At 40.3% G+C, this 57,048-nt stretch overlaps 4 protein-coding genes and 1 pseudogene across 4 annotated transcripts; all 5 read left to right on the forward strand.

Annotated features, from left to right (window-relative positions):
- The first annotated feature begins 7,499 nt into the window (after positions 1–7,499).
- LOC129062680 (olfactory receptor 5AN1-like) lies at positions 7,500–8,519 on the forward strand. Its single transcript, XM_054563707.1, has one exon. It carries the CDS (start codon positions 7,500–7,502, stop codon positions 8,517–8,519), a length of 1,020 nt encoding a protein of 339 aa, XP_054419682.1.
- A 15,735-nt stretch (positions 8,520–24,254) lies between these two features.
- LOC129062607 (olfactory receptor 1440-like) lies at positions 24,255–25,205 on the forward strand. The gene has a single exon (XM_054563610.1). It carries the CDS (start codon positions 24,261–24,263, stop codon positions 25,203–25,205), a length of 945 nt encoding a protein of 314 aa, XP_054419585.1. The 5' UTR covers positions 24,255–24,260.
- Positions 25,206–36,669: 11,464 nt separating this feature from the next.
- On the forward strand, positions 36,670–37,690 carry LOC129062610 (olfactory receptor 5A1-like). Its single transcript, XM_054563614.1, has one exon. It carries the CDS (start codon positions 36,670–36,672, stop codon positions 37,630–37,632), a length of 963 nt encoding a protein of 320 aa, XP_054419589.1. The 3' UTR covers positions 37,633–37,690.
- A 12,234-nt stretch (positions 37,691–49,924) lies between these two features.
- On the forward strand, positions 49,925–50,817 carry LOC129062681 (protein SOX-15-like; annotated as a pseudogene).
- Positions 50,818–52,696: 1,879 nt separating this feature from the next.
- On the forward strand, positions 52,697–55,775 carry MPEG1 (macrophage expressed 1). Its single transcript, XM_054563667.1, has one exon. The coding sequence runs from the start codon at positions 52,752–52,754 to the stop codon at positions 54,900–54,902; it is 2,151 nt and encodes a 716-aa protein (XP_054419642.1). The 5' UTR covers positions 52,697–52,751; the 3' UTR covers positions 54,903–55,775.
- The last annotated feature ends 1,273 nt before the right edge of the window (positions 55,776–57,048 follow it).

Below are 57,048 nucleotides of genomic sequence, written 5' to 3' on the forward strand. Positions count from 1 at the left end.
ATGTGCCCTGACTGGGAACTGAACAAGTGACTCTTTGGTTTTCAGGCCTGAGCTCAATCCACTGAACCATACCAGCTAGGGATCTATCATTTTAAAATACTAACTTTATCATATCTTAAATTCTTACCATTACTTAAATGTATTTCTTAAGATTCTATTTGTTCTTTTGACAAGTCTATTTTTATAAGAATAATGAATTATCAATGTTTATAATACTTTTTAATACCTAAAAATTACAGTTCTCTCTAATTATTAATCTTTAAAGTTTTCTTGGCTGTTAGTATTAATTTACTCTTTCATCTCAAGGAAGGGCCATTTGGGTAGGAAGCATAACCAATAGGTTATTTATTACGAATATGTTAGTGAGCTCTAACATGCTGACTGTATCAACAAAAATATGAAATATACCTTTGTAGTATTTGTGAATGAAAGATTTACTTTTATTTTTTTTCTCTACATCAAAGCCTGTTATAGCTTGATGCTAGTTGTTAATTGACCCAAGTAAGTGTGTTTGAACTCAAAGAAACTAAATAGAAAATAATGTATGTGGTTTGTATCTTCATGGCTCCAGGTACTTTGACCTACCTACCTCTGTATGAGGTCTGAAACTACACCTGCCTATAGGCAGTGATGCCTCTCTGGAGGGCTGATGATGTCTCAGGAATTTCCCCTAATTAACCCATAAAGTTCCAGCCTGCCTAGCATCATTATTCATGGTACAACTGGCATTCACGGTTATCTGTAAGCAATTAATGACGGCAATAGTCAAAACCAACACCTGTTGAACAATCAATGTGTACCAGACTGTGTGCTGAGCATTTGCATCAATTTCTTCATATAACCTCCCATTCACCTGGAGGTTCTTGCTGTCCTCACTTTGTTACAAGGAAATCACACAGTGTGTTTAAGCCACTGGCACAATTTCAAAGAGACAGTATCAGAACTAAAACTTTTTTTGTTTTATTGAGATATAACATTGTATAAATTTAAGGTGTACAGCATAATGCACCTGAAACTAATATAATATTGTATGTCAACTGTAATTTAAAAAGGAATAAGGTCTACAACATAATGATTTGATATATGTATATACTGAAAAACTATCACCGCAAGATTTGTTAACATCCATCACCTCACAGTGACAATTTTTTTCCTTGTGATGAGAACTTTAAAGATTTATTTTCTGAACAACTTTTAAATGTACCAAATAGTATTGTTAACTAGTCATACTGTTGCATATTTCATTTTCAGAACTTACTTATCTTATAGCTGAAAGTTTGTACCACTAGACCATTTTCACTCAATTCTCCCCCTCATTCTCTGCCTCTGGCAACCACAAATCTGATCTCTGTTTCTATTAGTGTTTTTTCTTTAGATTCCACATACAAGTGAGATCGTACGGAATTTGTCTTTCTCCATCTGATTTATCTCACTTAACATAGTGTCCTTAAGGTCTGTCCAGGTGGCCACAAATAGCAGGATTTCCTTCTTTTTTATAATTGGATAATGTTTCTTATATATCATGACTTCTTTACCCATTCATCCTTTGAAGGACCCTTAGGTCCATGTCTTGACTATTGTAAATAATGTGACAATAATCATGGGGTTTCAGATATGTTGGGGGGAGACAGTAATTATTTCCTTTGAATATATACATGGAAGTGGAATTGTTGGACATATGGTAGGTCTATTTTTAATTTTTGAGATACCTTCCTACTGTTTTCCATATTGACTGTACCAATTTACATTCTGAAAACAGTGCACTAGAGTTCCCTTTTCTCCACATCCTTACCAGCATTTATCTTATCTTCTTTATGATAGTGGTTCTAACAGGTATGAGTTGATACCTTATTGTGGTTTTTATTTGCCCTTTCTTGATTATTGATGATGAGCACCGTTTTGTGTACCTGTTGCCCAGTTGTATGTCTTCTTTGGGAAAATGTCTATTCAGGTCCTTTGCCCAAGTTTTTAATGGATTGAGTGGTATGAGTCCCTTTTTTATTTGCAGTTGAGTTGTATATGTTGCTATACATTTTGAATATTAACCCCTTACCATATACATGGTTTGCAAATATTCTTCCATTCCACAAGTTGACTTTTCTTTTTGTTTATCTTTTCTTTTGCTACTTTCAAAACTCTCATTTTCTGTGACTTTTGGCAGTTCAATTAGTGTGGCTGGATTTAAGTCCTTTATGATTCAACTTATTTGGGGTCCTTTGGACCTTGTGAATCTGGATGTCTGTTTTATTCCTCAGATTTGGTAAGTTTCAGCCATTATTGTTTTAAATATACTTTGTACCTTTCCTCTTCCCCTCCTGAGGTTACTGTAATGTATATATATTTTTGATGGTATGCCATAGGTTTTCTTCACTCTTTTTTTTCATTTCATTTTATTTTTTTCAGATATACTTACATGTAATATTTTATTTTTTGAGTTATTAACTTTATTTCTAAATCATGTTTATTCTCTTGGGGTTGTCTCAATTTTCCCCCCTTTGCTTTTCTCTGCCCCTCCCACATTGCCCCCCTCCCCCCTCCCACAGTCAATGCCCACTCTGTGGGCCATGCCCATGGGTCATTCATACATGTTCTTTGACTAACCCCTTCTCCTTCTTTCCACCATTGTCCTCCTTCCCCATCCCCTCTGGTCACTTTCAGTCTGCTCCATGTTTCCATGCCTGTGGTTTATTTCGTTGAACAGATTCCACTTATAGGTGAGATCATATGGTATTTGTCTTTCAGCGACTGGCTTATTTCACTTAGTATGATATTCTCCACTTCCATCGATGTTATCGCAAAAGGTAGGCTTTCCTTCTTTCTTTCTTTTTTTTAAATGCAGATTTTATTTACTTACTTATATTTTAAGTGTCAAAATCCATTATAAAATATTAAAACAATTTAAATCCATTATAAAGTCTCAACAATTAAAACAACATAACACCAGCACAGAAATAATCAAGTAGATCAATGAAATAAAATGAGCATTCTAGAAACAAATGTATATATCTAACAATGTGATTAAATTGATATTTCAAATCAATGGGGAAAATAAGGCTTATTCAACAAATAAGGTGCATGGACCACTATTACTTGAAATAAAACAAATATAGAACCCTATTTCACACATTATACAAAAAATATTCAGGTGAGTTCAAAATCAATATGTAAAATCTAAGGAGTTTTAGGAGAAAAACAAAATAAATATTCAAACCCAAGAGCTGTAAAGTAAAATATTGACAATATGACTATATTAAACATTTAAGACTATACGGTAATATACATATTAAAAAAGTTAAATGACAAATAATAGAATAGGAGAGTATTTGCAACACATCTAAAAAAGGGTTAATTTTTTTTTAAGGGAAAAAATTCTACAAACATTTAATAAAAAAATAGATAAAGAATACCAAAAGGTCATTTAAAGTTTTTTAAAAATGATAGAAATAGGCAAGAAATATACAAAACCAGGTTTAGTTTCAACAAATAATAAAGTAACACTTAAAATAACACATCATTGTCACAATCAGATTAATAAATATTAAAAATGGTGGTAATATCAAGTATTGGTGACTGTGAATGGAACTGGGCATTCATAGACCCTTTTTCTTCATCTTCTTAAAGCAGTCCTGTGAGCACATCTTGCAATGCTGGTTTGGTGGAGGTGTATTCTTTTAGCCTTCTTTTGTCTGGGAAACTCCTGATTTTGCCTTCCACTTTAATTGAGAGCCTTGCTGGGTAGAGCGGTCTTGATTGCAGGCCTTTGCTTTTCATGACTTGGAATATTTCCTATCATTCCCTTCTGTCTCATAGTGTTTCTGTTGAGAAGGCAGCTGCTAGCTGTATTGGGGCTCCCTTATATGTTGCTACTTCCTTCTCTCTCGCTGCCTTTAGGATTCTCTGTTTGTCTTTGATATTTGCCACTTTAATGATGATGTGTCTTGAAGTGGGCCTCATGGGGTTCCTCTTGAATGGGACCCTCTGCGCTTCCTGGACTTGTGTGACTTTTTTCTCCTCCAGTTAGGGAAGTTTTCCATCATTACTTTTTCAAACAGATTCTCTATCCCTTGCTCCTCTTCTTCTCCCTCTGGTATCTCTATTATATGGATATTATTTCATTTCAGGTTGTCCTGCATTTCCCTAAACACCTCTTCATTTTTTTAGAGTCTTTTTAAATTTTTTTTGCTCTTTTTGGGAGCACTTTTCTACATTATCCTCCAGCTCACTGATTTGTTCTTCTGCTTCATCGAGCCAACTTTTGATTCCTTCTACTGTGTTCTTCAATTTGGAAATGGTATTCTTCATTTCCTCTTGTCTCTTATTGATAGTTTCTATGCCCTTTTTCATGCTAATATAGTTTGCAGTAAGTTCCTCCTAGTTTCTCTGTAGTTTTTGGTAATTCTCTCTGAGCTCATTGAGCTTCCTTAGAACCATTGTTTGGAACTTAATATTTGATAGTTTACTTGCTTCTACTTCATTTAGTTCTCTTTTTGGGGAGTCCTCCTTTCTCTTCAAATGGCGGGTGTTTCTTTGTTTTCCCACATTTGTGAGACTCTTCTCAGTCTTAGACACTGCAGGCTAGGGCAGATTCCCTATTGGGGCAAGGCTATTATTTCCTCTCACGCTGTTGCTGCTCAGGGAGTGGTCTGCCTGAGCAAGATGGCTGCTGCTGTATGGGGGATGAGTCAGCCTGGGATTCTGCTGGCTACTCTCTCAGTTCTCTCCCCAAAGCTCCTTCCCCAGTCTCTCCGCAGGCGTCTCTAGCCCCTGCCTTTGCTGGAGACCAGGGTAAGTGGCAGCAAATAAAAATTTAGGCATTGGCTCTTTAAAAGGCTGTTTGAGTCTCCAGCTGCCTGTCTCTGGCAGAGAGCAACTCTGCCACTTTTCACAGCTGATTGTTATCTGTGTACTTTTGGGCTCTGGTGCAGTAGGCTGGAGATCCCCACTTGTGGTTTAGACCACACTCTTCCCAAGGGGATCCAACTGGCTGTTTCAATATCCTTCTGGTGCTGCCACCCATGGGTGCCCTGCCTGCCTTCTCAAGTCTCTACCACACTCCTTACCAGTTAGATCATGCTAAAGCTGATTCTTCTGTCTATTCAAGATTATAAGGCTCCTCTCTTGCTGTTGTTCAGTTGTTCCAGGTGATTTCTCCACAATTTAGTTGCAATTCCAGATTGTTCCTGGGAGGGGGTCAGTGTGTCTTCCATTCACTCCTCTACCATCTTGATTTCTCTTATTATTTTATTTTTTTATTGTTGTTCAGTTATAGTTGTCCTGCCTTTTTCCCCATTGCTCTCCCCTACCCAATATCTCCCCTACTGTCCATACCCATGAGTCTTCTATTTGTGTTTCTTTGCTTTTCCTTTTCCCTTATTTGCCCCATTACCCACTTCCTCCTCCCCTCTGGTCACTGTCAGTTTGTTCTTTATTTCCAAGTCTCCAGTTCTATTTTGCTCATTTGTTTGCCTCACTCTTTTTCATTCTTTTTTCTTTCTGTTTCTCTGACTGGATAATTGTAAATAACCTATTTTCTAGCTCATGTCTTGAGCTAGAAAAAAGCAATATTTTGCTTGGTCATGTCTGCTGTTGAAACTTTGTATTGACTTCTACAGTTCAGTCTTTGTATTCTTCAGCTCTCTTGAGGTATGTTTGTTTTTGGATGATTTCTCTTTCTTTGTTGAACTCATTTGTTCATGCATTGTTTTCTTAACTTTGTTTAGTTGTCTATGTGTTCTTGTAGTTCACTAAATTTCTTTAAGAGAATTGTTCTGGAGTCTTTGCCAGACAGTTTACAGATCTCCATTTTTGTAGGATCTGTCATTGAAACTTTATTAATTTCATTTAATGGTGTTATTTTTACCCACATTTTTATTATCCTTGACTCTTTACATTGGTGATTGTACATTTGAGTAAGTGGTCTCCACTTCCAGACTTTACAGACTTTATTTATTTTTTATTTTTTTATTTTTGGCAGAGACAGTCCTTCAGCAGTCAGCTTACCTTGGGGTTTGGATAGGCCAGTTGGTAGTCCTTCAGCAGGTGGGGCTTCCTATTAGAGTTTGCTTTTTGGCCAGACAACTACTCTAGTTCTGAGGTTGGAGAGGGCATGTGCCTGTTTGGAAAAGTTGGGTAGGATTGCAGGTTTAATTTTCTGGCCGAATGTGGCTGTAGGATGGGCTCTATTGTTACTTGGGTTTTCTATTTAGGCTTCCTAACTGGGCAGAGTTGGGTACTACACTCAGTAGGAGGTTGGGTTATGAATTAGTTCCACCATCTGGGCAGGGCTGGGGAATGATTTTCAATGCTTGTACAGGTTATTCACTGGGGACCTTAATCAAACATAACTGTGCAAGTCTCCCCGACCATCACCTTTGCTCTGTAGACAGGAGAACCGCTGGCTGGACTGTCTGCTCATGTGACACTGAAAGCATAGGTGTAGGATGGGCTACACAGCTTCCCAGGTCATCTGGTTAGGTTCTCTGCATAGGTGGGGATGAGGCTGTGTTCAGCCTCAGGCTATGAATTAGCTTCCTTGCCTGGTCATGACCACAGAACTGTCTCCAAAGCCAGCAAGCTCCTTGTTTGGGGAAAAAATCAGGAAGAACTGTGACCTAAGCATTCTGACTCTATGAAACCTCTGGCTTGGTTCTCCACTCAAGTGTTGCTGGGCTACACAGTTTCCTGGGTGCTCCAGCTGAGTTTCTTGCTTGGGCAGGGTTTGGTGCAACAATCAACATGAGGAAGGGCTATGCATTAGCTTCCCTGTCCATGCAAAGTGACAAAATAGCCTTCAAGACTGGCAAGGCTCATTGTAGGGGTCCCAAATCAGGCAAAGCTGTACATTGAGCTCCCTGGACAGAGAGGGCCACTGGCTCAGTTCTGTAGAAGGTCAAAGGCACTGACTGGGCTTTCAGCTCAAGTGCTGCTGAGCTATGCAGCTTTGCAGGTGCTTTTGCCAGCCTCCCTGGTTGGGCGATGCCTGGAGATACACTCTGCAATAGGTGGGTCTATTAACTAGATTCCTTGCCTGGGAAGAGTGTGTTTGGAGCCCATAGATGGGCTATATTAAGACTATGTTAAGAATATGCAGATCATGACCTGATGAATGAAAAGATACAATTCATCCACATGGGGTTGGCAGGTGTCTCCCTCAGCATCCAAGCTCTCACCTTGGAGAGATAAAAAGCCCTGGGCTGTTTTGATTAAAGACACAGTTTCAAGACACTTACATAAAGGAAGTAAAATTATAAGACCTTTTACCAACAGATTCCAGAAATGGGAAGTAGGGGTGCAATGAGCCAGAGGTAGGGTAGTCCTTCATCTCGGGTCATGAGTAAGCAGGAGATAGAGACTCTTTCCACCAGCACAGTGAAACATTTCCCTTTTTCCAGGGCTCAATGGAGGAAAAAATGGCACATGGGAGAACAGAAATGCTATCATTTCACCTGAGTCAGCAATGCATTCTCTTGTCTCTTTCTGATTTTAGGAGCACCAAGCCAATGACTGGAGGAAGAAATATTATAGGGATCACCCATTTCATCCTCCTGGGATTCCCAGATTTTCCAAAGATTATAACAGGGCTTTTTGTTGTATTCCTGTTTATCTATGTTATGACTCTGACTTGGAACCTGAGCCTCATCGTCTTAATAAGAATGGACTCTCACCTCCACACACCCATGTACTTCTTTCTCAGTACTCTGTCCTCCACAGATATCTGCTATGTGACTTCCACAGTCCCCAAGATGCTCTCCAACTTTTTCCAGGACCAGCAAACTATCATCTTTGTGGGTTGCGTTGTTCAGTACTTTGTCTTTTCCACCATGGGACTGAGTGAGTCTTGTTTCATGACAGCCATGGCTTATGACCGATACGCTGCCATTTGTAATCCACTTCTCTATTCATCAATCATGTCGCCCACTCTCTGTGTTCGCATGGTACTGGGGTCCTATTTGGCGAGACTCTCTGCTTCTATATCCCAGTTGTGGGCCATTCTTCAGCTCCAGTTCTGTGGGTCTAATGTCATCAACCACTTCTGTGACATGCCACAACTGCTAGTCCTGTCCTGCACTGACACTTTCTTTGTACAACTCATGACTGCTATATTGACACTGATCTTTGGGATAATAAATGCCATGGTTATCATGATATCTTATGTCTATATTGTCATCTCCATCATGAAGATCACTTCAGCTAAAGGCATGTCCAAGGCTTTCAACACCTGTGCTTCTCACCTGACAGCAGTTACCCTTTTCTATATGTCAGGTATGTTGCTCTACTTGAGTTCCAGCTCTGGTGGTTCCTCCAGCTTCGACAGATTTGCATCAGTCTTCTACACTGTGGTGATTCCCATGCTGAATCCCTTGATTTACAGCCTGAGAAACAAGGAAATCAAAGATTCCTTGAAGCGGTTGCCAAAGAAGAGAGGTATTGCTGCAGTCAAAGATTCTGAGGCTTTTGACAGATTTGTCTCATCAGAATCACCTTGTCCCTACAATAATATTCATGTGAATGGAGTATAATAAAATTCATATTATATTTGGATGAAAAAGCTTAATCTGGCACAGATAACATGCCAAAATGGGCCAACAGCTGACTTAACTCCATACAGACACAATATCTAAGTTTTAGGGGTCTGTTACTTTCACCTTCCATGAGCAGTGACCTCATCATTTATTAATCTACCTGCGAGTATTTGTGAAACATCAAGGGCTAGAATGTTGTTGCTTTTTTTTGCCTTTGAGGTTGAGCTCTGTTCCACTTCAGGCCTCTGACCCTAAAGGAGAGATACCTTGCAGAGGTCCCCAGGAGTGTAGAAACCTTGTCTTCCAAATATTCTCATGCAACAGAATCCAGACATGGTGGTGACCAATTTTGTCTTTTTGTTATGTGTTTTGACCATAACAAGAATGAACAAAGAGGAGGATGTGCTTTTGGATAGAAAAAAGTGGTATACAGTAAACCTGGTTGTGCCTCCAGGAAAACTTGGCTAATATAGTTAACAACTTTCCATGGCATCTTTCAGTGCTAATCATCTAACATCTTTTTGGTCACATCTTAGTCTCAACCAGTTGTAGTCTAAGAAGGAGGAATGGAATGAAGTATGCTGTTCCTTCAGTTCCATTTGCTTAGGAGTCTGATAATGTAATTTCTTGCATCTAGTGTCCAGAGGGGATTTCTGGTAGGAGATGATATTCAAAATCCATGTCACAGCCAATACAATTTCTGATATTGTAGGACTCAAACCTCTTTTTCTCTCTCTCCAATTAAACCTGGAAAATTTCCCCTTGGTTTTATAGCCAGAGGGATTACACTACCAAGTTATTTCCAACATTTTAATCGTTTGTTCAAGTTTGGTATGAGGCGACTTGTGTGAGAACTCACTGTAATAATAGAACTACTGAATATTCAACATTGGAGAGACTAAGAACAAATATAAAAAAACTGCTATACATTCTTTCCTATAGTCTATGTTCAATGTTTTATGTTCTCAAGATTTATAGTTGTATGGGGTGATATGATGAATGGAGTAGTATTGTTAGAATTACTTTAACACTGATATTTTTCAGGAAACCTCAATGGCCATGAGAGGAAATAGACAGTGCAATAGGCAGGGTTCTCATATCTGGCCAGTACTGGGACCACAAGTTTTATTTCCTCCATCAGATGTGTAACAACTTTCTCTAGACAATCTGATTTGACAGATTGCCTAGACTTGAACAAACTGCTATAAAGCAGATATTATTATATTTACATATGATATTTGGAGATTCATTGGATTTTTAATGAATGTATTAATGAGTTATTCTGTTCAATTAAGGACTGTAAGTAAAAAGGCAGTTGAAGCCTTTGCTAAATCTCCCATGAGTTTACACATGGAAAACATTGAGAGAAGGGGATTATTGAATTTCTGGGAGAGAACATGTGAGTTTACCACATGCCAAAGATACCGTAATATGAATAAAGGGTGTTTGCTCCACAACTCCATCCAGGCATAGATGTGTTCTTTGAAATATTGCTCTCTCAACTGCGTAAAAATGTATAGGATGCCTGTTTCTAAGGGGTCATGAGAGATTCCTTAAGAAACAGAATTCTGTTAGATGTTAGTAGGGGATATTTTTGTAATATTTCACAGATGTACCTCTTGATGGATTCAGATGAACTCAGGGACGTGATGGATAGAAACTGCTGATGGTAATTGAAAGTTAACATTCTGGGAGCTGCTATGGATGGATGAGGTTCCTGAGAACTGCTGTCTTCCAGGAACTGCTTCCATGACTGCTGTTAAGAACCATTAGCTAGAGCTACTGATGGTAAATGCCATTAAAGTATTACTTTAAATTAAAAAAAAAACTAGGGGAAATAAAACACAGTTATTCAGACTTGTCCCCAAAGAACATTTAGACCAATGGTACATTGTGAATGGGATAGTTTCTTCATTTCTTTTTCAGGTGTTTCGTTTTTAATGTATGGAAACGCAACTCATTTCTTTTTTAAAAAAATATTTTAAAAAAGATTTTATTTATTTATTTTTAGAGAGAGGGAAAGGGAGGGAGAAAGAGAGGGAAAGAAACATAGATGTGCAAGAGAAACATTGATTGGTTGCCTCTTGCACACCCCCAACTGGAGACCTGGCCCACAACACAAGCATGTACCATGAAGGGGAATTGAACTGGTGACCTTTTGGTTTGCAGGACGATGCCCAACCCACTGAGCCACACCAGTCAGGGTGCAACTGCTTTCTTTATGTTGATTTCACTTATTTCTTTTTAAAGATTTTATTTATTTTTAAACAGATGAGAAAGGAAGGAGAAAAAGAATAGTGAAACATCAATGTGCAGTTGCCTCTCGAATGCCTCCTACTGGGGACCTGGCCTGCAACCCAGGCATGTGCCCTGACTGGGAATCAAACCGGCAACCCTTTGGTTCACAGGCTGGTGCTCAATGCACTGAGCCACACCAGCCAGGGCTTTATGTTGATTTTATATTCTGCAACTTTACTGAATTTATTTTTTAATTCTAACAGCTTTGGTGAAGTTTATTTCATATGTAAAAAATCATATAATGTGCAAACAGTGGCAATTCTACTTCTTTTCTTTTCCAATTTGGATACCTCCTATTTCTTTGTCTTGCCTGATAGTTCTTGCTAGGACTTCCAATATTATGTTAAATGCAAGCAGCGGAAGTGGGCATCCTTGTATTTTTTCTGATTTTAGAGGAAAAACTCAATCTTTTCCCATCAAGTATTGTGTCAGCAGTGTGTAGTCATATATGGCCTTTTTATGTTGAGATATGTTCCTTTTATATACAAGTTATTGAGAGTTTTTTTAATCATGAAGGAATGTGTTTGTTAAAAGCTTTTTCTGCTTTATGGAGATGATCATATGAATTTTATCTTTAATTTATCAATGAGTTGTCACATGTATTGATTTGTGTATGTTGAACCCTTTTTGCATCTCAGGCATAAATCCCAGTTGATCATGGTATATGATACTTTTAATGTATTGCTGAATTTGGTTTGCTTATATTTTTGTTGAGAGTTTTGCATCTATATTCATGAGGGATATTGGTTTATAGTTTTTTCTTGTAGTTTCCTTTTTTTCTTTGGTATCAGGGTATTGTTGGCCTCATAAAGTGTGTTTAGGAGTGTTTCTTCCTCTTTAATTGTTGGGACTATTTTGAGAACAATTTCGTTAATATTGTTTAACTGTTTGATAAAATTCACTAGAGAATTTATCTGGTCCTAAGCTTTTCTCTGTTGGAAGGTTTTTGATTACTGATTTAATCACCTTACTTGTTGTTGGTATGTTCAGATTTTCTACTTTTTTAGTGATTCAGTCTTTGTAGGTTGTGTGGTTTTAGGAATTTATCCATTGCTTTTAGGTATCCAATTTGTTGACATGTAATTGTCATAGTGATCTTTTATGCACTTTTGCATTTCTGTGGTATCAGTTTTAATGTTTTCTATTTCATGTTTAATTATATTTATTTGAGTCTTCTCTTTTCTTTCCTTAGTCTAGCTAAATGTTTGTCAATCTTGCTTACCTTTTCAAAAACTATCTTTTGGTCTTGTTTATCTTTTCTGTTTTTTTTGAGGGGGGTGGATTTCTTTCATTTATTTCTGCTTTGACTTTCGTTGTTTTGTTCCTCCTGCTAACTTTGAGCTTGAATTTGTTCTTTTTTGGTCCCTTGAGATGTAAAGTTAGGTGCTTTATATGAGATTTTTCTTTTTCTTAATATATGCAATTATCACCATAAACTTCCCTTTAAGAATTGCTTTTACGACATTCCATGTGTTTTGGGGTGTTTTGTTTCCATTTCATTTGTTTCAAGATTTAAAAAAATTTCCCCTTAGAGTTATTCTTTGACTCCTTGAGTGTTTTGTTTAGTTTCCACATGTTTAAAATTTTTTCCAACTTTTCTCTTGTTGATTTTTAGTTTTATATCATTGTGGTTAGAAAAGATACTTGGTATGATTTCAATCTTAAATTTGCAAGTCAGGAAGAGAACTTTCACCAGAGTCTGACTATGTTGGCACTCTGATCTCAGATTTCCAGCCTGAAGGACTGTGAGAAAATAAATATTTATTATTTAAACTACCCAGTATGTGGTATTTTGTTATAGCAGCTTGAGTTGACAAATAATAAAATAATACTTAAGATAAAAATGGAAAAAATTGATGATAATTTTCTGGAATTTCATGTTATCAAGATTGAGTCAATTACTAGGAAAAAAAATGACCTTGGCTGGTGTGGCTCAGTGGATTGAGCACCAGCCTGTGAACCAAAAGATCGCTGGTTCGAATCCTAGTCAGGACATATGCCTGGGTTGTGGGCCTGGTCCCCAGTAGGGGGCACTTGAGAGGCAACCACACATTGATGTTTCTCTTCCTTTCTTTCTCCCTCCCTTTCCCTCTCTAAAAATAAATAAATAAAATCTTTTTAAAAAGAAAACAAAAATGAACCAATAACCAGAATTATAGGAACTGGAAGTGCAAAATCACCGAACAAGTCATACCAAGAGGGAGTGATGATAAATACACCCCTTCTACTTCCACCTTTTGGTTCTGAGACCCATGTAAGCCTATGTAGGATAAAGGCACCATCAAATGGTTGTTGATGTAGTATATATATGATGGCTTTCTGGAGGATACCCATCATCACGTGATATCTTCTTAGAGTTGGCACCTTAGTTCAGCCGTTCATTTCATCACTCTATCAGCCAGGTAGCTTCTGGATCATGGGCTATGTAAGAGCATCAGTGGATCCCTTGGTCATGTGCACACTGTTGCACCTCTTCAGCAGGTGCGGCATTATTTGTTTGCCTTTGTGGTGGGAGATGAAAAGGGAGGAAATTAAGTAATTTCAAAGATGAAGTGATAGTATATTTTTATTTTTTAATTTATTTTTATTTTTTGGTAGTATATTTTTAAAAGAGATGGTTGATATATTGGTGTTCTATATATCGTGGATCTTTATGAATAGTATTTTGTAAAACTGTGTTGTTAATTATTTTATAAAACCATATCAAGGTAAAAAAATGTAGAACAATACTATGTTGGCATTCACTCACTATATAGAAATTAGTACCTTGAAGTTGGTATTACTATTATTACACTTTTCTCCCTGCAATTACTGAACTTAAAATATAAACAGTAAAACACAGGAAAGGAGAACTAAATGTAAATTCCAGTCAAGATGGCAACATAGGTGAATACAGCTCACCTTCTCACAAAACTACATCAAGATTACAACTAAAATATAGAACAACCAGCACCCAGAACAATCAGAAATCGAGTTGAATGAAAGTCTGGCAACTACAGAATTAAAAAAAAACACATCCATCCAGACTGGTAGGAGGGGTGGAGAAATAGAATGGGCTGGTCTCACACCCATGTTGTGGTAGATAAAAATTCAGGAGTGATATCTCAGGAGTGAGGAGTCCCAGACCCACACTGGGCCCCACAGCCCAGGGTTCCAGTGCCAGGAGGATAAGTCCCCACAACTTCTGGAGTCCCAAGCAGTTTCTCCTAAGAATCCACACATGGGCTTACTCAGACATATTCCCTCTATGCTCCAGCACTGGTGTAGCAGCTTGAAAGGCACCAGTGGCATACAGGGAGGAACTGAAGTATCTGGCATGAAGTTGGGAGCTGGGGGACAGCTTTTTCCACAGACAGAAAGGTAGGCAGAGGCCATTGTTCCCTCTCTGAAACCTCCCCACATAGCGCCACAGAGCTGGCAGGTATGTGCCATATCTGAGGTTCTATCAACCTGGCTAACACTGTCTGCCCCAACCTGGAGATCCCCTGTGACTCCATTCTACCAAATTTACTGGCATACCCAAGCACTTAATAGTGACTTTTCCATATGAATGGCTGGTCTTGGCTCATGCTTCACAACTTCCTAAGTCCTCTCAAACAAGTTACAGCTGGCCTTAGTCAGCCCCCAGCTCCCTGTACATCTTACTAAGTGGTTCCAGGCCTGGCACTGGTAGCAGCCAGCCTAGATTCAGAGCTTAGCCTTGCTTGGAAATCTCTAAGCCCAGCACTAGTAGCAACTACATCAGATTGCTTTAAAGCTCAGGCAGGATGGCCCTAGGGAGAACACAGGTAGGGGCTGACTTTGATTTGCACCACCATGGAAACCCCAGGGCCAATGCACCCAGTGGACAGCTACAGACCACATCAGAGTGCCACCACCCTGCCCCCGCACAGGTGATCCTCCATGGAGGGCAGAGATTGGTGGTCAACGGTCACAGCCAGTCCTTGCATCTGACTGGCCTGGGTAAGTCCCTCCTATTGACTTGTAAACAGGAATCAAGGCTCAACTACAAGTGGAGGGTGTACTCAGCCCACATGGAGGGTACCCCTTGAGTACCCAGGTTGGATGATGGGGGAGGCTCTGCCCCTGGACCCTACAGGACACCAACTACATTAGGCTATGCTATCATGACAGGGTGTCATTGCAGCTCTACCTAATACATAGCAACTGCCAAAATCAGGAGACAAAGAAACATGGCCCAAATAAAAGAACAGATTAAAACTCCAGAAAAAGAACTAAATGAAATGGAGGTAGGCAATTTATCAGATACAAAATTTAAAACACTGGTTATAAGGATGTTCAAGGAATTTAGTGAGGACCTCGACAGCATAAAAAATATCCAGTCAGAAATGAAAGATACACTAATTAAAATAAAGAACAACTTCCAGGGAAACAACAGTAGACTGGATGAAACTGAGAATCAAGTCAATGATTTGGAACATAAGGAAACAAAAAACAACCAATCAGAACAAGAAGAAGAAAAAAGGATCCAAAAAAATAAGGATAGTGTAAGGAGCCTCTGGGACAACTTCAAGCATTCCAACATTAAATCATAGGGGTGTCAGAAGGAGAAGAGAAAGAGCAAGAAATTAGAAATCTATTTGAAAAAAATAATGAAAGCAATGTCCCCTAATTTGGTGAAAGAGATGGACATGCAAGTCCAGGAAGATACGGAGTCTCAAACAAGATGGTTACAAAGAGGACCACACCAAACACATCATAATTAAATTGCCAAAGGTTAAAGATTAAGAGAGAATCCTAAAAACAACAAGAGAAAAACAGTTACCTGCGGGGGAGTCCTCATAAGACTGTCAGCTGATTTCTCAAAAGAAACTTTGCAGGCTAGAAGGGGTTGACAGGAAATATTCAAAGTCATGAAAAGCAGGGATCTATGGCCAAGAGGACGCCTCCTAGCAAGCTATCATTTAGAATGGAAGGGCAGAAAAAGAGCTTCCCAGACAAGAAAAATCTAAAGGAGTTCATCATCACCAAAACACTATTATATAAAATGTTAAAGGGATTTATTTAAGAAAAAGGTTGCCAGATGGGAGGGAAGTGTGGAGAAATGGGTTAAGAGGTGATAGGATTAAGGAGTATAAATTGGTAGTTACACAATAGCCACGAGGATGTAGAGTATAGGAAATGGAGTAACCAAAGAACTTATATGCATGACCCATGGACATGAACAATGGTGTGGGGATTGCCTGAGGGAGTATGGGGTACTGGGCAGAGAGGGGGAAAAGGGGGAAAAATTGGGACAATTGTAATAACATAATCAATGAAATACAGTTAAAAAATAAAAAGTGAGGGAAAATGACTAAAAAAACAACAAAAAGTAATTATTGATAGTTAAAGACTTACTAATGCCATCTCTTTGTTTATTGTCTGTTTCATAGTTCTCTGGGTTTTTTCTTCCTCCTTCTGTTTCCTTTGTGAACTGATGACTTTCCTAGTGTTACATATTGTTTCACTTCTCTTAATCTTTTGCATGTATACTGTAGGTTTTTACTTTGTGGTTATCATGTGGCTTACATAAACCATCTTATTGTTAAAACAGACTGTTTTATGCTGATAACTTCAAAAATACACAAAACTCTACCCCTTTATTCCCTCTCCCTCCACTTCATGGTTTGATATTACAATTTACTTCTTTTTATATTGTGTATTCATAATAAAATTATTGTATCTATAGATAATTTGTGAGTGCTTTTGTCCTTTAACTTTTATACTAGCTTCAAGTGGTTAATACACCACAATATTACACAATTAGAATATTCTGATTGCGTTTATAGATTTACCCTTATCAGTGTGTTTATATTCTCATATGTTTTCATGTGACTAATTAGTGCCTTTTTATTTCAGCTTGAAGAACTCTTTTCAGTTTTTCTTGTAAAGCAGGTCTGGTGATGATGTATTCACTCAGCTTTTGTTTGTTTAGGTAAATTTTTATTTGTCCTTTATTTCTGAAGGACAGCTCTGCTGGATAAGCAGTTTTTGGTTGGCATTTTTTTTCTTTCGTCACCTTGACTGTATCATTGCAGTCTCTCCTGACCTGCAAGATTCTGCCGCAAAATCTGCAGACAGCCTTATACGGATCCTCTTGTACGTGAGAATTTTTTTCACTTGCTTTTCTGTCTTTGTCTTTAATTTCAAAGTTTTAATGTACTACCTCTTGGAGAAATTTGCTTGGGCTACAATTTTGGAGAATTCATGAGCTTCAAATGTGCCCAAGGAGGATACATGTCTAAATAAGGGCTTTATAGAATGTGGAACTAAGTGTCATGCAAGATAATGGGCTGGGGAGAATGGAAACAGTACCTAAGTACAGAATAGTCCACACTCCCAGTGTGGGGGTTCCTCATATCTGCCTGGAAGGATTTTGATATCTCTGTAGACCAGTGAGTGCTACATGTCCTCTCTCCTTTCTCTTTCTAAAGAGGTGGGTTTATTCCCATTATCCTGTCCATGTTCCACTTTTGCATATTGGGTGTGTGGAAAACAGATAACTTGTTTAGTTCACGTGTTCCCAAGCCAAGAAGAACCATACAGACATTAAGAGTCTGTTAGGAACCCCTCAAAGATTCAGTCCCAATTAGAGAAGATACTAATATGACCCAGTTTTATGAAAATGTGAACAGAAAAATTGCAATAGTAAATTGCTAACATTTATCAAGTATTCCCAAACACTGGACGGGTATTATTTCATTTAAGTTTACTATAACCCTTTTAGGTTGTTGTGCTATTTATCACCTCCATTTTATTAAGTAAGCAAGGCACAATGAGATTAAGTAAAAAGATCAAAGGTAATTAAGTCAGAATTCACCCCAAGTAGGTCTGTTCAGAGCCTGAGCATATAATCACTAAAACCACAGTGAATGGCTGTTCTGATAAAGGCCTCAAATTTTGGGTGACCATACAACCTGGTTTGCTTGGGACATTCTGCTTATTGTTCTGACATGGTCATTAATAACTCTTCTTTTCATGACCAAAGTTGCCCAGTTTGGATAAGGAGTGACATGATCACCTGGTGCTGAGAGTCCTTCCCAGACGTCATGATTCTGAAAATCTAGAAAGGAAAATTGAAACTTGATTCAAATAGGTCATGGAGGGCACATGAGAATGTGGAGAAATGGAATCATCTGGGAACATTTCTCCACTTGTTTTCTCCATCCATCACTCTAGAGAGTGATTAACTGAAAATGGTAGTTTCTGTTAATTGTCTCATCTCTCTGCACAATCGACCCTAAGGAGACATTTAAGAGTATCCTTAGTTGGAAGTACCTCTTGCAGCAGTGGTTAGTAAGAGCCATGGCCAAACACACAGAGCCTAGCAGAAGTAAACATCTTCATCCCGAATGCTCATATGATGTCTGTACCCTCTAATACCTAGAAAAACTATATGCACATCTGCACATCTAGAATGCGGTCAAGATTCAGCTCCAAAAAAAGGCAGCTGTGGGAGCAGCATCTCCAAGATTTCTACAATACACACCTGTCAGGACATCTACAAGAATACCTGGGTGGGTAAAATCGAAATAGCTTTCTTTCTCCAATTTGTCTTTCTTTCTTTTTCTTGCACCCATCTTTTCCTATGCCCTTAACCCGGAGACATGCATCCAGGTTCAACGTCTATTTTATTTTCTCCCAATAATGATGTTCCCTCTCTTCTTTCCCAATGGGATTATTTGAATTTTAACAGAAACCAAAGTATTGGAAGCACTATAAAACCATCTAAGATGGAGTTGCAGGCATTAACAAGGAGGTGGAGTGAGGACTGGAGGGCATAGAGGTTGGCTGATAGCTCACCAGCTGGTCCAAGGAACCACAAATTTTTACCACCAAATAATCCATTTTTCCCCTGTAAAAGACTTTTAGTTAGCAAAATACCTTTATGATATAATTATGATTTTTCATTATTCATAGAACAGTTCTCATTTTTGATAGCTTACTATGTGACTGGCACTCTATTACATACCTTACATACCATACTTAAATAGGCCTTCACAAAAACCCTATGAAGTGATGATCATCCATCCCTCACAGATGAAGGAATGGGGCAGGTAGAGATGAAGTGATTTGCCAAACATCATGAAGTTGGTATATGGTGGAGCCAAATATGCTCTACTTCTCAGTAATGAATTTACTTTCCCATTTATGTTCTGATGAGATAGTTGAAACTTTTGCCTAGTCTGAAATAGAGTAGCCAGAGGGAGTTGATGTAATTTTACTCCAAAGCAATTTGATGGTCTCATTTTGCATAAATGTACAATTTTAATAGCTTTTGGAAATAATAGCTTTTTGAAATATTAAAACTTGTCCTTCACTAACCATCATTGCACACCTCAGGGATACTGGTCATTGCATAGTTGATGCAAAGGGTGACGTATGTTAACTACAATTGATTCTGAGCCAATGTAACCTTGGCCCCTCACCTACTCTTATTTTTTTCTTATTTATTCTTTAAAAATAATCTTCAAACTTTAAACAATCTATAAATTTAATTAAATAGTACAATGCTAATGACTAGGAAAATAAAGATGAAAGAGACACAAACTTTTAATGTAAATTTACAAGATAGTATAATTGTTAAATGCCCAGCTCTGGAGTCAGCCTACCTGAGTGATTCCCAAGTGTGTCACTTATTAGCATTTGAAGCCTGGGAAAGTTCCATAACTTTATGTGTCTTGAATTATAATTAGGTTGTTGTGAGGATTAAAAGGATTAATATATGTTTTAGAAGAATAGGTAGGACAGTTAAGTGTTCAATAAATATTTATTATTATTATTACAACAGATAAACAAAAGGATAGATATTTATGATACTGGATCCTTAAAGTTATAGATGATTTGTCTGTTTGATGTTTAAAGCATGCGCAAATACCACATGACCTCACTTATAACTGGAATCTAATGAACAAAATAAGCTAATGAGAAAATAGAACCAGAGACGGGGAAACACAGAACAGACTGAGAGCTGTAGGAAGGGAGGAGGGCTGGGGGAGTGGTGGAATGAAGAGGACTAGTCAAACAACATGTATGAATGACTCTTGGACATGGACAATGGAGAGGGGATTGACTGTGGGTGACAAGGGTGGGCTGGGTGGAGGGGGGCTACAGAGAAAAAAGTGGGACAACTGTAATAGAATAAACATTAAAAAAATTAAAAAATAAAGCATGCCAGACATTTGCAAACAAATGCAAACATTTTAATGATAAAATCAACATACCTCATTTCAAATTGCCTCAGGATTTCAGTAAAATTTAACAGTTAATTCACACTTGTAGCTTCTTGTTTCTGACTAAATTCATTTAAGGGTACAGTTAGAACTTAAAGGGCACAACACGCAAGTGAACTAGCCCATTTCCTACTGAATCTTGAGATATGACAAACTTTAAGACTCAGCGAACTAAACATTCCTCATTGTTGTTCTGCATGCCCTGACTTTGTCATTGGGTCATTTTGTTCTTTGAACTTTCTAAATATAGACTTCTTTCCTTCTTTCCCCTTCTTTTCTCTTCACTTCCCTCCATCCTTCCTCCCTTCCTTCCTTTCTAATTTCAAGGAGTAATAAAGAGAAAATAACTATTAAAGATCTGACAGCCTTTCTTTTGCTAACTTAAGAAGTTTACATTGGGCAGTAGTTTCTAATATGTCACTATAAACATTACAAATCACAATGACACCCTTTTTCTACATGAAAGGCCTATAGTAAATCAACTTCACTGGAAGCAACATCTTAGTTCCCAAGAGAGGGTTATTGTCTCAGGATTTCTGGATCCTGTGGCCCCTGAGGCTGGTTCAGCAGAAGTAATAAGGAAAAATAGTGATGCCCAAGGAACACTGACTATTTTTCCCACCTTAACTCAAGCTATTATCTTAGAGAAACTCAAACTCTTGTTTCTCATTCTATGATAGAAGACTTTTAAAACCCGCACGTGCGCGCGCACACACACTCTCTCCCTCCCTTCAAACGGGATGATGCTATTTCAATGAATGAAACAATCTCTTAAAATTCTCATTTAGTCCTGAGTGTGATTTCTTTGCAAAATGAAGAAAATCCATCATGGTTCTACAGAGTTTAAAGATCTAATAGAAATAAATCATAACATTATTAGAAACATTATCTTAATCTTAAGTTCGTCAAAGACTGTGGTATTCCTTCAATATCACAAGAGTGTGTTCCTTCTCTAGAATATGTGAGCTACATTCAACCATTCTGTTGACTTTCAAAAACAGTTGTTTATACTCTAGTAATGAAATCTTACTTAATTCATTTATTCTATAGAGCAATATTTCTCCAAGTGCACTGTTGGGACCAGCAGCATCAGCATCACCTGAACACTTGTTAGAACTACAAACTCAGATTCTGCTCCGGACCTATTACATCAGAAATTCTTGGAAGTAGGGCCCAGCAATCTGCGTATTAATAAACCCTTAGGGTGATTCTTATGCACACTCAAGTGTGACTATGCTTGTGTTTTACCAGATATACTAAGGCTTGGCTCCCAGCCCCAGAGATGCTGATGTAATTGGTTTGAGATGCAGCCTTATCAATGGGGTTTTTTAAAGCACTCTAGGTGATTCTAATGCCCAGCCATGGTCAAAAATCCCGGTTTGGAGGGATAATTTTCAGGTTGGAATGAGTAAGTTGCAGAAAGACTAGAGAAAAACATGCAAGCAATTCCCTCCCCCGTCCCCCTATTGCAACACCATAGGGATGCAAGACATTGAAGAGTTCATTTGGATGAATTTGAGTAACTTGACCAGATGCAGGATAATGGGCAAAATGCATGGGGCTCACATCACTACTTTGTCTATCTTTCATTTTCCCTCTCTCCACAGAATTCTAGAAATTGGTATTTCTTATGCAAGTACTCATGAATTATTCAGTTACATTCTGGGCATAGAGTTGTAGTAACACAGCCATGTATATGTTTGTTAATATTTATGCTTAACTCTCATCAGCAAACAATATTGACAGATGTTGGCTAATTATCACTGACAGGTTCTCTACTGTTTATTTCCTTCACTGATTATGTGTTAACATAAGGAATCATTGCAGTATGATAACTACACCATGTCAATGACTATATTTTCCAAAACAAAAATATTTCATGAGAAAGTAGCATTGTTTTCGAGTTTTGAAAATCTCATGAATGGCTGCTTAATAGAAGATGGCTGGATTCTTATATCAGAATCCTTTTTTAATTTTTAAAATAATTTCTTTTTTATTGCAGTAAGAACACTTAATATGAGATGTACCCTCTTGATACATTTTCGAGTGCACGACACAGCATTGTTAACAATAGGCCCATGTTGTACAGCAAGTCTCTAGAACTCATCTGTGTTGCAGAGCTGAAACTGTTTACTCATTGAACAGCAGCTCCTCATTTCTCTCTACCCTCCAACCCTGGCACCCACCATTCTACCCTGTTTCCATGTGTTCAGATACTTTATATGCCTCATATATGTGGAGTCATGTGCTATTTGTCCTTCTATGGCTGACTTGTTTCACTTACTATAATATTCTTCAGATTCATCTCTGTTGTCCCAAGTGTCAGAATTTCCTTTATTTCTATGACCGAGTAATAAACCATTGTATGTATATATCACATTTCCTTTCTCCGTTCACCTGCTGAGGGGCACTTAGATTGCCTTCAAATCATGGCTATTGTGAATAGCGCTGCAATGAACGTGGGAGTGCAGAAGTAGCTCTTTGAAATCCTGATTTCATTTTCTTTGGATATACATTCAAAACTGGGGTTGCTGGATCATATGGTAGTTATTACTTTTAATTTTTTAAGGAATTTTCATACCATTTTCTATAGTGGCTGCACCATTTTACATTCCTGCCAACAAGGTACAAAGGTTGCCTTTTCTCAATTTTCACTAACATTTCTTGTCTTTTATAAAAATTTTTTGATGTACTAACTAGATTCTTTAAGGAAAAGAATAATAAAATGTGTGACGGTGAGTTTTTTCCTTGTTTTTCTTTTTGGCACAATTAAAACTAGTTTAAAGATAAAGAGATATTTTCCTAGTTTTAACCCTTAGGATAATGCTTTTAATATTCTACCATTGAAGATGTAATTCAATGAAGTTAGTTGTAAGATATTTTTTACAAGGTTCAAATATTTGATATTTTTGCTATTTTTAAAGAAATCACAAATGAATTTTTAAATTTTATCTATTTAGTGATTATATCGTTTCCTTCTTTAATTTCTTAATAAGGCAAATTACATTAACTGATTTTCTAGTATTAAAGCAACCTTATTTTTCTGGAATAAACCCAACTTGTTTATAATGTGTTATTTTTATATACTGTTAGGTTCAGTTTGCCAACATTTTGTTTAAGATATCTCTGACCTATTAAGTTCATAAGTGAGTATGGCTACAATATCCCTTTATTATTCCATTTTTGGTATTAAGTTATAATCCCACAAAAAGTTGAAAATCATTCCAAATTTCCATATTCTAAAAATTTTGTGTATGATTAGAATTATTGTTTTCTTTTAATCCTTAGTACATCTTGATGATAAAATCTTTAGGGCCTGGACTTATCTTTGCAAGAAGATTTTTATTACTGATTCAATATTTCTTTAGTGTTTATAGAATATTCACTGTAAGTTACAAATATTTTATAATTTATCATTTATTTTCTGACTTGTGAATAGTTTAGAAATATATATTGTAATGTTTCCAATTATGATGTTTTTAAATTACCAATTTGTTAATGATTTATAACTTAATCACTCTGTAGGCTGAGAATGTTATCTGTATAACCAACTCTTTAACATTTAAACTCAAAAAGTTTTTCACAAACCAACAGCATGCTTCAAAACTGTATTAGAAAGATATCCCCTACTGACACCATTTCGTATAGTACTTTATGCATGGCAGGCATGTACCTAATAGAACTAATTTAACCTCAAAGAAACCCTGTGAAGTAGGTTCTATTATTATTATCCCTATTTTACAGATAAAACAGAAAGATCATAGACAACCTGTTTAGAGTCAAAAAGCTCACAGATAGCATAGCCAAATTCAAAAGGAGCTATGTGGCACCTAAGGCCTTAGCCACTAAGTGATACACAGGAGTGATAACCTCATTGATAATATCCTAAAACATCCAAAACATCTTTTGAGGAGGTTTTATAAATGTTAATATACCTTTTTTTGTACTTTAAGAGCCCAGTGGGTTAATAATGAGAATCATAATTATCCTTTTATATGTGGGAAAATTGATGCACAAAACTATCATAGCTATTTGTAGGCAAAGTTAACCAGGGTTATTTAATTGAAAATGGCTCAATATTTTTCTTGATTCTGTGTTCAGTGTGGGTAGGAGGTGGTCTATTTCAATAGAAACTGACTTAGTTAACAACTGACTTAGAGATTTATTCTCTTCTCCCCCTACAGATCCTAGAATCACGAATGCGATGACTGGGAGAAAGAACAGTACAGTGATTACGAAGTTCATTCTCTTGGGATTCTCTGAGTTTCCAAAGCTCACCATTGTCCTCTTTTCAATATTCCTAGGGATCTACCTGATGACAGTGTCCTGGAATGTGGGCCTCATCACGCTCATCAGGATCGACTCCCATCTGCACACACCCATGTACTTTTTCCTCAGGAACCTATCCTTGCTGGACATCTGCTATGCTGCTACTATTGTCCCCAGGATGCTCTCAGACTTCTTTAGGAAGCATGCATTCATCTCCTTTTGGGGGTGCATTATGCAATACTTCTTCTTCTCTAGCCTGGGCCTGACTGAATGCTGTCTCCTGGCAGCCATGGCTTTTGATCGATATGTTGCCATTTGCAATCCCCTGCTCTACACAGCCATTATGTCCCCTACCCTCTGTGTGCAGATGATGGTAGCATCTTGTATAACTGGGTTCTTTGGCTCATTTATTCAATTGTGTGCCTTACTTCAGCTGCATTTCTGTGGGCCAAATGTCATCAACCATTTCTTTTGTGACCTGCCCCAACTGCTAATCCTATCCTGCTCTGACACCTTTTTTCCCCAAGTCTTGGTGTCTGTGCTCACAGTGATCTTTGGGCTCATATCTGTCCTGGTTATTGTGATATCCTATGGTTATATCGTTGCCACCATTCTGAAGATCACTTCAGCTGAAGGCAGGTCCAAGGCCTTCAACACCTGTGCTTCTCACCTGAGCGCAGTGACCCTCTTCTTTGGCTCAGGTATCTTTGTTTATATGTATCCTAGTTCTAGTGATTCCCAGAGCCAAAACAAGTTGGCATCAGTCTTATACACTGTTGTAATCCCTATGCTAAATCCATTGATCTACAGCCTGAGGAACAAGGAAATCAAAGATGCCCTAAACAGATGGAAGAAGAGAATCTTCTCTTGGTGTTACTAATTAAGGAATTTACTTCAGATGTCCAGGGTAGGAAAAGTGTCAACTCAAACACTGACCCACAACTCCTTTAATTGTGGCTGAATTACAATTTCTATACTTTTCTAGTAGAAACCCACAACTAACACAGAGACAGGAAAAATGCATGAGAAGTATCTGGAAGCTCAGTATACCCATCCTTCATCATTTGTGACCCAATACATTAATAGGCCAAGCAATTCACAAGTATTTTTGTACCTAGTAATGGTAGTGTGTCCCTTCCCCTCAATATTACATCCCTACCTAACATATACTGTTTCAAGAACCAGGAATATCAGTACTGGTCAAGGCTGTCAGGAAAGCAGCAAACCTCTTCACTATTTTTCTTTGACTCTTTGACTCATTGACCCTGTACAGTCTTGGATCCCAGGTTCTTCTGGAACTGACCTGTATGGCCAGGATTCTTTTTTTTTTTAAACTGTTGACACTATTACAGTTGTCCCTCATTTGCCCCCTGAGTTGCCCCCTCCACCCAGCCCCCACACTCCACTGGCCTTCAGCACATTTTTGTCAGTGGCCATGGCATATGCGTACATGTTCTTTGGCTAATCTCTTCCAGTCCTGCCCTCTCCCTTCCCATCTGAGATCTGTCAGTCCCATGTATCTATGCCTCTGGCCCTTTTATTTTTTTTGTCAGTTTATTTTGTTCATTAGATTCCACATATAAGTGAAATCATACGGTATTGGTCTCCCTCTGACTGGCTTATTTCACTTAGCATAATAGTCTTCAGTTCCATTTATGATGTCTCAAAGGGTAAGTTCCTTTTTACACCTGTTTAGTATTACATTGTGTAAATGTACCACAGCTTTTTTATCTGCTCATCTACTGGTGGACACTTGGGCTGTTTCCAGATCTTACTGCCAGGATTATTGCAAGTGCCCTGCCTGTAATGCCATGGCATGGCCTAGACAGATCACTCACCAACAAGGCTTTTATTGGACAAGTAAGTGTCTTTGGGACAGGACTGAGCCAAGTGCAGAATTAAGGTAAAGGAGAGGGCAACAGCCCCTTTGGTCAGAAGTAGAAATGAAGAGATTGACCATAGATTTCCTTGAAACAGCCACTTCTCTTTATGCATTTGAAATACGGCTTGACTTGTACTGATTAGAGTTACATATGGATTGTCAGGAATATATTACGTGGCTATGAAGATTACCAAATTAACAAATTAACATTAAGTGGCAAATAAAATGTAACAATGTCTTATATATGTGTATTTTTTTAATGATGAGACACCAAAATGTGAAATCCCGATAGTCTTTTATTAACCAGGAGAAGAAGGTCCATTGCAAGACTATAGCAACTGAGAAGTTAACACAGACAAGGCATGCAGTAGGTGGCTCTGGCTAGTGATAGTGATGATAATGACTTTCGTGTGTGTAACTCTTCAGTTTATATTCACAAACATGGGTCTTCATGACAGCTTGGCTACGAGCCTCTCATCTTACAGATGAGGAAACAGGGCCTCAGCTCACACATGCTGAGGTGACCTAGAAAATGCGCATTAAATGAGGGACAAATCACACATGTGTGCCTGCATTACTCCAGGGGAGGGACTGTTAACACCTCCCCCACAGTGGCTTAGCCAGGACACTCCTTTTCCCACAATAATTGCCACTTCAGCTGAGAATACTGCTTCAAATACTTCGGCATGCATATCTCAGAGGCTGAATACATCTGGCTCTCCTTTGTGCCAGGCAATAAGAATACCTCTCTTCAATACATCTCTTCATCTAGAGGGTTCGCAACTTCTTTCAGTCCCTTTTATCTTTGGATAAAGATGAAAAACTTCTGATTGTGAGAAAATTCCTCTTTGAAGTGAGCAACAAGTTCTTTCCAAGTAACTTCAACTTATCACTTCTCATCTGCAAAAGGAACATTATGGTCTCCTCCCTCCCTACCTCATAAGCTGCAAAAAAAAAAAAAAAAAAAAAAGTCACATTTTGCTTGAAGAGGAAGGTAGAGATTGATGACCCCAATATCCTTCCTTACCCTGTTCAGGAGGAAGACAATAATCAGAGAACCCAGTTACATGCATTCAAACCTTTGACCTAGAGAACTGAGATGTTTGTTGTTTCATGCTGCTACATTTGTACTGATTCATTATGCAGCAACAGGAAACTAATATTCTCATTGCACAGTTTGACTTGCTTCTCTGTGAAACTACCCACTTCTGAACTTTTGCAGTTAATATCCTGATGAAGCAACTATTTTTTTTTTTAAAGTTCCTTTGTAGAAGAGTTGTCCTATTTGATTCAGGAAATGGTCACTGAGCATCTACTTGATGCCAGGCACTGGGATACAGAGATGGATAAGAAATTAAAACCCTAAAAGACCTCAAAGAGAAATAATACAAGTAGATACATAACTATTAGCTGAGTCAGAAAGTGCTGGAAGCTATGAGAGTTCAGAAGAGGGAGAAATCGTATCCATTTGAGGATGTCAAGAAAGGTTATCTTGGAGTGGCTCTGAGGAATGTAACAGGGAATCAATATGAGGCTCAGGCAGGATTTTATGTAGCAGTAAATGTCTTTGTTGGATTGCAGACCACATTTAAATAGTTGATCCATATAAGTCTGGGAATTATATACCAGAAATGAGGGGTGAGGGTAGGAACCACTTAGAGCCAGGGTGATGGACTCATGAATTTGGGTGGACCTGAGGAGCAAGAAGTCATCAAGAATAGATTACTGAGTTGCACAGTAGGAAAACAGGAAGTTTTGGTAAAGGTAAATTTTGGAGTTTGTGATTTTAAAATTAAGCACTTTCCCTTTATGGTGAGGTCTGGGATGGAGCTGCCAAATCATGTGACTGGGGTAGCATAGGATTTAGTCAGTGGAGGTAGAGAGGTCAAGACAGTGTGCAGCTAGGGTCTTTGGAGGGGCATTAACCTTGAAACCATCTGATTTATCTATCTGGTTGCCCTTAAACAAACAGGGCCGAATAAATGTTGACTTGAGAAGCATAGAAAAGAATGAAGTAATCACAATGAGGTGAAGTCCATCCCGAAATATTTCCTGTATTATTGAGCTTGAAATCTGGTCTTGAAGCTGCTTTCCCAAACCCATTGGTGATCAGCTTGGCAAAAGTGATGCCTTGAGACCTTAATAAAAGGTATAACATGGGCATTGCACAGACGGACCCTGTGGGCTCCCTGACCTCTCATCTTTCTAGCTGCCACATTTGACAGAATTTCAAGACTCATTTCAGGTTTTCAAGATGAATTAATGATTCAGTAAAATAAACAGATAACCCATAGCTGTCTTCTCCTTTCTCCCTCTTTTCCTTCCCACCACTACTAATGTCCACATAGAATGATGTGTCCCGTATTCATCTGGCCTCTCACGCCTAAGGCCTTTCCCACCATCTGGCATCCAGCTGGATAGCTCTCTCCAGTGAACATTTATCAACCTAACTTCCTGCCTCCAACCACAGCTGCCTCTTCGCCTTGGAATTGAGCCTTGCTGACAAAATGCTACATTTAAGATCAAGCAAGTTCAGGGTAGTTGTACATTTTCCAAGTCACATCAGCTCTGGATCATTTTCAGGTCTGTTTAAAGGGACAACTCAGTGTTGCACTGCAAAAGAATTAAGTAGATGAGTGAGTCTTATTGGCTCCACACTTGTCAGTGTTGCTGGTCTCAGAAAGGCTGCTGTAGGAAAGGCTTGCAGACGGTTCTCTCCTCAGGACAGCGATGAGGCTTCCTAGAGGAGGTTCTGCCTTCCCATCGCCCCCAATAGCACTGAAGGATCAGAGTCTCTGTAGAAAATAGACAATAGACACTGTGTGTGGTGGGACCCATCTGCCTAACACATGTGGTTGGGCAACTATTTCCTAGGTTTTTTTCATGCTGGTATATAAATCTATTCTAAGACAGAATAAAATTCAAAGAACACCTTCCTCATTTACTCTGGATCCAGGAAAATAAATACAATTGTATGTCATTTTCCATAAGCAATAAGCAACCATTTGCAAAGACAGAGAAGACCAGCTTTAAGCAAAAGTATGAAGTTCTATAACTTCATCCTCTGCGCCACTCCCTCCCATTTGAAGCCGCTCCCTTCCTGATTCTGCGTCCCTTGTTTAACCAACTCCTGGCCTCTCTGTCCTCTCACAGCCTTCCTTTGCCCCTGGGGATCAGTGGCACCGACTTACACTCTGGTTCTGCCGATGACCGGCTGTGCTCTGCTGGACAGCCCTGCCTGGGAGCCTCTGCTGCAGAGCACCCCTCTCTGTGGCCTTTCCTTCAGCCTCCAGACCTGTTCCAGTTCCCTGACTCTTGAGAATTCTTTACCTGACAGCACCAGATGCTGTACCGACTTTTCCATTTCCTTCTCTTCTTCCATTGCTAAACTGGCATCTCACTTTCTCCTGTCTCCCCCTGAACACCACTCCAGATACCCTGTCTGGGATGAACTATTGAAACTGTGCTGGGAAGATTTCACTTTTCTTCCTTCTTGCCACATCCAATGACCTTTTGTTCATTTTTTTTTTTTTTGTCCTTTTAGATTTCCATGCCATGTTCACCAAGCATCTCTGGTTGGTGCTTTGAGGATCAGGATAAGGAATTTGGATGCCATCAGGCTATTAAGGAACCATGACAAATTAATGAATATTCTTGAGCCAGAAATGACATGATTGGATCTGTGCTTTAGGGAGGCCCATTGGTATGTTAAGGAGGAAGAGTTGTACGGAAGGGAGTCTCAAGGCAAAAAAGACCAGTTAGAAGATTTTGGATGATCAAGAACAGTTAGGTTAAAACTGCTTCACAAAAAGGAGTTGGGGTGGAGATGTCAGGAAGCCTCGTTCATTCTCCTGATGATGTCTATATTCTGTAAATATGAAAGGATAAGACAGCCTTTTCTGAAATTTTGCCTTGGGGAGAAGGGAGGGAGGGAGTGAAGGAAGGAGAGGGGTAGGAATTTTAAAAAACACCACAATCTTCTAGCACCCTATCCTTACATTCTTCACCCTGTAATATGGAGTGAGAAACAAGAGGTTTGTTTTGGTTTTATTATTATTTTTAATCTAGCAAAGGTTAATTACATACAACCTACTTCACTGGCCATGGTGATCCTTTCTTTTATATCAAACCTTGGAGAGACCCAAGAATGTAGGCAGAAGGCCAAGAGCTGGGAATTTCGGGAAGGAGGCTATGGCCCTGGTAGGAGAGAAGTGGGTGGGGTTTGGGAGCGGAGAAGGGAAACTGCAGATTTTTCCCATCTGGATGCAAGTTGAAGGGCTGCCAACATCAACAGGGTGTGGCCGCCATCTTTCTCAAACCCTTGAAAGAAGCCACAGTGTCCTGTGGGTTTGCACAATGCCCACTTCCCTCCATTCCTTGTATGTCCTTCCCTCAGACACACAAATAGAGTTCAAGTCTGTCCAAGTTGGATATTTGATAAATCATAAACAAAACATGTACATGAGGGAAATCTGGTCCTAGTCAAACAGCAAAGGATTATATTTTTATAACTCCCTGCACATCGATCTTTAGAAAAAATATGGTCTATCAAGTGATTTTCCACCTCTCTGTTGCCACCCATTTGTTATGCCCTTGTGGTTGGCAGTGCTGTATAGAGGGCTGAGCCTGGACTTTGGATTCTGGAAGACCTGAAGACAAATTCTATTCTTGCCACAATCTTTCTGACAAACACTTCTCCAAAACTTCATTTTCTCATCTGAAAATGTGTTTAAGAATGCTTTCTTTTAGGAACTACTCTAAGAATATTATAAAATAAAGTATATTAAGGCCCAATCCACACTACCAAAAATGTAGTGCTTGTCTGTCTTTTCTCTTTGTCTTTATTTCACAGAATTGTAGAATCTTAGAATTTTAAGGAGCCTATAATGTCAACTAATTCATACTCTCTTTTTGAAAGTCTATTTCTTTTTTTAAAGCATCTGTGTTCATCTTTTATTTCCATTGACCACATTATCTTTTCTTTTTTATTGTTGTTCAATTACAGTTGTCCCCATTTTCCCCCCATTACTCTCCCCCTGCCCTAGTCTAGTTCTTTTCTTTTTTTCCAGTTTTGTTGAGCTATAAATGATATAATATTGTATTAGTTTAATGTACACAACATACTGGTTTGATATATGTATATATTGTGAAATGAACCCCACAGTAGGTTTAGTTAACATCCATCTCCTCACACAGTTACAATTTTTTCCTGTGGTGAGAATTTTTAAAGATCTACTTTCTTCATCACTTTCAAATATACAATACATTATCATTAACTATTGTCACCATGCTGTACATCATATCCCAGGACTTATTTATATTATAACTGCAAGTTTGTACCTTGTGACACACTTCATGCATTTCTCCCACCCTCCACCCCTGCCTCTGTAACTACCAATCTATTTTCTGTTTCTATGAGTTTGGGTTTTTATTTTTTTTTGTTTTTAGGTTCCACATATAAGTGAGATCATCAATGTCAAGTGTACTACTATCTTCTCCTTGCTTACTCCAGTGATAAAGAACTTACTCTTTTCCAGAATATTCTTACTTTTAGATTGTTCTATTGTTTTCCTACAACCTCTTCCTCCCTCTGCCCTTCTCTCCCCGCTTTTTCCTTCCCTCTTTCACCCATTTAGTCATAGTTCCAACTCCTGAAGTCATGCAAAAGATGTTCTTACATTAAAGAGTTTCTGTAAAATATCCAGTGCTTTACAAAGGTAATTGCTGTTGATGAAATGGTTACATATTTTGAGGCCAAAAACCACTCTTGGCTTTCACTGCCTCCAGGGATATCTTACTGGAACCAGATCAAGGACTAAGAATATAGTGGAAGCAGGGCCAATGGAACTCAACTCCACCCGACCAAAGCTGGCATCCTCTTTACCGCACAGCCCAGGCATCAAGCCAAGCTGCCAGTCGGTGCTCCCTGGGACTTGTCATACCCCACAATGTAGAGAGACTCAATGGTACCTCAGAGAGAACTGGCCTTCCTTTAAAGCCCCATCAAGTCCTTCCCTTGGTTGCCAATTTAAAGTCACTACATCTAAAATCTATTTATCTCTTTGGCTGAGACCAGTGCTCCGGGTGCCTGAAGAGATGGATTTTGCTCCAAGCTTCTAGTATTAGCCATCTGACTGAAACCCAGAGTTTAAGGAGTTGTAGGTGAGTCTGCCCTTTGCTGTTCCTTAGGAATGTTGCTGCTGAATTCTAGAATCATAAAATGGGTGAGTTAAAAAGACACTTGAAAGAAGGGAAAGTAGAGCAGGCAAGATGCAGACACTCTCTCTTCTGACTGCTTGATTTTAGCCAGAAGAGCTGGACTTGACCTGATATTTTGCAGTTCTGCAAAAGATTTTGTTTTAGAAAACGTTCTGCTATTTACAAATGGAAAGAAAGAAGGAAGGAATGTGGACTAAAAAACACTTACCTAAGCCAATCTAGTGTAAAGACAGGAGATTTGAAGATTAAGATTCTGAAATGCAAATAATTTTTCCCAAAGTCACACAACTAACAAGTAGGAGGAACAGGAATTAAATCAGCATTTTTTTTTTAGCTTTCAGGCTTTTGCTTTTTATGCTATTCTAGACTCATAAATGTGTGCATGTGTATGTCTGCAATTTTTTAAAAAATCATCTAGTTTCCTTAGATCCTCTCTAGCTACCATGGAGACTCCAGGTTTGAGAATAAGGTAAAGCAGAAGGAGCTACTACTGGAGAATGAGAAGCAGGTCCTGAGGTCACCTTTGTCCCAGCCAGCTGTGCAATCTCAGTCTCTCTCTCTCTCTCCCCCCACCCCCTCAGCTTTAGTTTTATTATCAATAATGGAGAAAGTACGGGTTAACTGGTTTCTACCTCTGGTATCCTATTATTTTATTATTTTAGGTGTAGTCCCAGAATTTTCTGGATATCCATGCAGTATTTAAAATAGGACCAGTTCAGTGGTCTTGGGATTAGGGCAAATTTAGAGTGTCTACATAGTAAATATTTTATAACCCTGTACTTAACCAGTCAACAAATAATCACTGGGCATCTATAATATGCCCACCTCTGTAACAGATGAGGAGAGAGAATGGATGCAAGCAGAAAACATATTTTTTTCCTACAGACTAGTCTTTCTAGCTTTTTTTCATCATACCCTATCAAGTCATCTGAACTGCAATTATCCCTTGTACTTCAAATACTCATTTGAGAATTACCACATTAGAACTTTATTCCTTTTTATCTTGGTGTATAGCTTTGTTAAAATGTAAATGAACCTGCCCAGGTTAAGGAGGAGAAGACTCTTTACAATGGTTTTATTTTTCTTTTATATTATTGTTATTATTTTTACAATGATTTTAAGCATTCAGCTCCCAGTCTTGTCCAGTCCATTGGGATGAGGGAAGGGTTGTACCTGCAGTCACACCTATAATACGGTTTTCTGGATTCTCCAGCCTTGTGCCCACATCCTTTTATAGCAGTCAAGAAAGAGAACAGGTTCTGGAATCAAAGAATCAAGCGTTATTTAAATTTTGGCTCAGTCACTTCCTAACTCAGTGAGCTTCTGGTCTGAAACATATGTCTTTTGGAATTGTAAACTGAGCTTATTCAGAAAATATTATGTAGTGTTTACCGTATGCCAGGCACTGTGCAAAGCACTGAGGTTAAATGCCTCTCCAGACTTTACAGTCAAGAATACAGACAGAACAAGTTGGCAAACAAAAGTAAATACAAAGTGTGGTAAATGTTATGAAAGGAGGCAACATGTGTTATAAATATTGGGAACAACATAAGCAAGGGACATTTGGTCACTGTTGCTGTTATTATGACATACAAGTACATGCACCTGGGTTTAGGAAGCCAGTGCAGCAGAGAGCAGGCCTTGGATTAGGGATGAAGAAACCTGGGTTCAAATCCCAACAGTGCTGATTATTTGTTAAGTAATAAAAATTATTTCTCTTTTCTCTTCAAAATTTGATTTAAGTTATTTCATTTAATTTTCACCATCTATGAGATAGTTCTGTTATTGCCTCTATTTTTGCAGTTGAGGGAAATCAAAAGAAACTTAAGAATGATGTGTCAGCTTGACCCAGGCCACACAGCTAGTGAGTTGTGATGTAAAGATTAGAGACTAGCTCCGTCTGACATCAAAGCCCTGCTTTGGATGACCACAAATAAGATAATGGATGTGAACATGCTGCATAAACTCAAAAATGCTGTAAAAACAAGCGGTGGTGCTTCTTAGACCGTGCATACTAAGACGCACACATATATTCATATACTCTATTTCTATATATATAATTTCTATATACTCTATTTTTATATATACATAGAAATACAGAGTATATGACATACATTATACTTATCTACAGATAATTCATGTCAAAATAGCCTGAATTACCTCTCCCTACTGCTTGATTTTAACCAGAAGGGTTGGACTTGACTTGATATTCTGGAATTCTGCAAAATAAATTTTTTTTAAAGTTCTGCTATTTACAAATGGGAAGACTCACATAAAATAATCATCTAAAATAAGTGGCAATCAGCTTTTATCCTATTCTTAAAATGTAATAGACTAGATATAATAGACTCTTGGGGTTGAAAGAGAAAAGAATTATGATAAATCTTCCTCAAATATACCTCCGATGATAACTGCATATGTGAAAAATAAAGGGGTGGGGCACAGGGTCGTTGTCTAGCCATGTACAGTTTCTCTTCAGAATGACTGGTGCTGTTACATATCAAGGGAACATCTGTTTCTAAATCGACCTGTCTGAATTCAAATCATTAAACGCTTTCTTCCTGGCTTTTGAAGCAACTTTCTCATCTTCCTTCTCAGTCTCTTGCAGTCCCGTCGATCTTGTACGTGGCTTCTACACTTCCGTATTGCTCTCTATTGTATTTTTAACGCCATATTCAACACCTAGTTCCCTGTTTACAAAGACGCAAGTAAAATGTAAAAAACAAACAAAAACAAAACTTTTCTTGTCCATAGGAGAAGTGTCAAACTCTTTAACATAATATTCATTCAACAAATATTTACTGAGCACCTAGTACGTGCCAGACGCTGGTTGAGGTACTTGCGATACTTTTATAAACAAAGGAGACAAAAATCCCTATAAATCCTGGTCTTCATTAAGCTTACTTATATTCTAGTGGAGGGAGACAGACAATCAATAATCAGCAAACCAATTAATGATATGCAATGGTAGAAGATGGTATCATCAAAAGAACAGGACTGGGTAAAGGGGGACTAAGGTCTAAAAGTGGAGAAAAGGTTGAAATTAAGTATAAATATGCACACCGATATATGCAATTAAATACACAGGACATGCAATTATATACATATGGAACAATTAAACACTTTTGCTGCCTTTGCTTTTGGAACTCTTTCACAATCTGTCCACTTCTCATTGTCTCTTAAAACTAGACTTCTGTGATCTTCTCTTACCACTGTTTATCCTGTGCTCCATCACCCTGACATGTTTGAGGTTCCTCAAACACTGTGCCCGCTTGAGCTTTTTACATCTTTAACGTGCAGCTCTCTGAACCAACCATCTCTCAACTCCCTCAAACACCAAATTTTCATCCTGGTAACCCTTTACTCATTGTTGGACTCCTCCTCCAACACATCTCCTCTCAGAAGCATCTGCCTTCTATGTCCAGGATCCAGGGAGCCCCATCCCACTGTGCTGTGATTCATCTGTTTTCTGTCTGCCTGATGCATTTTAAGGAATACACTGAACTTAATAGTAATGTTATATTACTTCCTACATCATCCACATGTAGCTCCAAAAATACATGGTGCAATGTGTTTGATAAGTTGATAGTATTTGTGCAAAATGAACATTAGTATTTCACAGTGTTGATTTTTTTTTACCCCTTTCTGTAATCTTTAAAGGGGATGTCACTTTTTCACACTGTAAGTGCTTCACTCTACTGCCTTAAAAAAAAAAAGAACATCTTGATCCCATATAGAACAAACTATGATGATAAGAAACACAAAATTGCCTCACTGGGCATTTAAATTCTTGACATATATATTTTCCTTAATAAAAAAAAAACAACAGAGTATGTAGGATAAATTCAAGTGGCTCAGGAAGTCAACTGAAATGCTTGGAGCAACAGAAAAAAAGGGAGGTATTTAGTCCAAGTTCTATTAATAACTTCCTTTGGTAAAGAGGTGGCATTGACAGTGAAGGTGATGACCCAGATAATGCAAAAATTCCAGACTATTCTGGGGCGTGTCACTTTTCCATTAAAAAAATGCATCAAGATAAGGGTGATTATGAACCTGAAGGAAGACCCACTACAGGCTGTAGAGGGGCATTCTGCATCAGATAGAGGTAGGGCATTTGTCCCCCAGCCTCTTCTCATTCAGGGAGTTTATGATTCCATGACACAATGACACGGTTTCTTCCCCTGGTTCTTCCTGGCCACAGGAATCCCTGTTTGGGGCTCTGAAAGCAGCAGAAAGAGGACATATGGCCATGGGAAGGAATATCAGCATGATGACCAACTTCATCCTCTTGGGATTTTCAGAGCGTCCAGAGCTGCAGATTTTCCTCTTTGTGTTGTTCCTGGGGATCTATTTCATGACTCTGGCTTGGAACCTGGGTCTTATTGTCCTGATCAGGATGGAGTCGCACCTCCACTCCCCCATGTATTTCTTCCTTGGTAACTTGTCCTTTGTTGATGTCTCATACGCCTCCTCTGTAGCCCCTAAGATGCTCTGCGACTTCTTCAGGGATCAGAAGACCATCTCCTTTATGGGTTGTGCCACTCAGTTTTTCTTCTTCATTGGGATGGGAGGCACTGAGTGCTGTCTTCTGGCAGCCATGGCTTATGACCGGTATGCTGCCATCTCCAATCCTCTGCTCTACACAGCCCTCATGTCACCCACCCTGTGTGTGGGGATGGCCATTACAGCGTATGCTGGAGGATTCCTTACGGGACTCGCCCAAACCACTTCCCTATTCCAGCTCCATTTCTGTGGGCCGCTAGTCATTAACCACTTCTTCTGTGACCTGCCACCCCTTCTGGTCTTGTCTTGTTCTAGTACCTTCTTCAGCCAGATAGTAAACTTTCTTGTTGTGTGTGCAGTTGGTGGGACATCAGCTCTTTTTGTTCTGGTTTCTTATGGCTACATCATTACTGCTATTATGAAGATCCATTCAACCCAAGGGCGCATGAAGGCTTTCAACACCTGTGCGTCTCACCTGACCACAGTGATTCTCTTCTATGGATCTGGTCTCTTCTCATACCTTCATTCTAGTGCTGGATACTCACGGGACCAAGATAAGGTGGTGTCCACGCTCTATGGAGCTGTGATTCCCATGCTGAACCCTGTCATATATAGTTTGCGAAACAAGGAGATCAAAGATGCATTGAAAAAACTCAAGGAGAGGACGAAGCAGATGTCTTTTATGTGTCTTTTTGTTCCTTGAGTTAAATCGAATACTACACAGCAGCAAAAAAGAAAGAGCTCCTACCCTTTGCGATAGCATGGATGGAACTGAAGAGCATTATGCTAAGTGAAATAAGCCAGGGGGTAAAAGACAAATAGCATAGGTTCTCACCTATAAGTGGAACCTAATCAACAAAACAAACAAGCAAGAAAAATGTAACCAGCAACATTGCAAGAAAAAACAAGAAGACAGTAACCAGAGGGAAGGAGGGAGGCAGGTAACAGGGAAAAGAAGAGGAAGGGGCAAATCTAGGAACATGTGTAAAAGACCCATGGACAAAGCCAAAGTGGGGAAGGATCGAGGGTGGGAGTTGGGTGTGGGTGGGGCAGGGGAAAGTGATGGGGGGAAAATGGAGACAAGTGTATTTGAACAATAAAAAAAGAAAAAAATATCGTAGGTTTTGCTATATGTAAATAGGCATAATACAATAATAAGTGATTCACAGAATCTGAGTAATAAAGAAACTATTTCAAATGAGACCCCCAACCTACAATGTCTACTGTATAATTAGGTTCAACAAAAGTTTGTTTTCCTCCCTTTACTTGTCAAGGATCAACAGGGTTTTAATTTAATCAACAGGGTCATCTGCAACAGAAAATAAATATGCTTTTTCATAACGTTCCTTAGCTTTATGGCATCAGATGGTGGGTTCAGGATACCATGCCTTACAACCAACTGGGGCATGGTCCCAGGACCACAACTATTCCATTGAGACCTCTTTACAGTACAATACTGCTCTTACAATTCATTCACCACTCGGGACAAATTTTATGTCTTTCTTGCCATGGATTCATACTTATTCAAGGGTTGATACTGACCAGGAAGGCTGGCTCTGGATTAAAATTTGAGAAGCCTGAGTTGGGTTCAGCAATGATTACTCAGAGCCAGGAGAGCAATAAGGTACCCAGAAACCATGTTTGAGAAGAGCCAAGGATCACACATCTGGAATCATAACACCCCCTGGGGCCAGAAATCGGAGCCAAACCCAGCAGACACAACCTTGTAAAGTCACAGCGAGAAGGCCTAGAGAATAGGGTGCCACAAAGTTAATTTTCATGCCTGAACCACCTAGTGACTGGGTGGGACCACCTGGTTTAAGGAACAGTCAAGAAAGAGATGCTTCCCCTAGAAACTTTGATTCCATATCTGCTTACTAGACCGGTTCTCACTCTTGGCCTTGTATGGATATTTGACTCATTTACTGTCCTCACTCCATCCCCAATCCTTTCCCACTTCATATGCTACAGTTGGAGTCTGTCTCCTGCATCCCTGGAATTTGAGCTCAGCCTGCCCCATGGTTCTGACATCCTTGCTTTCACCTTCAGGCATTATTTCAGAAGGGCCCATGGTCTGAGAAAGGGCATGATCTGAGATAGGACAACCAAGTTGCAAGAGTTTGTAGGAGAATTGAATGTGAATTTTAAATTGCCTGACTCTATTTCATAAGAAGGTTCTTGAGAAAAGGACAAACATTTCTGAAGTTCTATTTCTTTAATGTGAATATAAATCCTGGTGAATCATGATGGCCATCCCTAAGCCACATCTACTTTGGCTATAACCATTCTGCCTCAACCCTGTTTTCAGTTCAGGCTGTCATTTGGTTTGTGCTCTGACCATTTGGATGACAGTTACTGCCACGGGTCCCCATGGCGTAGTCATCTGTTTTCTTCCTAAGTTGTTAGCATCCTTGTCTAAACTGTTCTCTATTGTTTCCCCAAAACACAGGACATGACTGGGGCAAACTATGTGCTTAATAAGTATTTGTTTCATCAATCAATAAAAACAAATCCAAATTCACTTGACAGATAATTTAGAAATGTTATGCCAAGGATGGGATTAAACACTTACTGAATGCTTATTATATGCCAGGCATTGTGCCTACTGATTTATTAATTAAAAAATGTATCTTAATTCTTTAACATGTGCACAGATTCCTTGTTAAAAAAATAAAAAAATTATAGATAAGAAAATTTCTCTTTGACCATAACCCTCAATTTCCATTTCATCCTGGACTCCCTGAGGAGTAACAACTATTCATGTTGGTATGTAAATCGACATCTTTTTGCATATAAATATTCACATATGTGCCAATCAAAAATATTGCTTTATGTGGCTCTGTGTGTATTTACATAAATGGTATTATAGTGAATGTTCATTTTATACCTTGCTTTTTTTAAGTCAACTTTATTTCTTGAAGCTCTTTCCATGCTGTACATACAAATCTATCTCAGTCTTTTTCATTGTTTCATAGAACAGCTATACCAGAACTTACATACTTCTTCCCCCACTGATGGACGTTTAAGTAGTTTCAAGTTTTTGCTGGTTAATTACAGTGTTGCAATATGCATGTTTGTACATCCCTCTTCATGGGAATATGCAATGGTTATGGTAGAAACTGAGAAGTTGAATTGTGGCATACAGGATATGTGTATTTTTAAATTTTAATAGACATTGTCAATTTCTCTATAGTGCCTACCAGTGGAGGCTCCTGCTGCCGTGTGCTAGGGTACCTATCTCCTCATACCCGGATGAAGGGTAATATCCAAACTTATTTTTTTCCCTACCTAATCAGCTCTTTATACAGGGTGGGGTAAAAGTAGATTTACAGTTGTGGGAATGCAAAACACAGAGTTTACTCTTGTATTATTTATTACTTACTGTATTATTTTCCATGTGAACAACTGTAAACCTACTTTTGCCTCACCCTGTATATATCCTTTTAATCCTTGAAATGACTCTGCTGGATAGGGTTGTTTATCATTCTTATTCATATGCAATGTCTTATGTATAAACTCTTTTTTTTTATTTCTTCAAATAGGTTTTCTTTTTATTTTCTTTTTTTTAAGTTCTATTATTATTATTATTTTAATTAATTAATTTATTTTTTCAAATACATTTGTCTCTTTATGTATATTTTTCTTCTTTTAGTTTTCACAACCACACTACGAGATAGGGGTTTTAACCATTTTTACCTGAGAGGTGAATTACATAAGGCTCAGAAAGGAGGTTAAGGTAACTGCTACTCAGATCATACCCATCTCCCTCACATGGAGTCATCCAAGACCCATTCCCCACTGTTTCCCCACTGTTTCCCCACTTCCTCTCAATCTCTCCCTCACCCCTTCTCTCGGAGAACCGCCCTCCCTGACCCCTGGTCCCAGTTGAGACGCTCCTCTGTGTTCCCTTAGCGCCCTGTACTTCTTTCTGTGCAATGCACCGTTGATCAATGCCTGTCTTCCCATGAGACTAGGATCTCTTTGACAAACCAAGTGGCGCCTGACACATAGTATCTGAACAGTAAATTTATGTGAGAACATTAACCGTTTGACTATACCTCGGAATGCTTTTAGAGCTACCAGTGACCTCCTAGTGACTAGGCTATTCCGCTCTCCTCTTTTCACATAGAAGCTCTGAGTGGTGAAATAATTTGCTAATGACTCACAGCTGGTTAATGAAGCCACCCCTTTCCAGCCCAGCAATGTTTCCATTTACTACATAACAGCTGGCCATCGCCTGTCAGCAAATTATCCAAAAAGAGGTGAAAGGCTCCATAAGGCCGAATGCCACATGGTCTGAAAACCCTTGCTTCACAGTTTGGTGACTCTGACTTCCTGTTTTCAGGGAAACCCTGCTGCTTAAGCTGTCTCATGGATTTTATAGCGAGGGAAATTTTTCTCCTCATCATAATTACAAGGCCTCAACTGGAAGAAACTGCAGAAAACATACATGGACCGGAGAAATTCTGAGCTGTGTTCCAGGGGACCCAGGGATCTGTGCAAGCCTCCTCCAAGAGGGGAACCGAGGCAGCTCCATAGTTATGTGTTTTATATCTCAGTTTCCAATGCAAAATTGCATTTGAAAATAAAGGATCCGGTTTAAGTGCCCATCAGCAGATGAGTGGGTAAAAAATTCTGTGGTACATTTACACAATGGAAACTTATGCAGCTATAAAAAAGGAAATCTTACCTTTTATGTCAGTGTGGAAAGGCCTATAGAGTATTATGCTAAGTGGAATAAGCCAGTCAGAGAAATACAAGTACCATATGATTCACTTATAGTGGACTCTAATGAATAAAATAGAAACAGAGGCACAGATACACGGAACAGACTGACAACTGTAAAAAGGACATGGGGAGGGGGGACTAGATGAAAGAAGGTAAAAGAATTAGCCAAAGAATGTATATGCATGACTCAAGGGTGCGGGCAATAGTGTGGGGATTGCCTGAGGCGGGCGGGGGGGAATAGAATCGAGGTTTCCACAGTTCTAGCTCTGTGCTACTTTCACCGTCCCGTGCTGCCTTCGTTTCCCAAGTTTGAAATGAAAACCTAGTTTTGAGAGAGGAACCAGGAGAAGAGGGACAGCAAGGCCGACCCAGCACCTGGGAAACCCCAGCACCAAGGCCCTGGTTCTTATTAGCGAAGCTTGGATTTGGCTCTCTGAGAACTAGAACGTTTAAAGAAACCCATCCCGTCTTCTTTTTGCATTATGCTGACCTGTTTGTCTCTCCTATTCTTCCTCTACCTTCTTTAGTACTTCTCCCGACTGTCAGCAGGATGGAAAGGTCATCCGAATCCAATTCTGATCGGGTAGGGAAGTAATTTGCCAGACACTGGAAGGCAGTTTAGTTTTGCGATAGTCCCTCCTTCCTCCCAGCCTTTGTCCCACCTCCCGTCAAGCCCTGTCCACACACTGTGTAGGGAGATTATGAAGAGGGAAAGGGACCTGGCACCTGTAGACCAGCCTCACTAGCTGCAAGTATTTGGCAGGGATGGGAACCAGTGTGGGTCTGGAATGGATGTGGGTTCTCTCTGGCCCATGCCCACACATTTACATATCATGGACTTGTGCACTACAATGGCAGAACTGAGTAGTTACTGTAAGACACCATTCAGTTTCAAAGTCTAAAATATTGATTAGTAGGGCATTTACAAAAAAAAGTTTCCAACTCTATTCTAAAAGACTCCTAGGATGAATTCTCTGATAAAGCAACCAATCATTTCTGATTTACCTGTGTCATTAATCCAGATGGTACTGCTCTCAGATTGTTTTCTTTAAGGAGACGTATGTCTTCGTTTAGGACATCAGCGAAATAAATTCAGATGGTCCCTCTGAGGCAGCGCGGCTTTCTGTGCTGTCGAATGCATGACTGTAGGAAAGCCAAGCTCCTGAGATGCTCTAACATGCCTTTGCTCACATTCCCATCCTGTAAGGACTGAACCACAGAGTCAATCTGAAGACTGCAGCAACGAGTTCAGCAAAGCTGAAAGCTAATATATGTTGATCTCCTACTGCTTTACACAAATGATTTCAGTCAATCCTCTGAACAACTTCATCTGTAACACAGAGGGAGATGCTGTTGTTTGGGATTCACAGTTGAGGACGTGGAGTCCTAGGGAGACTCCAGAGCTTGCTCAGAATCACATATAGAGCCAGGATGTGGCCTATATTTCAATTCTGAAACCTCTCTTTCACATCCATGTTTAACAGCCCCATAGGTGAGATATTTTAAGTAATTATACAAAGCACGACAAACTCTAGAAACCAAAAAGACCCATAACCCAGTGCATGCTTTTAATTTCCTATTTAGATCACCAAAAAGAAAAAAATAGTAGAGACAATAGGAACAGTTCAGTGGGAGAGGCAAAGCTCCCAATGACACAAAACTCTGGAAGAGTCACCTCACCTAACTCCCTTGTTTTTTCTTTTAATCTATTTGTGATTATTTTAGGTAGAAAAAATCGTGGTATTTTTTACTTTGTCTCTGTTCAAAGTTCATCTGAAGAGGGAAAAACTGAGTGTTAGATTGGTTTTGTGTTACCCAATAATGAAACAAATATAGAAATATGAAATGGGTCGGCCATTAGCCCAGAGAGACCAAATGCCACTCATTTACTTTTTTTGCTCAAATCATCCTCAAAGAGGATGTTTCATGACAGGAAAGACATGGGGCCCGAGCAATGAGGATATTAGAGAAGTCCCATGTTGTTTCCAGCCCTGTTGTGTGCGAAGCCCTCCATGACAAGCTGCTTTCAGCTGAAGGAGAATACAACAGGCATTCTTCATACTAGGGTGAGGTCATTAGAAAACCTCAGGGCAGACGGGGAGGAGGGTGGTCCTATTTGCTCATTCTCTATGGAGCGCAGCTTGCAGAGTAGATGAAAAGGGAGGGCTTACTCAGTCAACCAGATTCTTTTTACAAGAACATTACATTTGACACTGGCTACTCCAAAAATGGAATTTACTGGGGTGCCTGACAAATAATGGTTGCTCAGTAAGTATTTGTTTAATGGGTGGATGAAATAGGCCTCCACTAGAATGTCTTGGAGAATTGTGCTGAGAATACTGAGGTAGCCTCAGAGCTGCGACTGATTAACGATGTCTGCTACGGTGCGGAAGTGGCAGCCTAAGGGAAGATTTTGACTCTGGGTGACAGGATATACAGATGAGATATATGGATGATGTATCATAGAATTGTGCACTTGAAACCTATATAACCTTCTTAATCAATGTCACCAAAAAAAATTTAATTAAAAAATAAAAAAGAGAAGAAAATAAATAAAATTGGAACCCTGGGGCAAAAGACTAAGTCTTTGGGCACATTAGGATTTCCTTCTTTAGTGCAATGGAAATATCTCCTCAAATCACAAACTTGTATCCTCTGAACCTAAATATGGAAATAACAAAGAGAAAAGATTGCCGAAAAGGAAGAGTTGATAGAGAGAAAAAGAATCAGGAAAATTGGGAGAGAAAAGTATGAGTAGAAGGAAAAAAATCAAATGACTGAGGGCTGCCAAATTCTGGCCTTGCTTTTAATGGGAATATGCAGAATTCCACACGGGCCTTCTGTTTTTACCCACAAGATTAATTGGAATCAATAAACCACTATGTTCTTATTTTTGTGGTCAGGACACAAAAAATCATGATGGGAAAAACAGCCTTTGAAGGGAAGAAGCTGACAAAGCAACTCTGACAACGTCAGAATAAGAATCAACAGTTCAGAAAAGAAAATATTGTCACTCTGTTGACTGATACACCTCCAAGATTTTCTAGAACCAAGTTTATTCCTATGACTATAAAAGTCATAGTTCTGTGATACATTTACCAATCATTTGACTGTGAGTTTTCAGATTGGTTTCCTAGACTCTTGTTAAAAATAAGAAATGAAATGGTCCCTGCAAACACAGTCAAACTGCCCCCCAACCCTCCACACACACCGTTTCAGACCGCAGGTAAAATACGGAAGTAGGAAACACCTGGATCAGCTCCAAGCCCACACAGAACTGACCTCAGGCCTGAATCATGGCTTGGCACTCTGCATGGGATGATACCAGCAGGTTGCACGCGCTCAAATTGAGAAAGAAAGCAGACATGGGACTTCCCTCTGGCCTCTTTTTGGAGGAAGTGAAATTTCTTTTCTGCAACACAGATGGATACCTTTTGTAGAAAAGTTGGCTTTTTCTTTTAGAGACCTAAGTGCAGTTTTTAGACAGGGGCCCTTGGGTGTGGCTATCTAGAGAATTTATGTGATTGCATATGCACTTCAGTACAACAACAACAACAACAACAAATAGAGGAAATTGCTGGTGAGCAGAGCAAAGCAAGAAAGAAGTGGGGGTGTAAAGCGCGGGTCAACGGGTAAGACTCACGCAGACTACTTCCTCCCCCTTGACCATTATAAGTAGCAATGGCTGGGGCTCGTATGCAAACTTAAGTTGAACCAAAATTCCCATCACTGCACTTCTCTTTTTATTGTCTCCTGGGAACTGAAAAGAGAACTCTCTGAGCACAGCAATCATAGTCATAGGCTTCGGATCATTTCAGGTATATGGAAATTCCAGAAATACCTTCTTTTTTTAAAAAATGTAATATATGTTTGTTAGTTTCCTGAATACAAAATAGTGATTACTCGGTACTCATTCCTGCATTTGATACTTAGCAGACTTTCAATAAAAATTTGTCAAATAAATAAAGACAAGCTCGTTGTTGAAAACTCAAAAAATAAAAGAGGAAAAAATTTAAATAATGCATACAACTATAAACCAAAATTAATTTTAGACTGTAATAGAGAATTAAAAACATCTATTTGAGGCAAAAAGAGCTGTAGCCTGGGAGACACAGATTCAGGTACAAACTAAACAATCTAAACTGTGTTCCACTGAGACAAAGGGGAGGTCATCTTTTATAGCAAAAGATCCCCTCTCTTGTCAATTAGGTCAGTTTATGTAAATGAGGTTGTATAGTTCTGATTAGTCTAAATCATACAGTTTTGATTAGCTGTACAGGTGCAAATGACTTGCATATTTCCGGCTGGATATAACTTGCACAGTGCTGACTGGATCAGCATGTCTCAATCCAGTGGCAGAAAGACTAAATCAAGACTTCCCTGTAGTGGTTGACTCAGATGGCGTAAATGAGTAGGCATAGTGTGGGAAGCCGAAAGTCCAGTCTGAGGTTCTTTCTGGTGTCTTGAGTACATGGGGAAGCGCCTGTCAGCAAATGGCCACTAGATTCTATTATTCATAAAATTGGGGCCTTCAGTTGACCATGGGGAGTCCACTTGAGCATATAAACTCCTTCTTGGGAGCCATATCAAATTATTCTTTCTTCTCAGGGTTCACAAAACCTACCAACCAGGTATAACTACTGTCAACGGGTTGTTGAATATCCCTCTAGTTATATGTATTTATACACAGTTGGGGTCATGTTGAGTGTATATTATGCTTTTTTCATTTAACATCATGGTATAAGAATTCCCATGTTATTAAAGTCATTTGAAAACTTAACTATGATGGCTGTAAAATATTTTGTCATATAGGTGCAATATAATTTCATTCTTGTTGGTTCTTTTAGCTATTTTTAAGTTTTGCAAAGATAGAAATGAAGAGGGAGGCTGTCCCAAAAAATGACAATGGTTGGGTGTTTCAGGATATATGAATACCTGAACATAGAATTATTGATATTCGCTTTGCTTATATTCTCATTGCAGAAGAGTAAGGTCTCAATAGGATTTATTAAAGGGAAAATAAAAAGTAGGAAATTTGTTAGCATGTCTTGAAAACTCTGAGAGAGTTTTCTGATTCTGATTAAATAACCCTGAAACAGTTTAAAGGAAAGTGTGTGGATATTTCAACAGACTTATTGGAAGTGCACATGGACATTCAACTCTAATTTTTGTAATTCTTGGATTATTCTACTGACCTATAAATTTGTAACTCATTTGTAAATTAACCATAACATCCCATGCAGAGGCTTACTTCTCTAGCCAAGCATATACTGGACACTGGTTCATAAATTAATCCTTCTTGGGTGTAAGTGAATTCCCCAAAGCATGATAACATAGGCATGAAAAGACCCAGAATGTCTATTTTTGGATATACAGAACACAATACAATTGTTATTTTAATAATAACTAGTGTGTTCACCCTGTGAAACTGGGCAACTGGCCTCATAATTTCTGAAAACACTGTCAGTTGCATCTGTGGCCATCTGAGGTAATTCTGTCTTTTGAAACAGTCTTTCCAGATGCATACAGATGTTAGTGCAGTGATACTGATGAACTGAAGCATAATTTTTTCAACCTTGGCACTGCATCTGGTTCATGGTCTGATTTGGGGGGGCCATGAAAATGCATTGGGAAGTCAATGAACTCATCTGGATTCCCTGGCTACCACTAAACATACTAAGATGCACCTAGTTGTCCCAAAGAATTGACAGGGCTTAGTTGATTTAGGTTCTACATGGATGAACCTGGAAACACTACTCTAAATTTTGGGCTCTAATGCCCTAGCATTCGTACACTAGAAACAACTGTGAAATTATGTTCTAATGATATAACAACTGAATTGTTGTTTTTTAAAAAAAAATTGAGTAATGAAGAGGCACATTCTTTTTATGCACGTACACTCTTTACATGCACTTAACAATGGAATGACAGGTATAACAGCAGATACCAAATTATTGCCAGCTACACACACACGGTGCATAGGTGTGTACATACAAATATTCTTTGGCCACTGTCTGCTTTTGCTAATCAAAGTCTATAGTGTGATTTTCTCTTTTTTTAAACATTTGTATATGAGAAAACTTCCAGCCAAGATGGAGATGTAGGTAGATGTGCTTTGCTTCTTTGCACAACCAACAGAAGGACAACAAATTTATTTTTTTAATTTTTATTTTTTATTGTTGTACAAGCATAGTTGTCTCCATTTTCCTGCCACCACTTTCCCATGCCCCACCCACCCTCACCTCCTGCCCTCAATCTTACCCCCCTTTGGCTTTGTCCATGGGTTCTTTATACATGTTCCTTGATGACCCTTCCCATTTTTTCGCCCGCTATCCCCTACTCTCCTCCCCTCTGGTTACTGTCAGTTTGTTCTTTATTTCCATGTCTCTGGTTCTATTTTATTCACTTGTTTGTTTTGTTGACTAGGTTCCACTTATAGGTGAGATCCTATAGTATTTGTCTTTCACCACTTGTCTTATTTCACTTAGCATAACGCTCTCCAGTTCCATCCATGCTGTCATGAAAGGAGCTCCTTCCTTCTTTCTGCTGTGTTGTATTCCATTGTGTAAATGTACCAGAGTCCATTGATCCACTCATTTACTGGTGGGCACTTAGGTTGCTTCCAGCCCTTGGTTATTGTAAATTGTGCTGCTATGAATATTGGGGTGCATATGTTCTTTTGAATTTAAAAACAAAAAACAACCAGAACTGCCAGAAAATTGAATGGTATGGAAGTCCAGCAACCAAGGAGTTAAAGAAGAGACGTTCATACAGACTGGTAGGAGGGGCAGAGACAGGCAGCCAGGACAGAGAGGACACACAACAAGGTGACAGACCAGGCTGAGTGAGGCAGCAGCTAGCAGACTGGGTGGTCCCACAGTCACATGCAGATTAGCCAGAAGGAACAACTGGGGAGCAAGATGTATAACACAATCCAGGATTCCTTAATGGAAAACTAAAGCTTCGAAAATCCTGGCTGTAAAAACTTGTGGGGGTTGTGGCAGCATGAGAAACTCCCTGCCTCACAGGAGAGTTCATTGGAGAGACCTACAAGGTCCTAGAATGTGCACAAGCCCACCCACCCAAGAATTAGCACCAGAAGGGCCCGATTTGCTTGTGGTGTTGGGGAAGTGACTGAAAGTGGGGCGAGAGCCAAGCAAGTGGCGTTGTTACCTCTCTGACCCCTCTCCCACATACAGCACTACAACACAGTAAAGTGGGTAGCCCCATCCTGGCGAATACATAGGGCTCCGCCCCATATAGAGTAACAGGTGTGCCGAGACAAAGAAATATGGCCCAAATGAAAGAACAGATAAAAACTCCAGAAAAAGAAGTGACAAGAAGATAGCCAACCCCAACCTATCGATGCAGAGTTCAAAACACTGGTAATTAGGATGCTCACAGAAATGGTTGAGTACAGACACAAAATAGAGGAAGAAGTGAAGGCTATGTAAAATGAAATAAGAAAAAATATACAGCAAACCAACGATGAAGGGAAGGAAGCTGGAACTCAAATCAATGATTTGGAACAGAAGGAAGAGGTAAACATTCAACTGGAACAAAATGAAGAAATAAGAATTCAAAAAATGAGGAGAGGCTTAGGAACCTCTGGAGCAACTTTAAACGTTCCAACATCCGAATCATAGGGGTGCCAAATGAGAAGAAGATCAAGAAATCGAAAATTTATTTCAAAAAATAATAAAGGAGAACCTCCCCAGTCTGGTGAAGGAAATGGGCTTCCAGAAAGTCCAGGACACTCAGAGAGTCCCAAAGAAGTTGGACCCACGGAGGAACACACCCAGATACATCATAATTACATTATCCAACATTAAAGATAAGGAGGCCACAGACGCTGAGGGCAAGTGAGAGTGCTGTGGTACCGGGGCGCACTGCCCCTTAGCTAAAATACTCTAGAGGCTGAGCGGAAGGTTTACGCCTCCACCGAAGACCCGCTGCCACAGGTAGGAGAAGGGGGACTGGGTTCGACACTGCACCGCAGCAAGGAAAGGAGAGCAACCTGGCTTGTACCAGTTACCAGACAGCAGGTTTTGCTCTCCACTGCCCTTAAGTGGGCAAACTGGTAGGGAGCAGGGGCTACAGAATAAGGACTCTGAACTTAGGGGCGATAAATACTTTTTAAGGACACGAGTTTCTCTGAAACGACTCCAGACCAGGAAAACACTTTCATCTTAAGGGTACTGGGGTTGGGGATCAACGTTTTGCTTTGGAGGAGAGGGCGTGTAGAGGCCCTCTTAAGTCTTCTCTCCATGGAGCTGCCCAGCCTCTCACAAGACCAGACCTGGAGCCTGGAACCTCCTGCTCCCACGGCCCCTGCTTCCTCGGCCTCCAGCACCCAGGAGCGGGAGGATGCTGGGAGCCCCACGGCCTCCGGGAGGCTTCCCTTGGAGAAGGTGAAGCGACCCAGGAACGCATTCATGGCGTGGACCTCTGCTCAGCGCCGCCAGATGGCGCAGCAAAACCCAAAGATGCACAGCTGGGAGATCTCCAAGCGCCTGGGGGCGCAGTGGAAGCTGCTGGGCAAGAATGAGAAGCGACCCTTCATGGAGGAGGCCAAGTGACTGCGGGCCTGGCACCTGCGCGACTACCCCGACTACAAGTACCGCCCCGGTGCAAGACCAAGAGTGCAAGAGCAGGGATGCCCCACTTTGACCAGGGAAGTGGCGGTGTGGCTGGCAATGGGCCGTTCTGGGGGTCTGGGTACACCACCACCCAGGGCAGCAGAGGCTTTGGGTACCAGCCCCCTAACTACTCGACATCCTACCTACCTGGAGGTTACAGCTCTCCCCACTGTAAACCAGAGGCCTCAACGTGCTCCCTCCACCCGCGTACCCCTAGGCTCCAGGGGGAGCTGCTCCCCTCCTGTAACCCCTACCTATACTCAGGCTCTCCCACTCCCTGTGACCCTCCCCTCTCTGGGCCCCCCATGCCCCAGCCCACCTCTGACAATCTGGACCTCCCAAGAAGGGCTCCATCCTCCTTTTTCAGCCAGAACCATGTGCTACTCCCAAACTGCGAACTCTCCTTTTGCACTGTTGGAACATCATTCAGAGGAGCTGTGGTCCCCCCAGTAAAAACCAAGAGGAGCAATACTTTTTTTAAAATAGTTTTTGGTAGGACGAACACGGTTTTGTACAATTAAGCCATGGCTCTGGGTCTTTATTGCCCCATCTCTGCTCCCCCTCACCGCAGTAGGAACCAGCACAGTCTCCACTCCCTTCCTCCTGGACCTGCCAGAGCAGGAACCCCCTCACCCCACCCTTCCCTGATGGAGTCATTCTCCATCCCCCTTCCTCTGCCCCCCATCCAGCACTGGGGTCCAGGAGACAGTGCCAGCAAGGCCGAGGGAAGGGAGGCAGCCATAAGCTCCCAGTCCCTTCCTCTGTCCAGGTTCTGTTCTCTTAAGGCCAAAGAGGAAGTGAGGATATGGGAGGGCAGGGCAAGGCTTTTGCCCAGAATAGGTAAGTAGCTGGAAATTGCTAAAGGAAGAGTCTCAGCCAAATGACTAAAGGAGTTAATAGTGGCATACACAGGGCAGCACACAATAATTATCAAGGGTCAGCCTTAAAAAAAAAAGATTAAAGATAAGGAGAGAATCTTAAAAGCAGCAAGAGAAAAGGAGACAGTTACCTACAAAGGAGTTCCCATAAGACTATCAGCTGATCTCTCAAAAGAAATCTTGCAGGAAAGAAGTATTCAAAGTCATGAAAGGTGAGGACCTCCATCCAAGATTACTCTATTCAGCAAAGCTGTCATTTAAAAGGGAAGGGCAGATGAAGTGCTTCCCAGATAAGGTCAAGTTAAAGGAGTTCATCATCACCAAGCTCTTAGTATATGAAATGTTAAAGGGTCTTATCTAAGAAAAAGAAGATCAAAACTATGAACAGTAAAATGACAACAAACTGACAACTATCAACAGCTGAACCTAAAAAACAAAAACAAAAAACAAGCTAAGCAAACAGCTACAACAGGAACAGAGTCACAGGAATGGAGATCACATGGAGGGTTATCAGTGGGGAGAGAAGGGAGGATAACGGGGAAAAATGTACAGGGAATAAGAAGCATAATTGACAGGTACAAAATAGACAGGCGGAGCTTAAGAGTAGTATAGGAAATGGAGAAGCCGAAGAACTTATATGTATGACCCATAGGTATGAACTAAGCAGGGAGAATGCTGGTTGGAGGGGGGTGCAAAGCAGAGGGGGATAAAGGAGAGAAAAACATGGGACAACTGTAATAGCATAATCAATAAAATATACTTTAAAAACATTTCTATATGAAAAGAAATAACAATATAGTGGAGGGACCCCTCACCTTCACTCTGAATGCTAAAGACAATGCAGACTGAGCTCCCCAGCTTATAACAAGTGGAATTCCCTTTAGATCCCTTCTACTCCGTCCCAGATAGGGCCGTCCTCAAAGCCAGGACTACTAGGACTCATCACAATGAACCCCCACAGGGCTTTTGTCTAAGATTTTCACTCCTTTCTTCTGTGGGAACAACTGTCACCCTCAGGTGAATGGAAAACCCAGGCCTCGACCTCCCTCGAGCCTAGATATGGGAGAGGCAGGGTGTCTCAGCAAGAGTGATGTTGCCATTTACCTTTGCATTTACAGTAGGAAGAAACTATTATTGGATTTCCAGGAAAGAATAGTGAGAAAAAAAATTGGAAACATCAAGAAAGTGAACAGAAAGCAAAACCAAAGCATCCTTTCACAGCTGGAAAGCTCGTGGGGTGGAACCAGTGAGGTGTGTGGTGCACTTCTTCTGAGTACCCCCTACTCTTGCAGCGTAACCAGCTCGGGGGCACTGGGAGACTGTTAGGTAGTTAACTGTTAAGGATATCTAGTACACCACAATTTTTTAAAAGTCCTGATGGACCATAATATTCCACCAACTCTCGTTTCCTCATTTTGCAATTAGTCTAAAGAGGAACTGGTGATTTTAGGAGAACTATGATTTTTTTTTTTTTTTTTTTGGTAGTTTCAGTCACCGTTTGCTTTTGATCAGTTCAGTTTGCACCAAGCTTGCTGGCCATTGCTTAGGGGCAGCTTGTGGCTGGGCCGGTCTGAACCATGAACAGCTTTAGGGGTGCCATCTTCTTCTGGGCAGTGGCAGCATGGGCTAAAATGGGCAAGCTTCTGGGAGAGACAGATGAGGCTGGATTTCAAACATGCAAAAATGCCTTAAAACTACCAGTTCTGGAAGTCTTACCCGGAGGAGGCTGGGATAATCTGCGGAATGTGGACATGGGACGGGTGATGGACTTGACTTACACCAACTGCAGGACAACAGAGGACGGACAGTACATCATCCCCGATGAAATCTTCACCATTCCCCAAAAACAGAGCAGCCTGGAGATGAACTCAGAAATCCTGGAGTCCTGGGTGAATTACCAGAGCAGCACCTCCAACTCTATCAACACGGAGCTCTCCCTTTTTTCCAAAATCAACGGCAAGTTCTCCCCGGACTTCCAGAGGTTGAAGACCCTTCAAGTGAAGGACCAAGCTGTAACCACTCATGTTCAGGTAAGAAACCTGATCTACACAGTCAAAATCAACCCAGTTTCAAAACTAAACTGGGGGATTAAGAAGTTGCTCATAGACATCTCTGACCGTCTGGAGAACAACCAGACGCGGATGGCCACCTACTTAGCAGAGCTTCTGGTCCTCAACTATGGCACCCACGTTATCACCAGTGTGGATGCCGGGGCTGTCCTCATCCAGGAAGACTATATCAGATCCTCCTTCCTCGAGGACAGCCAGAGCAGCCGTAGCGCTGTGACTGCATCTGCAGGAGCTGTCTTCTTTGACATTGTGAACTTCAAATTTGAGGAGAACTACACCTCACAGAATGCCTTCACCAAGGGCTACATCTCCAACCGAACGAACTCCAGGGTGCAAAGCATAGGAGGGGTTCCTTTTTACCCAGGCATCACCCTCCAGACCTGGCAACAGGGCATCCCCAACCACCTGGTGGCCATCGACCGCATCGGCCTACCTCTGCATTCCTTCGTCAACCCTGACATGCTGCCTGACTTGCCAGGGCCCTTGGTGAAGAAGTTGTCTAAGACGGTGGAAACTGCTGTGAGACGCTACTACACGTTCAACACCTACCCTGGATGCACAGACCCGAATTCGCACAACTTCAATTTTCAGGCCAACACCGATGACGGCTCTTGTGAGGGGAGAATGACCAACTTCTCCTTTGGTGGGGTTTATCAGGAGTGCACCCAGCTGACAGGGAATGAGGCTGTCCAAGCCTGCCAAAACTTGCAGCAGAAGAATCCACTCACTGGTGATTTCTCCTGCCCTTCTGGCTACTCCCCGGTTCACCTGTTAACCCAGACCCATGAGGAGGGTTACAATGGCCTGGAGTGTGTGAAGAAGTGCACCCTCTTCATCTTCTGCAAGACGGTGTGTGAAGATGTATTCCGAGTGGCAAAGGCTGAATTTAAGGCTTTTTGGTGTGTGGCCAGTGACCAAGTACCAGAACACTCAGGACTACTTTTTGGGGGCCTCTTCAGCAGTAAGAGCATTAACCCTTTGACAAATGCACAGTCATGTCCAGCTGGCTACTTTCCACTAAGACTCTTTGAAAGTCTCAAGGTATGTGCCTCTCAGGACTATGAGTTGGGATATAGGTTTTCGGTCCCCTTTGGTGGGTTCTTTAGCTGTGCAGTTGGGAACCCCTTGGTGGATTCTGCCATATCCAGAGACTTAGGGGCACCTGCTCTGAAAAAGTGTCCCGGGGGCTTCAGCCAACACCTAGCCCTCATCAGTGATGGATGCCAAGTGTCCTACTGTGTCAAGTCTGGGCTTTTTACAGGAGGGGCTCTGCCCCCCGCCAGGCTCCCGCCTTATACCCGGCCACCCATCATGAGTCAGGCTGCCACCAACACTGTCATAGTGACTAATACTGAGACTTCAAGCTCCTGGATTAAAGACTCCCAGACCAACCAGTGGAGGTTGGGAGAGCCGGTAGAGCTGCGCCGGGCCATGAAGATCATCCACGGGAACAGTGGTCTGTCAGGGGGAGAGGCCGCTGGGGTCACAGTGGGGGTCACCACCATCCTAGCACTTCTCATCACCCTGGTCATCTATCGCACCCGGAAGTACAAGAAGAGGGGATACCAGGCGATCGAGAACGAGAGGCAGAGTTTGGCTCCTGGGACTGCAGAGACAGGGGACACCCCTGACCAAGAGCAGGAGCAATGTCCAGCCTAACTCTCTCCCGGGAAGCTGTTTCATCTTGGGGGAGAGCTTCCAGCATGTCTTTCATTCCTTCTCTCTCATCTTCTGCTTCCTAACTATTGAAGTGGCAAGTGCAATCAAAAGCAGGTATAACTTTGTGACTTCTTTATGTCTCTGGGCCAGGAAATAAGTAGAACTACATGGACAACTTTCAGGTAGAGGGTGGGGAGAAGTTGTGACTGTCTAAGCAAAAGTCATCCTGGGGAGTAAAAAAATGAAGGGGGTATTTTTTTCTCTATGTACACCATTAATTATTTTCACCTGACTGCGTGTGTATAAAAGGGAGGAGGGAGAATGTTGACATTTGAATTTGGAGATGATACCTTTAGTCTGAGGTTGGCCATGGTTTCCAATTCATGAGCTGTAAGAATTTCTGCCTTTAAAGCTTACCCTCCAACTACTTTGCTTTTTAAAAGCTGACTAGATTTTATTTTCCTGGGGCTGACAGAGCCCCAGAAGACACAGAAGTCCTTCGTGGCCACAGCTCTTCAGTTGGAGGGCTTAGTGTTGATGGGCCGTGTCATTTCCTCTGGGTCATCTCAACATCCTTTGGACAAAAAGTGTTGTTTATACCAACCCTGTGTTTTCCAACTTCCCCAACAATTTAAGACTCACTTAGAAAGACCACCCTTGAACTTTGGACTCATTCATAAAGTGCTCAGAAAATATTTTACCTTATAAACATCTGTTAGGATGTCAAGGGAGAAGGGATAATTTGTAGAAAAGGAGTAAGTTAGGAAAGGGTAAAAACTGGAAAAGAGTCTGGTGCTCAGGGGAAATCAGAATTCTTACGACCAGCTACCTGGTTTCTTTCCCTTAGCTCATCATAAATGCAGCAAAAAAAAAAAAAAAAAAAAAAAAAAAAAAAAAAAAGGCATAGATTTGAATGGATCAAGTATTACAGTTTCCTGGTCTAAGTTACCAAAGTAGAGCCCCTTCCTCTTCCATGAGTGGACTTTATCCTTCCTGACTCCTATCACATGCACTCCCCCACCCCCCGCCAATACCACATTGCAATAAGAAGTCTTTTTTTCTGGGGGTGGGAGACAAGGAACAAAGTAAGAAGTCAAAGTAAGCCTACACCTAAGTGTTACAGCCTCCTGAAAACCAGTCAGCGTAGACACCAACTATGTATCTCATCTTTATTTTTTTTCCAACAGAAAGAGGGCTAAGTACGATCAAATCTATGCTTTTACATGAACGAAAAAGGCATCCAGCTGCCCTCCCGCAGGCAGCTGACAGGAGGCGTGACTGTTACCTGGCATTTGGGGCCTTGCCTAGTTTTAATACCACGCTCACCCAATTGTAATGATCAGGGTGAATCTATTAATAGTCCTCCAAAACATTTTTAAACATTAGATATTTCTCACTGAATCAAATGTTGTTAGTGATATTCTGCGAAGGACAATTTGTCCACTCCCAGGCTTTCACAATCAAGAGCTGAGTTTATAAAAAGCCCTTCTTTTGAGGAGCGTGGAGCACCCCAGCCTGTGGGAAGATCGGAAGGGACGCTCCCTCACCTCCCGCCGTGATGAAGAGCTGGACAGGACTGGAGCCCTGCTCTCCTGGCTGCCCACCCTGGGACACCAATTACTCCAACCTCGTCACTTAACCCCACCTCTTAAGCATTAAAATGTTCCTCTAAACTTCCGGGTGTTTTGTGGGTAAGTTTCAGCCAAGCTAACCACTTTTCTGCAAATACTGACTTTCCCACGAATTCTTTGAAGATTACTGAGTTAGAGAGACAAAGTAGAGCTGTCTGCTTCCTGACTTTTCATGCACTAACTGCCCATTGAAATGAAAAACGTCACACACTTATACTCTGACTAACGAAATTGTGCATTTAAAATATGTACTTAAGGAATACCCCATCTGACTGTTCACTCAGAGGAAATTGGAACATGGGGGCGCATAGTGTGCAAGTCAGTGCCCAGAGGGGCGAGTTCCCAGGCCCCTTTTGCTTGGCTGGTGGGCTCAGGCGGGGGTCGGTGGGAGGCCCATCTAGCTTTCAAGAAAACCTCACTCTGTGGACTCTCAGAAATGGAGACCCATTTGGGGAGCAAAGGAGGCTTTGCAATTGCATTTTATTTTTGTGTTCTCATTAATATTGGGATGATTA

The sequence above is a fragment of the Pteronotus mesoamericanus genome, unplaced genomic scaffold (assembly GCF_021234165.1).
Source record: "Pteronotus mesoamericanus isolate MK-2021 breed Mesoamerican mustached bat unplaced genomic scaffold, CSHL_Meso_final scaffold_83, whole genome shotgun sequence".
In the NCBI taxonomy this organism is placed as follows: Eukaryota; Metazoa; Chordata; class Mammalia; order Chiroptera; family Mormoopidae; genus Pteronotus; species Pteronotus mesoamericanus.

Coding starts and splice junctions, on each gene's coding strand:
- LOC129062610 (XM_054563614.1), top strand. CDS start 36,670: ATGGCCATGGGAAGGAATATCAGCATGATGACCAACTTCATCCTCTTG.
- LOC129062680 (XM_054563707.1), top strand. CDS start 7,500: ATGACTGGAGGAAGAAATATTATAGGGATCACCCATTTCATCCTCCTG.
- MPEG1 (XM_054563667.1), top strand. CDS start 52,752: ATGAACAGCTTTAGGGGTGCCATCTTCTTCTGGGCAGTGGCAGCATGG.
- LOC129062607 (XM_054563610.1), top strand. CDS start 24,261: ATGACTGGGAGAAAGAACAGTACAGTGATTACGAAGTTCATTCTCTTG.